This window comes from Salvelinus fontinalis, chromosome 27 (assembly GCF_029448725.1).
Source record: "Salvelinus fontinalis isolate EN_2023a chromosome 27, ASM2944872v1, whole genome shotgun sequence".
In the NCBI taxonomy this organism is placed as follows: Eukaryota; Metazoa; Chordata; class Actinopteri; order Salmoniformes; family Salmonidae; genus Salvelinus; species Salvelinus fontinalis.
In genome coordinates, this window is record NC_074691.1 from 38,898,434 (window position 1) to 38,970,522 (window position 72,089).

The window sequence follows — 72,089 nt, forward strand, 5'->3', positions numbered from 1 at the left end:
CTCTAAATCTCCCCCACTTCTCATCTCTCCTTTCCTCACTCACCCTTAACATAGTCAGCTTCAAGGACAACGTGTGTGTGTGTTATTATTATTTATTATATAGTATTAGAACAACAATTTATTAATGAATGAACCTCTGAAGTGAGATAAATTTTATATTTTTCTTTATACAAGTCTTCACACGCAATGATCACATGACCTTTTTTTCATCATTCACATGCTTGAAGAACAACTAAAAAACCTGATCTATTATATCATGTCAATGTTTACAGTACCCTCTTACGGGCAATTAGGCATGTGTGATATAATCAGAAAGATATTATCTAATTGAGCGCATATTAAATTAAGAATATTTTGTCTGGTGGGGGGAGGACTGGAATGAATTCCAGTGGAAAGATTCCTTAGGTATGCAAAGACACACACACACACACACACACACACACACACACACACACACACACACCTGGAGGTAAAGCTCCCTAGGCACCTTGCAAGACTTTTCCCCTACAGAAGTAACCCCAAAGCTCTGTTCTGAAGCGAACTTGTCTTTGTGAATGTCATTGGATAGATGGAGGACCCTGCCTGCAGCACCTGGAGACTGCTTTAATCCCAAAGCATTGTTTTTTGTATGGTAACAAAAGAAACCTGTACGCAATCCATTTTCTATCAAGAGAGGCTGAATAGCGAGTACTCAGTGTAGTGTACAGTAATGCTTGTTTTACCATGACCATTATATTAAACCAGAAAGGAATCTCTCTTTCTCCTTCTGCAGTAGGATTGCTTGATTTCCAATCAACGTTTATATTACAGTTAAACTTTAACCTCATTGACCTGTTCCTAGATCAGTGCTTAGGGATAGGAGCTCTGTATCTCTGCCTACCCTCCTAAACTGCTGTAGGGAGGTTTTCCCTCCACAAAAGGAAGCCTGAAAGACATGAAGTCTGTTATGAAAGACGAAGCCTGAGATTAATCGGTTTTATTTGGGGGGGGGGGGGGGGGGGGGGGGCTGAATATCAGCAGGCCAGGGAGTCAGTGGGCATGTCTAGGAAAGCCAGGAGAGCTGGAGACCTTATCTGGGTCAAATGAAGAGGTGGAAAGGGAGATACAGAGATACATGGATATACACTATGGAGAGATACAGGGAACCATTATGGAGAGATACAGGGATACACTATGGAGAGATACAGGGATACACTATGGAGAGATACAGGGATACACTATGGAGAGATACAGGGATACACTATGGAGAGATACAGGGATACACTATGGAGAGATACAGGAATACACTATGGAGAGATACAGGGAACCATTATGGAGAGATACAGGGATACACTATGGAGAGATACAGGGATACACTATGGAGAGATACATGGATACACTATGGAGAGATACAGGAATACACTATGGAGAGATACAGGGAACCATTATGGAGAGATACAGGGAACCATTATGGAGAGATACAGGGATACACTATGGAGAGATACAGGGATACACTATGGAGAGATACAGGGATACACTATGGAGAGATACAGGGATACACTATGGAGAGATACATGGATACACTATGGAGAGATACAGGGATACACTATGGACAGATACAGGGATACATTATGGACAGATACAGGGATACACCATGGAGAGATACAGGGATACACTATGGAGAGATACAGGGATACACTATGGAGAGATACAGGGATACACTATGGACAGATACAGGGATACACTATGGAGAGATACAGGGATACATTAGAAAAGGTAATGTGTGTAACCTTTATTTAACTAGGCAAGTCAGTTAAGAACAAATTCTTATTTGCAATGACGGCCTACAGAATGACAGATTTTTACCTTGTCAGCTCAGGGATTGAATCCAGCAACCTTTAGGCCCAGCGCTCTGACCACTAGGCTACCTGTCACCACAAAGGTAACCCAAGGCCCCAAAGACACTCTTGTCTTCCTCCATGTCAGCTCCCACATCATCTTCATAATCAGCCTAATGTTTATCTCTGGCCGGTATATTTCATCCTGTTTTGTTATGCAAATTGTTTGTTTTTGTTTATTGCAGCAATGAATCACAAAACAGAACAATAAAGTTCAGCATGTCCTGAATACATCTGGAGATGCATGAAAAAAATCAACAAGAAAAAAAAGGACAATTCAAAGATTGACATTAAATAAATCATATTTTGAGAAAATACTGAAGCCCATTTCTTTGACATGTTGTTTTATGATACCTATTTATGTTATTCAATGTGTTCAGAGAAAGATGAAGGGTCAGGGAGGTATTCTGACATGTGGCTGTTACCGAGGGCAGTGCGTGGGGGACGAGGCCCGAGCTGCCTTACGCCAGCTGATATAAGAATCACTCCGTTAACAGTCTTAAACCAGGGAATTAACCAGGAATTAACCAGGAATTAACCAGGGAATTAACCAGGAATTAACCAGGAATTAACCAGGGAATTAACCAGGAATTAACCAGGGAATTAACCAGGAATTAACCAGGGAATTAACCAGGAATTAACCAGGGAATTAACCAGGAATTAACCAGGAATTAACCAGGAATTAACCAGGGAATTAACCAGGAATCAACCAGGGAATTAACCAGGAATTAACCAGGGAATTAACCAGGGAATTAACCAGGGAATTAACCAGGAATTAACCAGGGAATTAACCAGGAATTAACCAGGAATTAACCAGGGAATTAACCAGGGAATTAACCAGGAATTAACCAGGGAATTAACCAGGAATTAACCAGGGAATTAACCAGGGAATTAACCAGGGAATTAACCAGGAATTAACCAGGGAATTAACCAGGAATTAACCAGGGAATTAACCAGGAATTAACCAGGAATTAACCAGGGAATTAACCAGGGAATTAACCAGGAATTAACCAGGGAATTAACCAGGGAATTAACCAGGAATTAACCAGGGAATTAACCAGGAATTAACCAGGGAATTAACCAGGAATTAACCAGGAATTAACCAGGGAATTAACCAGGAATTAACCAGGGAATTAACCAGGAATTAACCAGGAATTAACCAGGGAATTAACCAGGAATTAACCAGGGAATTAACCAGGAATTAACCAGGAATTAACCAGGGAATTAACCAGGAATTAACCAGGAATTAACCAGGAATTAACACATTAACATGAAAAAGATCGGCTATAATGAAAAGACTATTGTCCTGTTCTGAATTCACATCTAGTCCCTAGTGTCGTCCAAAATGGCACCCTGTTCACTTCTTTTGACCAGTGCCCTACGGAATAGGCTGCCATTTGGTCCCTTTGTGGCATGACTCTCTCTCCCTTTACTTGTTCTGAAACAAAATCCAGAAATTAGCTTGTTGTCCAGTCATTCTGCATTCAATAGCCCCTATCAATACACACACATATACACACACACACACACACACACACACACACACACACACACACACACACACACACACACACACACACACACACAGAAAGTAATTCATGGTTCACTGTCGCTGTCGCTGTGTTTTTAATTTGCATCAATTTAAGTAACTTTTCTTTTTTTATTCCATCAAAATCCGTCAATTTAAAATGGAGATATCTGGCTTTTTGCATTGGATGTTGCATTTGCGTTAAAAAAGGTGGCAGAGCTAGAGCGATGTTTGTCAGACCATGAGACATCCCCGAAAATCGGTCTTCTCACGAGAACGTATAGGTGGCGTCCAAAATGGTTTGGCCCACAAACTATTATGACCCCTTTTGGGGGGGGGGGGGGGGGGTACTGTCACGCCCTGACCGTAGAGAGCTTTTTATGTCTTTATTTCGGTTTGGTCAGGGTGTGATTTAGGTGGGCATTCTATGTTCATTTTCTATGTTTTGTATTTCTATGTGTTTGGCCAAGTGTGGTTCTCAATCAGAGGCAGCTGTCTATCGTTGACTCTGATTGGGAATCATACTTTGGCAGCTTTTTCCCACCTGTGTTTTGTGGGTAGTTATTTTCTGATTTGTGTTTTCTGCACCTGACAGGACTGTTTCGGTTTTCTTTATTCTCTTTGTTATTTTGTTCCAGTGTTCAGTTCAATAAAAGTCATGAACACTTACCACGCTGCGCTTTGTCCGATTCTTCCTCTTCAGACGACGACACCCGTTACAGGAAGACTCTCATGAACAAGATGGTGGTCTCTCTCTGTCTCTCTCTCTCTCTCTCTCTCTCTCTGTCTCTCTCTCTGTCTTTCTCTCTCTCTCTCTGTCTCTCTCAATTCAATTCAATTCAAGGGGCTTTATTGGCATGGGAAACATGTGTTAACATTGCCAAAGCAAGTGAGGTAGATATTATACAAAAGTGAAATAAACAATACAAATTAACAGTAAACATTACACATACAGAAGTTTCAAAACAATAAAGACATTACAAATGTTATATTATATATATACAGTGTTGTAACAATGTACAAATGGCTCTCTCTCTCTCTTTCTCTCTCCCTGTCTCTCTCTCTGTGTCTCTCTCTCTCTCTGTGTCTCTGTCTCTCTCTCTCTCTCTGTCTCTCTCTCTCTCTCTGTGTCTCTCTCTCTCTCTCTCTCTCTCTCTCTCTCTCTCTCTCTCTCTCTCTCTCTCGCTCTCTCTGTCTCTCTCTCTCCCTCTCTGTGTCTGTCTCTCTCTCTGTCTCTCTCTCTCTCTCTGTCTCTCTCTCTCTCTGAGAGCCTGGGGTGGGAACAGTACAAAGCAGAGAAAATATATCTCGGGACTAACAGAGGAAATTAGTGCAAGCTAAATAGGGATTGTGCAATGCATCCAACTCTTGTTTATTAAATGTGTCACCGTTGTAGTTGTAGCCTATCCGTCTTTATATTGTCCGAAATAAACGATTGAAATAAATATCTAGACTTTGTTACTACCTGTCCAGAAAGATAGTCTGTTAGTACAAAGGCAATAATGAAGTCTGTGACTAAATATGAAGAGGCATGTCGTCACCTCAGGCTAAGTCAGCTGGGCATTACCGTGGCATCAGTGTTGCTCCTGTACGTGTTATGACAGAGCTACAGTGCCCTCATCATGTCCTCTGTGGAATTACAACATCACCTCGTGGAGTCACAGGTGAAGAAAGTTTTACTAGCTGTTAGGAGAAGTGGATAAGGATGTTAGGAGTAGTGAATGAGGATGTTAGGAGAAGTGGATAAGGATGTTAGGAGTAGTGAATGAGGATGTTAGGAGAAGTGGATAAGGATGTTAGGAGAAGTGGATGAGGATGTTAGGAGAAGTGAATGAGGATGTTAGAAGTGGATAAGGATGTTAGGAGTAGTGAATGAGGATGTTAGAAGTGGATAAGGATGTTAGGAGAAGTGGATGAGGATGTTAGGAGAAGTGAATGAGGATGTTAGAAGTGGATAAGGATGTTAGGAGTAGTGAATGAGGATGTTAGAAGTGGATAAGGATGTTAGGAGAAGTGGATGAGGATGTTAGGAGAAGTGAATGAGGATGTTAGAAGGGAATAAGGATGTTAGGAGAAGTGGATGAGGATGTTAGGAGAAGTGGATAAGGATGTTAGGAGAAGTGGATAAGGATGTTAGGAGAAGTGAATAAGGATGTTAGAAGTGGATAAGGATGTTAGGAGAAGTGAATGAGGATGTTAGAAGTGGATAAGGATGTTAGGAGAAGTGGATGAGGATGTTAGGAGAAGTGGATGAGGATGTTAGAAGGGAATAAGGATGTTAGGAGAAGTGGATGAGGATGTTAGGAGAAGTGGATAAGGATGTTAGGATAAGTGGATAAGGATGTTAGAAGGGAATAAGGATGTTAGGAGAAGTGGATGAGGATGTTAGGAGAAGTGGATAAGGATGTTAGGATAAGTGGATAAGGATGTTAGAAGGGAATAAGGATGTTAGGAGAAGTGGATGAGGATGTTAGGAGAAGTGGATAAGGACAGGAGGAGAAATGGATAAAGATGTCCCTCTCTCCGCTCTTTCTCCCCCCTCTCTCTCCTTATCTCTCTCTCCCCTCTCTGTCTCTCTCCCTCTCTTAATCTCCCACTCTTAATCTCCAGCCTCTCTCTCTCCCCTTCTTACTCTCTTTCTGCCCCCCCCCCCCCCCCCAATTTCTCATCTATTTGGTGTAAAACAAAACAGCTAATTATCCATGCAGTTCATTTTTATTCAAATCAGAAACAAGCAATTAACAGCCTCCGCCCTCCACTGCAGCGACAGACTGAAACACACCAGCCTCCTCCCTCCCTCCACTGCAGCGACAGACTGAAACACACCAGCCTCCTCCCTCCCTCCACTGCAGCGACAGACTGAAACACACCAGCCCCCTCCCTCCACTGCAGCGACAGACTGAAACACACCAGCCTCCTGCATCCACTGCAGCGACAGACTGAAACACACCAGCCCCCTCCCTCCACTGCAGCGACAGACTGAAACACACCAGCCTCCTCCCTCCACTGCAGCAACAGACTGAAACACACCAGCCTCCTCCCTCCACTGCAGCGACAGACTGAAACACACCAGCCTCCTCCCTCCACTGCAGCAACAGACTGAAACACACCAGCCTCCTCCCTCCACTGCAGCAACAGACTGAAACACACCAGCCTCCTCCCTCCCTCCACTGCAGCGACAGACTGAAACACACCAGCCTCCTCCCTCCACTGCCGCGACAGACTGAAACACACCAGCTCCCTCCCTCCACTGCAGCAACAGACTGAAACACACCAGCCTCCTCCCTCCACTGCAGCAACAGACTGACACACACCAGCCTCCTCCCTCCACTGCAACGACAGACTGAAACACACCAGCCTCCTCCCTCCCTCCACTGCAGCGACAGAATGAAAGACACCAGCCCCCTCCCTCCACTGCAGCAACAGACTGAAACACACCAGCCCCCTCCCTCCACTGCAGCAACAGACTGAAACACACCAGCCTCCTCCCTCCCTCCACTGCAGCGACAGACTGAAACACACCAGCCTCCTCCCTCCACTGCCGCGACAGACTGAAACACACCAGCTCCCTCCCTCCACTGCAGCAACAGACTGAAACACACCAGCCCCCTCCCTCCACTGCAGCAACAGACTGACACACACCAGCCTCCTCCCTCCACTGCAACGACAGACTGAAACACACCAGCCTCCTCCCTCCACTGCAGCAACAGACTGAAACACACCAGCCTCCTCCCTCCCTCCACTGCAGCGACAGAATGAAAGACACCAGCCCCCTCCCTCCACTGCAGCAACAGACTGAAACACACCAGCCCCCTCCCTCCACTGCAGCAACAGACTGAAACACACCAGCCTCCTCCCTCCCTCCACTGCAGCGACAGACTGAAACACACCAGCCTCCTCCCTCCACTGCCGCGACAGACTGAAACACACCAGCTCCCTCCCTCCACTGCAGCAACAGACTGAAACACACCAGCCCCCTCCCTCCACTGCAGCAACATACTGAAACACACCAGCCTCCTCCCTCCCTCCACTGCATCGACAGAATGAAAGACACCAGCCCCCTCCCTCCACTGCAGCAACAGACTGAAACACACCAGCCCCCTCCCTCCACTGCAGCAACAGACTGAAACACACCAGCCTCCTCCCTCCCTCCACTGCAGCGACAGACTGAAACACACCAGCCTCCTCCCTCCACTGCATGGAGGAAGGGTGGATGGAGGAAAGTGGAGGGAGGTGGATGGATGGAGGAAGGTGGATGGGCACTACTAACTATTTTATTCCCTCATGCTCTATTGTTCTTTCCTGTGATATTGACTAAGAATCTGGATGAAGTTTTATGGAGATATCAAGCTATTTAGGAACACTAGGCTTCCACCCCAGCCAAAGGTACAACAAGATACGACAAGCAATAGGATCATTGAATTACTGTCTAAACCAATGTGTGTGTGACCGAGCTGAGAGCTCACCTTTCTACACAGCCAGAGTTGAGAGTTCCCCTTTCTACACAGCCAGAGTTGAGAGTTCACCTTTCTACACAGCCAGAGTTGAGAGTTCCCCTTTCTACACAGCCAGAGTTGAGAGTTCACCTTTCTACACAGCCAGAGTTGAGAGTTCACCTTTCTACACAGCCAGAGTTGAGAGTTCACCTTTCTACACAGCCAGCCCAGCACTCTTCATCATTGTGGAATGAGGAGCATCACTACCCCCTAGTGGACAAACAATTCACATACAGTACCCCTTTGTCTCTAGTAAAATGTTGGTTGATGAGTGGACTGCTGTAGTATTGTATTTAGAGAATGTAGTTTATGATAGATGGTAGTTCTCATATGTTTTATTTATTTACTGAGAAGCTAATTGGTATCCATGAAAACACTGTTGAGCTTTTACCGCTCAGTCTGAGAGACACACAAACGTTTATGCACTCTACACACACACACACACACACACACACACACACACACACACACACACACACACACACACACACACACACACACACACACACACACACACACACACACACACACACACACACACACACACACACTACTCTCTCTGTTATATGCTAATGCAGGAAGGCTCCAACTCCCACAGCCCCCAGCCAAACCAGATAAACAAAGTGCTGTGGTTTAAGTTTAGCACCTCAGACAGACTCTATAATCTGGGGGGGGGGGGGGGGGGGGGGGGGCAGAGGCAGAGGGACAGAGAGAAAACTGTGATTAGAAATGATTAGATTGGGATACACAAGACGGTGAAACGACCTAGCCTATCAGAGGGCAAGGTGGACCCATTACCTATAGGTCCTATACTGAAGTTTGGAAAAGGAGGTTTCTCCTGATCACATGGCCGGATAAGGAAAAACATCTGTTCAAGGTGGTCAGTACAGGAAGTGTGTAGGCAGTGTGGTCTTCCAAGGTGTCGTTGACCTATCTAATTTGTTTCCGGTCAAGGTGGTCAGTACAGGAAGTGTGTAGGCAGTGTGGTCTTCCAAGGTGTCGTTGACCTATCTAATTTGTTTCCGGTCAAGGTGGTCAGTACAGGAAGTGTGTAGGCAGTGTGGTCTTCCAAGGTGTCGTTGACCTATCTAATTTGTTTCCGGTCAAGGTGGTCAGTACAGGAAGTGTGTAGGCAGTGTGGTCTTCCAAGGTGTCGTTGACCTATCTAATTTGTTTCCGGTCAAGGTGGTCAGTACAGGAAGTGTGTAGGCAGTGTGGTCTTCCAAGGTGTCGTTGACCTATCTAATTTGTTTCGGTCAAGGTGGTCAGTACAGGAAGTGTGTAGGCAGTGGGGTCTTCCAAGGTGTCGTTGACCTATCTAATTTGTTTCCGGTCAAGGTGGTCAGTACAGGAAGTGTGTAGGCAGTGGGTTCTTCCAAGGTGTCGTTGACCTATCTAATTTGTTTCCGGTCAAGGTGGTCAGTACAGGAAGTGTGTAGGCAGTGGGTTCTTCCAAGGTGTCGTTGACCTATCTAATTTGTTTCCGGTCAAGGTGGTCAGTACAGGAAGTGTGTAGGCAGTGGGGTCTTCCAAGGTGTCGTTGACCTATCTAATTTGTTTCCGGTCAAGGTGGTCAGTACAGGAAGTGTGTAGGCAGTGGGTTCTTCCAAGGTGTCGTTGACCTATCTAATTTGTTTCCGGTCAAGGTGGTCAGTACAGGAAGTGTGTAGGCAGTGGGGTCTTCCAAGGTGTCGTTGACCTATCTAATTTGTTTCGGTCAAGCAAAAGAGTGTCCTCCACTCCTCGATAGTCTCCTCCCAGCGAGGAAGTTCAAGTGTGTCCTATGAGCTCTCTATCCCAGGAAGCCTTTTGGTATTTGATCAGGATCCCCATTAGCTGTTGCAAAACAGCAGCAGCTACTCGTCCTAGGGATCCACACAAAACATGAAACATGACATAATACAGAACATTAATAGACAACAGCTCAAGAACAGAACTACATCAAAACAAAGTTTTAAATGAACACGAAACCTACATATCAATACACACACACACACTATCTACAATGGCAAGAAAAGGTATGTGAACCCTTTGATATTACCAGGATTTCTGCATATCTGATCTGATCTTCATCTAAGTCACAATAATAGACTACCAATCTGCTTAAACTATTAGCACACAAATTGTATTGTTCTTGTCTATATTGAATACATACATCATTTAAACATTCACAGTTATAGGTTAGGAAAAAGTATGTGAACCCCTAGGCTAATGACTTCTCAAAAAGCTAATTGGAGTTTGGACTACAGGTTAGTTGACTCCTATCAATGAGATGAGATTGGAGATGTCGATTAGAGCTGCCTTGCACTATAAACAAACACTCACAAAATTTGAGTTTGCTATTCACAAGAAGCATTGCCTGATGTTAACCGTGCCTCAAACAAAAGAGATCTCAGAAGAACTAAAATTAAGTATTGTTGACTTGCATAAAGCTGGAAAGGGTGACAAAAGTATCTCTAAAAGCCTTGGATGTTCGTCAGTCCACGGAAAGACAAATTGTCTATAAATGGACTTCAGCACTGTTGCTACTCTCCCTATGAGTGGCCGTCCTGCAAAGATGACTGCAAGAGCACCGCGCAGAATGCTCAATGGGGTTAAGAAGAATCCTAGCGTGTCAGCTAAAGACTTACAGAAATCTCTGGAACATGCTAACATCTCTGTTGACAAGTCTACGATACGTAAAGCACTAAACAAGAATGGTGTTCATGGGAGGACACCACGGAAGAAGCCACTGCTGTCCAAAAAAACATTGCTGCATGTCTGAAGTTTGCAAAAGAGCACCTGGATGTTCCACAGCGCTACTGGAAAAATATTCTGTGGACAGATGAAACTACAGTTGAGTTGTTTGGAAGGAACACACAACACTATGTGTGGAGAAAAAAAGGCACAGCACACCAACATCAAAACCTCATCCCAACGGTAAAGTATGGTGTAGGGAGGGTTATGTCCTGACTTAAAGCATCTGGATGGTTCTGACTTACAATATGTGGACAACTACAAATACCTAGGTGTCTGGCTAGACTGTAAACTCTCCTTCCAGACTCATTAATAAGCACCTCCAAACCAAAATGAAATCTAGAATCGGCTTCCTATTGCGCAACAAAGCATCCTTCACTCATGCTGCCAAACATACCCTCGTAAAACTGACTATCCTACCGATCCTCGACTTCGGCGATGTCATTTACAAAATAGCCTCCAACACTCTACTCAGCAAATTGGATGCAGTCTATCACAGTGCCATTCGTTTTGTCACCAAAGCCTCATATACTACCCACCGCTGTGACCTGTACGCTCTCGTTGGCTGGCCCTCGCTACATATCTGTCGCCAGACCCACTGGCTCCAGGTCATCTATAAGTCTTTGCTAGGTAAAGCTCTGCCTTATCTCAGCTCACTGGTCACCATAACAACACCCACCCGTAGCATGCGCTCCAGCAGGTATATCGCACTGGTCACCATAACAACACCCACCCGTAGCATGCGCTCCAGCAGGTATATCGCACTGGTCACCATAACAACACCCACCCGTAGCATGCGCTCCAGCAGGTATATCGCACTGGTCACCATAACAACACCCACCCGTAGCATGCGCTCCAGCAGGTATATCGCACTGGTCACCCTCAAAGCCAACACCTATTTTGCCACCTTTCCTTCCAGTTCTCTGCTGCCGATGACTGGAACTAATTGCAAAAATCACTGAAGTTGGAGAGTCCCTCACTAACTTAAAGCATCAGCTGTCAGAGCAGCTTACCGATCACTACAGCTGTACACAGCCCATCGGTAAATAGCCCATCCAACTACCTCATCCCTATATTTGTTTTTGTTTGTCTGCTCTTTTGCACACCAGTACTTCTACTTGCACCTCCTCATCTGCACATCTATCACTCCAGTGTTAATTGCTAAATTGTAATTACTTCGCCACTATTGGCCTATTTATTGCCTTATTTCATTTGCACACACTGTATACAGATTTTTATATTGTGTTATTGACTGTACATTTGTTTATGTGTAACTCTGTGTTGTTGTTTGTGTCGCACTGCTTTGCTTCATCTTGGCCAGGTCGCAGTTGTAAATGAGAACTTCTCAACTGGCCTACCTGGTTAAATAAAGGTTAAATAAAATAAAATAAAAATTATTTTTAAATGGTTTGGGCTGCTTTGCAGCCTCAGGGCCTGGACAGCTTGCTATCAGACGGAAAAATGAATACCCAAGTTTATCAAGACATTTTGCAGGAGAATGTTAGGCTCTGTCCGCCAATTGAATCTCAAAAGGAAGTTGGGTGATGAAACAGGACAACGACCCAAAACACAGAAGTAAATCAACCACAGAAGGAAAAATACTGGAGTGGACTAGAGTCCTGACCTCAAGCCGATTGAGATGCTGTGGCATGACCTCAACAGAGCAGTTCACATCAGACATCCCAAGAATATTGTGGAACTGAAACAGTTTTGTAAAGAGGAATGGTCCAAAATTCCTCCTGACCGTTGTGCAGGTCTGATCCGCAACTACAGAAAACGTTTGTTTGAGGTTATTGCTGCCAAAGGAGGGTCAACCAGTTATTAAATCCAAGGGTTCACATACTTTATCCAACCTGCACTGTGAATGTTTACACGGTGTGTTCAATAAAGACATGAAAACATAATTGTTTGTGTGTTAGTTTAAGCAGAGTTTGTCTATTGCTGTGACCTAGATGAAGTTCAGATCTCATTTGATGACCAATTAATGCAGAAATCCAGGTAATTCTAAAGGGCTCACATACCTTTTTCTTGCCACTGTAGGTTAAAATCTGCCACACTGTCTTTGATTCAGCTGTTGTTTTCTCAGAGAAGAAACACATGCACACATTTAAAAACCCACACACTACTTATCCTTTTATCCATGAAAGGTCTTTCACAACTAGCTCAATTTATTTTTATCACTTTATAACATTTATTTGGGATTCCACCTATGTAAACATAATTTTCCTTAGCTAGGGGGACAGAGTTATTTCATGACACATCAGTGGAGGAGAGTTATTTCATGCCACATCAGTGGAGGAGAGTTATTTCATGCCACATCAGTGGAGGAGAGTTATTTCATGCCGCATCAGTGGAGGAGAGTTATTTCATGACACATCAGTAGAGGAGAGTTATTTCATGACACATCAGTGGAGGAGAGTTATTTCATGACACATCAGTGGAGGAGAGTTATTTCATGCCACATCAGTGGAGGAGAGTTATTTCATGACGACGCATTTGTTTTCATATTTCCTCTCCTCGATTACCTTTGACCTTTGTTCAAAGTGTTGAGGAGAGGACAGAAGGCAAGTAAAACCAAACCTGGGATTCTGCCAGAGTGAAAGCTCCACAAGATGGTAAAACTATCCGATGGAACTATTTCCACGTAGAGTAGAAAATACTGTACAAGAGCCAATCTGTTCAGATCAACAGAACATGAGGAGCCTTGGGGTAGGCTGTAGGGTTCGCTAGGTATGTCTGATGGCCCTCCTGATACCCAATCTGGTCTCTCCCTCCCAAAGATCGGATAGGTTTTCCCTTCCTCCCCCACCATCTCTAGCCAGGCCACAGATCTTTCTCTCTGCACCCCTGGAACTCCTAACCCTCTCTCATCTACTTACACCTCTCTCACCATGCATACAATTACACCCCCCCCCCATCCCCCTCCAGACATTACCTTCATTAGCACAAGTACAGTAGAGTAGACAGAAAGGAGACTAGGCAGAAAAGGAATGTGTCATCATGGTCAAAGATTGAGTTGTTCGTGCACTGTTGCGTGCACTGTTTCATGCACTGTAATGGGGGGGGGGGGGGTTTAACAGAGTTGGCTTTACTACCATCTATGCGGTCAGACAATCTCATCTGAACGTTAGACAATACAATAGAAACACGATGGTTGTGTTCCAAACACTTGTTGGTCGGACAGATTCAGTTGGCAATTCACATTGACTTCTTGACTACCTGAAATAGGACCTGAGCATTAGACAATACAACAGAAACACTATGCTTATATACCTGTAAAACGACCTGAGCATTAGACAATACAACAGAAACACTATGGTTATATACCTGTAAAACGACCTGAGCATTAGACAACACAACAGAAACACTATGGTTATATACCTGTAAAACGACCTGAGCATTAGACAATACAACAGAAACACTATGGTTATATACCTGTAAAACGACCTGAGCATTAGACAATACAACAGAAACATTATGTTGTGTACCTGTAAAACGACCTGTCTATTCCTACAACCCATCTATTCCTCACACCATTTGCACACAAAGTCTATATACAGTTTCTATTGTATTATTGACTGTATGTTTGTTTGTTCCATGTGTAAGTCTGTTGTTGTTTGTGTCGCACTACTTTGCTTTATCTTGGCCAGGTCGCAGTTGTAAATGAGACCTTGTTGTCAAACTAGCCTACCTGGTTAAATAAAGGTGAAAAACATAAATAAAATTCAGCTGGTCCACTGCCTTCAGCTTTCATAATGGCAAACATGATTTGATTACACACATTACATTCTGCCACTCAGAAATCATGAGATGGGTGAGAAAAAAATCAGATCATTGTTTGAGCGGATTGGTCAATACCACCGATGTCGAAGCGGATTGGTCAATACCACCGATGTCAAAGCGGATTGGTCAATACCACCGATGTCAAAGCGGATTGGTCAATACCACCGATGTCAAAGCGGATTGGTCAATACCACCGATGTCAAAGCGGATTGGTCAATACCACCGATGTCAAAGCGGATTGGTCAATACCACCGATGTCAAAGCGGATTGGTCAATACCACCGATGTCAAAGCGGATTGGTCAATACCACCGATGTCAAAGCGGATTGGTCAATACCACCGATGTCAAAGCGGATTGGTCAATACCACCGATGTCAAAGCGGATTGGTCAATACCACCGATGTCAAAGCGGATTGGTCAATACCACCGATGTCAAAGCGGATTGGTCAATACCACCGATGTCAAAGCGGATTGGTCAATACCACCGATGTCAAAGCGGATTGGTCAATACCACCGATGTCAAAGCGGATTGGTCAATACCACCGATGTCAAAGCGGATTGGTCAATACCACTGATGTCAAAGCGGATTGGTCAATACCACTGTGATCACTGTGTTGTGTGTCTGTTAAACTCAGCATGGTTGATTAGTCCTTCATCATGGTCTCCTCAAGCTAGGGGGACAATGAACTACAACGGAATAAAATCACACCAATCTAAAGCAAGATAAACTGCTGCCAGGTATATGAATGGAGCTAGAAGCTCTAGGAGTCATCCATTCAAACACAAGCTGAATTTGAGTTGGTGGTTTATTGATAAAGAAAAATTGGGAAAACAATATTTTCACTGTGGGTGAGAAAAATATGGTTGATGTACACTCCAGATGACAAAACAAATAAATATGCAGAAATTGAAATATAAAAATGTTTGGTTATGTATGACGGCAGTTATACACCAGTGTCTAAAATGTCAATACTCAGAGAAAATGTTGTTTTGAGAAAAAAAAAATATATATACACCTGGACATTAAAAAAAATAAAAATGTAAAAAGACAAAAACGTAATTGATCTAAACTAACATACCATAGTTTAAGACTTCACATATCAAGAAGATACTTCACAGTATAGTTACCAGAAAAAAAAAACGTTGGTAGTAAAAAGTATGGTAATCAGCAAGAAAATAGAGTTTCATAAAGGAAATATATACTTAATGAGGCCAATTAGTACGTTTTAATGACATGTTCTGGTAGTGAGTCCAGAAGTGTTGTAAACATTCATTCGTAAACAAACTTGTCAATGAAAATAAAACAAAATGTCTTGAACCCTGTAACATATGCTGGAAAACCATTGAACCCTCTCATACTGCAAGTAGCACTGGGGTGGCAGGTAGCCTAGTGGTTAGGGCGTTGGACCAGTAACCGAAAGGTTGCAAGATCAAATCCCCGAGCTGACAAGGTAAAAAAAATATGTCGTTCTGCCCCTGAACAAGGTAGTGGATGAACACTCAATTGTCAATTTTTGGGGGGGTGGAATCAAACTCAGTATTTGAAGAACATGCTTGGAAAACAAAAAAAGGGAGCTAAACAATACAGGAGAAACTTGATTTCTGAAACAAATGCCTTTCCCTACAGCTCAGACTCCTTTCAATACAACACATCTAAAAAAAAATAATAATCTAGTAAAAAAGGTCAACCACTACTAATCTTCTAGAACAGATAAACAGACATCAAATGGATTAACAAAAACAGCACACCTTGAAAACAATTAGCTAACTAAAATGAGAACATGGAAATAAAGTGATGTTGAAAGGAATACTGAGAGAGATGGGATTAAAACCAACAATGCTGAGAGATGAAAACCCATCATAACGAGAGAGATGGGATTAAAACCCATCATAACGAGAGAGATGGGATTAAAACCCATCATTACGAGAGAGATGGAATTAAAACCAAGACTAGAGAGACAAGAGAAGCAGAAACAACCACTCTCAAACAAAGAGCCATTTAAATAAAGCCCCACTGTCACCATCATGGGGACTTTCAACTGCCTTTTGCCTGGAGGCCAGAGGAACATTAGTGGAACAGTGTCTTTTCACACACATGCAAATGTCCATGAGCTGAAGGTGATAGGTAAAGGAATGGAGGGAGGAGGGGAAGAGACAAGGAGAGCAGGACAAATCAAGATTAAGATGCATTTAGCTACAATTCCAATGTATTAGGCTTCACCCACGCGCTCAAACAAACCTCTACCTAAACAAATACAATGTTCAGTTGAAGAAAAATCAACATTTTTAAAAGAGGGTGAGTTGATACTGATGGCTCTGTTTGAGGAAGTGAAGGAGGGAGAAGGGATAGTTTAGGATTCTGAAGAGACAAGAGAGCATTTCAGTTTGTTACAGGGGCACCGTTCTGCTTAAAGCTTGTGTAACAGAGTGTATGACCACCATTACACTCGGTACACTCTCCCTCAGCCATGCCCTCTCTCCCTCAGCCATGCCCTCTCTCCCTCAGCCATGCCCTCTCTCCCTCAGCCATGCCCTCTCTCCCTCAGCCATGCCCTCTCTCCCTCAGCCATGCCCTCTCTCCCTCAGCCATGCCCTCTCTCCCTCAGCCATGCCCTCTCTCCCTCAGCCATGCCCTCTCTCCCTCAGCCATGTACCAGTGGCACTCCGTGATGCAGGGCTCTCTTCCACATATAGTAGGTGGAGCGGGGAGTCAGGGGGAAATAGGACCTGAACTCTTTGAATGTGGGGAAGGATTTCTCCTCGAAGCGTTTCTGGAGGAACAGTTTGGCCTTAGCCTTGAAGTTGGCCAGGGCCACCAGATCCATCACAAACATCTGGTCATCTGTTGTGGTGGTGGTGGTGGTGGACATCTTGGTTGGGTTGGGAAGGGGCAAGGGGGACCTGGCTAGAGGGAGTGGGGCATCGAAGGGGGGTGTCACAAAAGTCATTGTGGAAGGGCCTCTCAGACCCTCTGTTGGACCCCCCCCTAACAACAACACGTCCTGAGTCACGTCCTGAGTCAGACCCCTCGTCACGCCGTTAACATTCTCCATTGCTGCGTTGTTGTCCTCCATAATATCCTCAGGCCTGTTCACCTCTAGAGACAGAGACGGGTGGGTGATTTTCTCCTTCCTGTTTTGCCTCGGGCCGTTGCGCCACATCCAATAGAAACAGAGTGACAGGGAGGGGTAGTTCACTTTGAACTTGGACATCGGCCATCTTGAAATCCACACCTTCACCTTGGCTGCTTCTCTAAGCTTCTTCCTGTGTAGAAACACCAACCTGAACCCTTTGTAGTTGTTTCTACAGATCTTCATTCTGGGGAAGACAGCAGCAGCATGACCATGGCTCTCAGTCCCCCCGATAGGGGACTGACCATCAGTACTCTTATCCACATCAGAGTTGTCTTCGCTACTCCTAGCCTTGTAGCCTCTATTGAACAGCATGGCTTCCCTCCTCCAGTTGTAGTAAGTGGATCTGTATTCATTCAAATTAAACTGGAGTTAAATTGCATTTAAAATTGTAACACACTTAACAGTAAATTAATAAAAAAAATGAAGGAGATGAACAAAAGAAAATGATTGATTAAAGGCCATGCTATACAGCAGGTAAACCCTTGTCACTGACCTGGAGATGCCAGGGAAGCTCCTCTTGAAGATCCTGAAGGGGAACAAGGTGTTCATGGAGATGCAGTTCTGAAGAACTTTCTTGGCTTCCTGCATCAGCGCCAGGTTCTGGGCCCGTTCCCCATCCACCTTATCATTGTTGTAGTTCAGACCGAACATACTGGCCACGCTGTCATGGTGCTCTGGGTCTGGCTCCACCTCTTGGTTCTCCTCCTGCCTGGGCTTGGACTCTGGGGAGGACCAGGACTCCTGCTCCATGCTGTTCCCTGGACTCACCTCGTCCGTGGAGAAACTACCGCCGGACGAGATCAGCTCGTGCTTCCAGGCATAGTAGGTGGACCTGGTAGAGAATGACATTGAATTACCTTTTCTTTTGGGACAACAACAGAGGCAACAGAATTATACAAGACAGCGGGAGCATAACTACAGCATTCTGGGCACAGAAAAGTCAAGTTCAAATCTAGATATTTTTTAACCATTTAAAATGTGTTTTTTAAAATGTGTTTTTTTGTAAAGACATCATGCCATGTGGTGATCTCAACGGTATTGACAATGCTTTCAGTATCTTATTTACCGGGAGATCTCAGGGAAGAACTCTTTAAACTGGTGCAGAGGCATAAGCTTCCCTTCCAGATAACACGCCTGGACGAAGTGCTTGGCCTCGTACCTTCATAGAAAGGGATTGAATGAGTATTAATCTGTCTAGGTCAGCAGAAGTTTAAACATACAGACCAAACACCACAATAAACACAACACCACAAACACAATAAACACAACACCACAAACACAATAAACACCACAACAAAACACCACAATAAAACACCACAATAAAACACCACAACAAAACACCACAATAAAACACCACAACAAAACACCACAATAAACACAACAAACACCACAATAAACATACAGACCAAACACCACAACAAAACACCACAATAAACACAACAAACACCACAATAAACATACAGACCAAACACCACAATAAACAACACCACGAACACAATAAACACCACAACAAACAAACATACAGACCAAACAACAAACACAATAAACACCAGAACAATAAACACCATACCAAACACCACAATAAACACAACAAACACAATAAACACAACACCACAAACACAACAAACACCAGAACAAAAAACACCAGACCAAACACCACAATAAACACCACACCACAATAAACACAACAAACACAAACATACAGACCAAAAAGCACAATAAACACCAGACCAAACACCACAATAAACACAACACCACAAACACAATAAACACCACAACAAACATAAACATACAGACCAAACAACAAACACAAAACACCAGAACAATAAACACCAGACCAAACACCACAAACACAATAAACACCAGACCAAACACCACAAACACAATAAACACCAGACCAATAAACACCAGAACAATAAACACCAGAACAATAAACACCAGACCAATAAACACCAGACCAATAAACACCAGACCAAACACCACAAACACAATAAACACCAGAACAATAAACACCAGACCAAACACCACAAACACAATAAACACCAGAACAATAAACACCACAATAAACACAACACCACAAACACAATAAACACCACAAGCCATTAAAGTGAGAATGTCCCAGAGTGCCATGACGCTGTCATCAGTATCTACGACTGATAAAGAGTATTGAGTTGTATAGAGGTGGACCTGGCAGCTGATTTCTTGCGGTGCTCCTGTGTCTGCCGTCTCCAGCGGTAGAAGGTACTCTTGGTGATGTTGTACTTGTCCTTCAGACTGGAGTAGGACAGGTGAGAGTCCTGCTTGAGAAGCTCCTGGGTCTTCAATGGGGGTGGGACCCTCTTCTCAGTGCTAGGACTGCCCGTCTGGAAGTCGCTAGCCTGGACTAACGCTACAAAGACTATGGGTCTAAATCTGGAGCTGGTGGAGCCCCCCTCTAGCTCTCCAGACCACATAATGTGCAAGGTGATAGGATCCATGTCTTCGGGGTAGGACCTGGGTCTTATCAGGCGGTTGAAGTAGGGTCGTATCTTGAGGTTGTACATGGGGTAGACAGAATAGATGTTGCACTGGAGGACAGAGGAGAGGGCATAGAGGTGCCACATGTTGGCGTAGGAGCCAGAGAAGCAGGAGGCTTTGACATCGGCATCAAATATAGCCTCGAGGACGGACAGGGGGAGGTTGAGCATGTCCTGGGACTCCTCGGCACACAAGCTGAACCTGGCCGCCTGCAGCATCACCTTAGAGTCGATCATACCACACAAGTAGTATCTCTTCCACAGCAGCATGTCGACCACGGTACGCACCTGGAGGGAATAGAGTACATGATTCAGTACTTGTCAAAATACAGATTAGGCTACAAACCAATATAGTAACTAATTATATATTTCTAAATGTGTAGTCAGAATACAGTATTTTATCATTTGAAAAACACAGAAAAATACATATTAGCTCTGAGTTATCCAAATTCAAAATGACGGAATTATAACCTTCATGCCTTGGAAATACAAATCCACACAAGCCAATGCAACACATATTTCATTCAAATGCATGTGAAACACTTCCTCACCTGTAGCTCCAGACTGAGACTAGTAGTCCCCACTAGCAGCATGCTGGCTGCATCAAACAGCAGGTTCCCCTCTCCCTTACAGACCAGAGGTAGGAGGCCTCTGGGGGCGTCAGCAGGGTACAGGCTATGGGCCTTGCCGTCGATACCTGCCCAGCCGGGGAACTCCTGGCAAGGGGAGGAGGGCAGGGTGAAGGGGGTCAGGACCTGGCGGACCTCCAGAGCTACCCTGGTGAGGGCATCCAGGCCGGAGCTCTCTGTAGCATCCTGCAGTTGTCCTAGAACTGACAGAACCACATCCTTCCTCTGAATCATACCTGCTGGGATACAGAGACAGAACAGAGATAGTTATATAGGGAAGATGCACAAAAACCTTACAGAAAGATATTGTACAGAAACTGGACAGAAGCTGTCCAGTATGTAGTGTTGTCTCTCTTGTCATGATGTGTGTTTTGTCCTATATTTTTAGTTTTATTTTGAATTACAGCCCCTGTCCCCGCAGGAGGCCTTTTGGTAGGCCTTAATTGTAAATAAGAATTTGTTCTTAACTGACGTGCCTAGTTAAATAAAGGTTCAACAAAATGAAAAATGTAATTCTGCTGTTGCATGAAACGTTTTCAAGAGTAGACTAAACAAGACACCTGTTTACGGTTTTGACTGAATAGGCCTTGAAGATACATAAATTTATAACTGACTGCAAGTGATTGAATTCTAGTATCCCGATGAACGTGCAAACATTAGCTACACATGTTCAAACTAACTAAGAACTACAGTGTTTAGTGAAGGCATATGTATATGCCTGTGACAATGTTATTTTAAGGCATTTAAAATATATATTAAATTCCCTATTATAAAATGTAGCCTGTATATAACACACAATAGCAGTCAACACAGAGAGAAAAGTCGCTTATTTACCGTGCTAAGTGAAATGCAATAATATCAGCCTAATACAACGCACGAATAAGCCTTGTGGCACGCAGTACAAGAATAAGTGTGCTGAACCGAGGAACTATGGGTCATTACAATTATAATAATTTCATTCAAAAGGAAACAATCTATACACTACTGATTCATAGTCATTAATAAACGCGTGCGCAAAATTGCACCAGCCAACTTTGCCCGGAAACATTTTCGGACTGTGCCAATGTTTCTTCCGATTACATCTCTGCGGGACTTCATACACTGATTATTTTTTTTATTTTTTTCAAATAGTCATTCGGTTACATTCCTTACCTGAAATGTTTGGTATAAATAGTTTTCCAAGAGGACGTCACTCACTTCTGGAGTGGTAAAGCGCACAGCATAAATTCAGAGTTTTCGTTCCAGTTTCCCCCCTCTGATAGTTAGTCCATTGTGTGTGCGTGTAACAATGTAATCTGCGTCCTTGCACCAATTCAACCAACCTGTGTCCACTCCAGATGGGACACTTCGGAGAGAAATTTGGGAGTGATAAGCCCAACCTCCCTTCAGGAAATTGTCAATTGCCCGAATAGTTTATTTTTTTGTTGTGGCTTCAGAAAACACCGCCCTCCTTCTTCCGTCGCGCAGGGCCACGGTCAATATCAATGTGAAGTGTTTAAACAAAAGCCGTGGTGTCAAAGGCTATCTGTAGAGCAACAGTTATATGGGTATATATCGGGTTGCTGACTACTTTAGAATTGTTTTAACGTTATTATGGGTTTGTTTTGTTTGGAGTTTTTGTGTTTTTTTTTCACGCTGTTGCTTAATTAGGCCTAGTTCAATTACAAGTTTATTTAATTTCCAAGTTCTAGGGCTTTCCAAAACATAAATGTTTTACTCATATCAGACTTGTAGAATATTGAATAATTTACACAGAACACAAACCACAGCTAGGTGTACGTTTGGGTCAAACCACAGCTAGGTGTACCACAGCTAGGTGTACGTGAACAGAAATTAGCTACAGGTGGATAGGAATATTCAAACCTTGTCCCGTCTGGCTCAGTTGGTAGAGCATGGCGCTTGCAACGCCAGGGTTGTGGGTTCAATTCCCACGGTGGGACCAGGGTTCAATTACCACGGGGGGACCAGGGTGAATATGTATGAACTTTCCAATTTGTAAGTCGCTCTGGATAAGAGTGTCTGCTAAATAATGTAAATGTACTGTAGTAGCTCTGGATCAGAGAGTCTGTTAAATGACTCACTACTGTAGTGGCTCTGGAAAAGAGAGTCTGTTAAATGACTCACTACTGTAGTGGCTCTGGATAAGAGAGTCTGTTAAATGACTCACTACTGTAGTGGCTCTGGATAAGAGAGTCTGTTAAATGACTCACTGCTGTAGTGGCTCTGGATAAGAGAGTCTGTTAAATGACTCACTACTGTAGTGGCTCTGGAAAAGAGTCTGTTAAATGACTCACTACTGTAGTGGCTCTGGATCAGAGAGTCTGTTAAATGACTCACTACTGTAGTGGCTCTGGATAAGAGAGTCTGTTAAATGACTCACTACTGTAGTGGCTCTGGATCAGAGAGTCTGTTAAATGACTAAAATGTGGAGCTGTTCCTCACAGCTCTGTCCTGCAAGTCTTTTGTTCTCCACATACTGCACAACAACCCTGTATGTCAACCACACCAGACTAAACCCATCTAATCTATGCACACACACATATCTAAATAATAATAGGGCCCCGTGTGGCTCAGTTGGTAGAGCATGGCGCTTGCAACGCCAGGGTTGTGGGTTCGATTCCCACGGGGGGCCAGTACAAAAAAAAAAAAGTATGAATGTATGTACTTGTAAGTCGCTCTGGATAAGAGCGTCTGCTAAATGACTTAAATGTAAATGTAAATAAGGCCTTATCTAAAACAAATGTATAATGTATAAACCCCCACCTTTGTCTCCCCTCTGTCCAATGCCGTCCTGGGTAGACATGCTGGTGCCTGGGTGTTCTGGTGCCTGGGGTTCAAGGAGTTGACCTGCAGCTTATCTGCTATGTGGAGGGAGATAGAGATTACACTGGTTGTAATTCATCTGGGGGTTTGGGTCAAACCACAGCTAGGTGTACGTGAACAGAAATTAGCTACAGGTGGATGGGAATATTCAAACCTATTTTAGGATAGATTATAGACAGGAAAGTCTAAACTGGTCTCTCACACAACTCTCTACCTCTCTTTATTTTGCCTTCATTTAACTAGGCAAGTCAGTTAAAGAACAAATTCTTATTTACAATGACGGCCTACCCCGGACAATCACAGGGCTAATTGTGCACCGCCCTATGGGACTCCCAATCACAGCCAGATGGGAGACAGCCTGGATTTGAACCAGGGACTGCAGTGACACCTCTTGCACTGAGATGCAGTGTCTTGGACCACTGAGCCACTCGGGAGCCCACTGTCTCTCTTGCTCTGTCTCTCTCTCTTTCATTATGTTTTCCACTTTTGATTGGACTGGCATTGATGTGTTAGGACTACTGGCTTCCAGATTGACTGAATCTGCTAGCTCTGTGTAATATTTTCAGATTCCTCACATCAAAAAAAGCTATTTCCTAATATAGTACAGGCCCATAGCAATAGAATACTCTTGACCTTGTAGATACTACACAGCAAGTCTGCAGGAGGCCTTTGATTTAAAACCAATTACTTTCATTCTTTAATTTAATTTCAACCCATGGAGCTTCCCCACATCCCAACAGATATCTCCCACAGGGAAGAAACTATTGGTCACATCCCAGGGATGGTATTGGTCACATGCCAGGGAAGGTATTGGCCACATCCCAGGGAAGGTATTGGCCACATCCCAGGGATGGTATTGGTCACATCCCAGGGATGGTATTGGTCACATCCCAGGGATGGTATTGGTCACATGCCAGGGAAGGTATTGGCCACATGCCAGGGAAAATATTGACCACATCCCAGGGAAGGTATTGACCACATCCCAGGGAAGTTATTGGTCACATCCCAGGGAAGGTATTGGTCACATCCCAGGGAAGGTATTGGTCACATGCCAGGGAAAATATTGACCACATGCCAGGGAAGATATTGGTTTGGAGTCATTTTTCCCGATTTGCTTCAAATCTGCCAAGCCTGGTTCTGTCTTCGGGAAACTTGTGGATGTTTGTCATTTTCTATGTAAGTCTTATATTTGTGTGTGTGGGGGGGGGGGGTTCTTGATATAAATTTCGAAATTTGTTTTAACATGTTTAATGTTTAAAATGCTGTGCTTGTAGTTAAGCTTTGCACTGACCCCAGCAACCCTTTACAATGAAAGTGTCATTTGTGATCTGTACGTGAGCTGTTGAACTGACTCTTCTGGGCGAAGGATATCCTGCTGTGTTTTTATTCACTTCCCATTGGCTGATCAGATTGATATTCTGGTCTTGTGGAGTCCATTGACTGGGGTCAGTCCCACACCTTAAGTGTGTTGATTAGCTGTACTGTGCTACACTGTGGACACAGGAGGGAGGGCTGGCCAAAGGTGTTTGAATGCAAATAGAGCAACACTAAGGTCGGCTCCGATAGTCTCTCACATGCTGTGTGTGTGTGTGTGTGTGTGTGTGTGTGTGCGTATGTGTGTGTGTGTGTGTGTGTGTGTGTGTGTGTGTGTGTGTGTGTGTGTGTGTGTGTGTGTGTGTGTGTGTGTGTGTGTGTGTGTGTGTGTGTGTGTGTGTGTGTGTGTGTGTGTGTGTGTGTGAAGGGGGAAGGGGGTGACTGCCGATCAGTGAAGACAGTCCACTGGTTCACCTTTGTGTCCAGAGGCCCTGGACTCCAGGGGGCCCCCATTGATTTTGTTAGTCACTCTAACTCAGATATCATATGAACATGGCATAAATCATGGCAAAACGAATAGAATTGCATAACATTTGTTTTAAAACAGCAACATTGTCTTTAGACGCCATGGCAAAATGAGTAGAATTGCAGAGAATTTACTTTTAACGTTGCATTTTTGTTTTTACGTTTCCACCACGACAGTTGATGAAACTGAAGAGTTTTTCTGTCTGTAATAAAGTTCTTTTGTTGGGAAAAACTCATTCTGATTGGCTGGGCCTGGCTCTGCAGTGGCTGGGCCTGGCTCTCCAGTGGCTGGGCCTGGCTCTGCAGTGGCTGGGCCTGGCTCTGCAGTGGGTGGGCCTTTGCCCAGTCATGTCAAATCCATAGATTAGGGGTTAATGAATTTATTTAAATTGACTGATTTCCTTATATGAACTGTACTTTAGTAAAACCTTTGAAATTGTTGCATGTTGTGTATAATTTTGTTCAGTAAAGATAGATAATGTCTATTTATTCGGCCCATGGCCCACCATGCAGAATTTATTTTGGCCCACCAAGCAGATTATATTTTGGCCCTCCATGCAGATTATATTTTGGCCCTCCATGCAGATTATATTTTGGCCCTCCATGCAGATTATATTTTGGCCCACCACTCAGATTATATTTTGGCCCACCACTCAGATTATATTTTGGCCCACCGTGCAGATAATATTTTGGCCCTCCATGCAGATAATATTTTGGCCCACCATGCAGATTATATTTTGGCCCTCCATGCAGATAATATTTTGGCCCTCCATGCAGATAATATTTTGGCCCACCATGCAGATAATATTTTGGCCCTCCATGCAGATAATATTTTGGCCCTCCATGCAGATAATATTTTGGCCCTCCATGCAGATAATATTTTGGCCCACCACTCAGATTATATTTTGGCCCACCACTCAGATTATATTTTGGCCCTCCATGCAGATTATATTTTGGCCCTCCATGCAGATTATATTTTGGCCCTCCATGCAGATTATATTTTGGCCCACCATGCAGATTATATTTTGGCCCACCACTCAGATTATATTTTGGCCCTCCACTCAGATTATATTTTGGCCCACCACTCAGATTATATTTTGGCCCACCACTCAGATTATATTTTGGCCCACCACTCAGATTATATTTTGGCCCTCCATGCAGATTATATTTTGGCCCACCTCTCAGATTATATTTTGGCCCACCACTCAGATTATATTTTGGCCCACCACTCAGATTATATTTTGGCCCTCCACTCAGATTATATTTTGGCCCTCCATGCAGATTATATTTTGGCCCACCACTCAGATTATATTTTGGCCCACCACTCAGATTATATTTTGGCCCACCACTCAGATTATATTTTGGCCCACCTCTCAGATTATATTTTGGCCCTCCATGCAGATTATATTTTGGCCCACCTCTCAGATTATATTTTGGCCCACCACTCAGATTATATTTTGGCCCTCCACTCAGATTATATTTTGGCCCTCCATGCAGATTATATGGCCTATGCTTAACCTGATTAAGACTATCAACAACAAATTTGCACATAAATATAGATTTCTCGTAATTCAAGTCTTGATGTGAGCATGAGTTGATGTGTGCAGATGATAACAGCAGCTGTTCTAGTTAGTTTTGTCCGTTTTTAATATATTTTTATTTTTTACATTGAATGTCAGCTCCGCTGCTAACGTAATGGGCCACTTGGCAAGCGATATCCATCTGTACCTACAGTACCCACAGGACACTATCTCTGTACCCACAGGACACTATCTCTGTACCCACAGGACACTATCTCTGTACCCACAGGACACTATCTCTGTACCCACAGGCATCCTGGCCTGCCACATCCTGTCCTGTAGAGTGACATCCTGTCCAACAGAGTGACATCCTGTCCTGTAGAGTGACGTCCTGTCCTGTAGAGTGACATCCTGTCCTGTAGAGTGACATCCTGTCCTACAGAGTGACATCCTGTCCTACAGAGTGACATCCTGTCCTGTAGAGTGACATCCTGTCCTACAGAGTGACATCCTGTCCTGTAGAGTGACATCCTGTCCTGCTACATCCTGTCCTGTAGAGTGACATCCTGTCCTGCTACATCCTGTCCTGTAGAGTGACATCCTGTCCTGTAGAGTGACATCCTGTCCTGTAGAGTGACATCCTGTCCTACAGAGTGACATCCTGTCCTGTAGAGTGACATCCTGTCCTGCTACATCCTGTCCTGTAGAGTGACATCCTGTCCTGTAGAGTGGCATCCTGTCCTGCTACATCCTGTCCTGTAGAGTGACATCCTGTCCTGTAGAGTGACATCCTGTCCTGTAGAGTGACATCCTGTCCTGTACAGTGACATCCTGTCCTGTAGAGTGACATCCTGTCCAACAGAGTGACATCCTGTCCTGTAGAGTGACATCCTGTCCTATAGAGTAACATCCTGTCCTGTAGAGTGATATCCTGTCCTGTAGAGTGACATACTGTCTTGCTACATTCTGTCCTGTAGAGTGACATCCTGTCCTGCTACATCCTGTCCTGTAGAGTGACATCCTGTCCTGTAGAGTGACATCCTGTCCTGTAGAGTGACATCCTGTCCTGTAGAGTAACATCCTGTCCTGTAGAGTGATATCCTGTCCTCTAGAGTGATATCCTGTCCTGTAGAGTGACATCCTGTCTTGCTACATTCTGTCCTGTAGAGTGACATCCTGTCCTGCTACATCCTGTCCTGTAGAGTGACATCCTGTCCTGTAGAGTAACATCCTGTCCTGTAGAGTGATATCCTGTCCTGTAGAGTAACATCCTGTCCTGTAGAGTAACATCCTGTCCTGTACTGTAGTGTCCTGTTCTATAGTGTCCTGTCCTTGAGTGTCCTGTCCTGTCGTGTAGTGTCCTGTAGTGTAGTGTCCTGTCCTGTAGTGTCCTGTCCTGTAGTGTAGTGTCCTGTAGTGTAGTGTCCTGTAGTGTCCTGTAGTGTCCTGTCCTGTAGTGTAGTGTCCTGTAGTGTAGTGTCCTGTAGTGTAGTGTCCTATAGTGTAGTGTCCTATAGTGTAGTGTCCTGTAGTGTAGTGTCCTGTAGTGTAGTGTCCTGTAGTGTAGTGTCCTGTCCTGTAGTGTAATGTCCTGTAGTGTAGTGTCCTGTAGTGTAGTGTCCTATAGTGTAGTGTCCTGTAGTGTAGTGTCCTATAGTGTAGTGTCTATAGTGTAGTGTCCTATAGTGTAGTGTCCTATAGTGTAGTGTCCTATAGTGTAGTGTCCTGTAGTGTAGTGTCCTGTAGTGTCCTGTAGTGTAATGTCCTGTAGTGTAGTGTCCTGTCCTGTAGTGTCCTGTAGTGTAATGTCCTGTAGTGTAGTGTCCTGTAGTGTAGTGTCCTATAGTGTAGTGTCCTATAGTGTAGTGTCCTATAGTGTAGTGTCCTGTAGTGTAGTGTCCTGTAGTGTAGTGTCCTGTAGTGTAGTGTCCTGTAGTGTAGTGTCCTGTCCTGTAGTGTCCTGTCCTGTAGTGTAGTGTCCTGTAGTGTAGTGTCCTATAGTGTAGTGTCCTATAGTGTAGTGTCCTGTAGTGTAGTGTCCTATAGTGTAGTGTCCTGTAGTGTAGTGTCCTGTAGTGTAGTGTCTGTAGTGTAGTGTCCTGTAGTGTAGTGTCCTGTAGTGTAGTGTCCTGTAGTGTAGTGTCCTGTCCTATAGTGTCACGTCCTGTAGTGCAGTGTCCTGTCCTATAGTGTAGTGTCCTGTAGTGTAGTGTCCTATAGTGTAGTGTCCTATAGTGTAGTGTCTATAGTGTAGTGTCCTATAGTGTAGTGTCCTGTAGTGTAGTGTCCTGTAGTGTCCTGTCCTATAGTGTAGTCTCCTATAGTGTAGTGTCTATAGTGTAGTGTCCTATAGTGTAGTGTCCTGTAGTGTAGTGTCCTGTAGTGTAGTGTCCTGTAGTGTCCTGTCCTGTAGTGTCCTGTCCTTTATTGTCACGTCCTGTAGTGTCCTGTACTGTAATGTCCTGTCCTATAGTGTAGTGTCCTATAGTGTAGTGTCCTGTAGTGTAGTGTCCTGTAGTGTAATGTCCTGTCCTGTCGTGTCCTGTCCAGCGGTGTGATGTCCTGCAGTGTGTCTTGTCCTGTATTGTCGTGTCCTGTAGTGCATAGGCAGAAATCCCAGGGGGGACGGGGGGGACACGACCACGTGTCACCCCGTGTCACAGCCACGGCAGGACCAGGTGTCACCCTTGTTGCCAGCAGCACCAGTATAGGGGACAGTGGCACAGCCACGGCAGGACCAGGTGTCACCCTTGTTGCCAGCAGCACCAGTATAGGGGACAGTGGCACAGCCACGGCAGGACCAGGTGTCACCCTTGTTGCCAGCAGCACCAGTATAGGGGACAGTGGCACAGCATCGTCCAGTTACCACAGTGATGGCACAAAACCATATCAGCCACACCCACAATTTATAGAACCGCAAACTCTTGCCAACAGAGTGTTGACGTTTCAAGAGAGATGGTTTCGCGATTTCCCCTGGCTACACTATAATCCATCAGTAAAAGGAGTGTTGTGTTTTCACTGGAGCCAAGGGTTTTTAAGCCAGCCATCTTTTTGCCAAAGAGCAGATGCTGCCTTCATTAGTGCAGGATTTAGGAACTGGAGAAAAGCCATTGAAAAATTCACAGCACATCAAAACTGCCAAACCCACCGCCACTTTGTAACTGTAACAGCACACCAGCTAAATCCAATCAGTGTCCAGTTATCCAGCGCGTGGGGTAAACAGCAGGAGGACGCAAGGCATTGCTTGATGACAATTGTTAGTTCAATGCTGCATGTAGCAAGACACGGACAAACCATTAGAGGCCACACGGATGACAATGGGAATTTATAAATCTGATAACACAGGCTGGCTGCTCAGACTCCCCACTGATCCGGGATTCCCTTTCCTGGGTCCATCAGTTAGGTGTCCTCCATGGCCAGTCAGGAAAGTTTAAGAGCATGTTTGAATCAATTGCCACGTCCGATGATACAAATCTGACCACCCTGAAACCCCTATGTCCAACAAGGTGGACTGTGTGGACTACTGCTATTAGAGCTGTGCTAGGGCAGTATGAGCGGGTACTAAGCAGCCTAGAGGAGATGGCAAAAAACTGCATCCAAGACAGCTTCAACTGCCAGTGGCATATTTGAGCACTTCAGCAAAGGCAAGACTGTGTTGGGCCTCACACTTGCCTCTGCTGTTCTTGGAGAGCTTGAATGTCTAAACATTTCACTGCAGAAGAAAACTCAGACTGTCTCTGGTATGCAGGCTGTAGTCGAGTGTGTGCGGTCATCTCTTAGGGGCACGAGAAATGACAAAAGCTACCTTTGACTCCCTTGAATCCATTGAGACACACTCAAGACGATTTGCTGGCAAAGCAGTGGATCACTATAGGGCAGAATCTTTTAAAGTGTTGGATGGTGTGGAGGTTCAGTTTGGCGACCGTTTTGACCAGGACAGTCTAAACGTCCTGCAAAAGTTGGAAGGAGCGCTTCTCACGGGGGAGTTGGATGAGTCTCTAGATCAGTACCCTGAGCTGAACATAGATTCTCTTTCAGTGCAGTTGCCTCTCTTTCGCAACAAATACCCCTGTAGCAGCAGTGGAGAGGCAGCAAAGGTCCTCAGGAGGCTTCCAGTGGAGGTGCGGGGGTTGTTTGACCAAGTTGAGGTGCTGATCAGAATTTTGTTTGTGGTGCCAGTGTCAAATCAATCAAATTTATTTATAAAGCCCTTTTTACATCAGCTGACGTCGCAAAGTGCTGTACAGAAACCCAGCCTAAAACCCCAAACAGCAAGCAATGCAGGTGTAGAAGCATGGTGGCTAGGAAAAACTCCCTAGAAAGAACAGAACCTAGGAAGGAACCTAGAGAGGAACCAGGCTATGAGGGGTGGCCAGTCCTCTTCTGGCTGTGCCGGGTGGAGATTATAACAGAACATGGCCAAGATGTTCAAATGTTCATAGATGACCAGCAGGGTCAAATAATAATAATCACAGTGGTTGTCGAGGGTGCAACAGGTCAGCACCTCAGGAGTAAATGTCAGTTGGCTTTTCATAGCCGATCATTCAGAGTATCTCTACCGCTCCTGCTGTCTCTAGAGAGTTGAAAACAGCAGGTCTGGGACAGGTAGCACGTCCAGTGAACAGGTCAGGGTTCCATAGCCACAGGCAGAACAGTTGAAACTGGAGCAGCAGCACGGCCAGCTGGACTGGGCAAGGAGTCATCAGGCCAGGTAGTCCTGAGGCATGGTCCTAGGGCTCAGGTCCTCCGAGAGAGAAAAAGAAAGAAAGAAAGAAAGAAAGAAAGAAAGAAAGAAAGAAAGAAAGAAAGAAAAAAAGAAAAAGAGAGAGAATTAGAGAGAGCATACTTAAATTCAGACAGGACACCGGATAAGACAGGAGAAATACTCCAGATATAACAGACTGACCCTAGCCCCCAGACAGATAAACTACTGCAGCATAAATACGTGTCTTCGTGTGAGGTTAAGAGGAGTTTCCGTGCACTCCGCAGGTTGAAAACTTGGCTACGGGCTAGCATGGGCCAAAAGAGACTGAACGGCATAGTTGTCTGTAATCAAATCAAAACAATTCTTTTGTCACGTCAGTGAAATGATTACTTACAGGCCCTAACCAACAGTGTTGTATTCACCTTACAGTGAAATGATTACTTACAGGCCCTAACCAACAGTGCAATTTTTAAGTAAAAAATAGGTATTAGGTGAACAATAGATAAGTAAGGAAATAAAAAAACAACCGTAAAAGACAGTGAATGATAACAGTAGCGAGGCTTTATAGAGTAGCGAGGTTATAACGGTAGCGAAGCTACATACAGACACCAGTTAGTCGGGCTAATTGAGGTAGTATGTACATGAATGCATAGTTAAAGTGACAATGCATATATGATAAACAGAGAGTAGCAGCAACGTAAAAGAGGGTTGGGGGGGCACAATGCAATTAGTCCGGGTAGTCATTTGATTACCTGTCTTTTGGTCCTATACTTGGCACTCCGGTACCGCTTGCCATGCGGTAGAACAGAGAACAGTCTATTACTGGGTTGGCAGGGGTCTTTGACAATTTTTAGGGCCTTCCTCTGACATCGCCTGGTGTAGAGGTCCTGGATGGTAGGCATCTTATCCCAGATCTTTATAGTTTCCTGAGGGTGAATAGGCTTTGCCGTGCCCTCTTCACGACTGTCTTGGTGTGTTTGGACCATTCTAGTTTGTTGGGGATGTGGACACCAAGGAACTTGAAGCTCTCAACCTGCTCAACTACAGCCCTGTCGATGAGAATGGGGCTGTGCTCGGTCCTCCTTTTCCTGTAGTCCACAATCATTTCCTTAGTCTTGGTTACGTTGAGGGAGGTTGTTATTCTGGCACTACCCAGGTCTCTGACCTCCTCTGTCAGGACCCGGTGCGAGAAACAGTCACTAATAATCGTCAGAACCCAGAAGATGAGGCAGACACAGCAGTACTAGAAATGGTGGTTTAAAAGAACAAAATCTTCAGGCAAAGAAACTAAATCCACAATGTCCAAAAATAAAGCCAAGAGGCACAAAATGGAAATCCTCCAAAATACAAAAGAAACTCCACAAAGTGGTAAAAAAACAGCAGGGAAAAACAAACCTCAAAAGACTACTCAAATAATACACAAGAACTAAACCAGAGAACCTCTGGAAAATCCAACAAGAGAAATATCTGTATAAAACAAGGCTTGGGCTGGGGCTGGGTGCTAACTTACAAACACTGAGCAAGGAACTGAGGAACACACAGGGTTTAAATACTAACAAGGGAATGACCTACAGGTGCAAACAATAATTAGAGCAAGAAAAACAAAAGGTACAAAAAAGGTGCAATGGGGACATCTAGTGACCAAAACCCGAACAGTCTTGGCCAAAACCTGACATCCTCTCTATAGGCTGTCTTGTTGTTGTCGGTGATCAGGCCTATCAATGTTGTGTCGTCTGCAAACTTAATGATGGTGTTGGAGTTGTACCTGGCCACGCAGTCGTGGGTGAACAGGGAGTACAGGAGGGGACTGAGCACACACCTCTGAGGGTCTCCAGTGTTGAGGATCACCATGGCAGATGTGTTGCTACCTACCCTCACCACCTGGGGACAGCCCGTCAGGAATTTCAGGATCCAGTTGCAGAGGGAGGTGTTTAGTCCCAGGATCCTTAGCTTAGGGATGAGCTTTGATGATACTATGGTGTTGAACGCTGAGCTGTAGTCAATGAACAGCATTCTCACATAGGTGTTCCTTTTGTCCAGGTGGGAAAGGGCAGTGTGGAGTGCAATAGAGATTGTATCATCTGTGGATCTGTTTGTCCGGTATTCAAATTGGAGTGGGTCTAGGGTTTCTGAGATAATGCTATTGATGTGAGCCATTACCAGCCTTTCAAAGCACTTCATGGCTACAGACGTGAGTGCTACGGGTCTGTAGTCATTTAGGCAGTTTGCCTTAGTGTTCTTGGGCACAGTGACTATGGTGGTCTGCTTGAAACATGTTGATATTACAGACTCAATCAGGGACATGTTGAAAATGTCAGTGAAGACACCTGCCAGTTGGTCAGCACATGCCCGGGGGACACGTCCTGGTAATCCATCTGGCCCCGCGGCTTTGTGAATGTTGACCTGTTTAAAGGTCTTACTCACGTCGGCTACGGAGAGCGTGATCACACAGTCATCCGGAACAGCTCATGCTCTCATGCATGCCTCAGTATTGCTTGCCTCGATGCGAGCATAGAAGTGAATAAGTTTGTCTGGTAGGTTCGTGTCACTGGGCACAAGCTCAGTGTACATAAAGACAGGCTGGACAGTCTCAAGAGGTAAAATATCTGCCAGCAATTTGTTGGATCCATTGAAACCCGCAAACATATGTTTGGTTCTTTACTTCATTAGTTCAGTAGTGTTTATAGGAGTGGTTCTCAAGCTTTTTGGGGTACTGGAACCCCTGCATATTTTGAGGCAAGGCAGGCAAGGTTTTGAGCGGTCCTCAGGGACCTCCACCCCCTCCATATTATATGTAAAGTTACTGGAAACCTTGTGGTACTGAATACATTCATTACACTTTTTTATTTCACGGACCCCTTGCAATTACACCAGGGACCCCTAGGGGTCCATGGACCCCTGTTTGAGAACCCCTGGTGTAATTAATATTTGTTATTTTGTTTAGTAGTTTTCAGTTTTTAGTTTTTAGTACATGACAGTACATTTACTAATGATTTATTTCATGTTATTTTATTTAAAATTGCATTCTTTGTGCGACATTCTTGTCCATAGCTGCTGTTTGAAGAGTTGAGACACTGACTGAAGGATATTTTGTTTGATTTATTTGGGTTTTTCATTGAAGTAGTTATTTTGCTTTTAGAACTGTACTTATTTTAAGCTTTTTGTTCTTGTAAAGATATTGTAGTAGACTCAGGCCAGGTGCACATATTTAATGACTATATAAATGTAGCAGAAAAAGTCAAATTAGACGGCGGAGACCAACTTTGTGATGGTTCTCAATGGAGATTCTTTTAGATGTGATCGCACCATGTTCATTGTATTTATGAAAACTGCACCCACACAGTGTACAGTACCATTGCCACCTACTGGCCTTTCTTAGTATTGCTGATTGTAAATACAAATACCTACATACAGTATATCACAAAAGTGAGTACACCCCTCACATTTTTGTAAATATTTGAGTATATCTTTTCATGTGACAACACTGAAGAAATGACACTTTGCTACAATGTAAAGTAGTGAGTGTACAGCTTGTATAACAGTGTACATTTGCTGTCCCCTCAAAATAACTCAACACACAACCATTAATGTCTAAACCGCTGGCAACAAAAGTGAGTACACCCCTAAGTGAAAATGTCCAAATTGGGCCCAAAGTGTCAATATTTTGTGTGGCCACCATATACTGTACATACTGGACTGATAAGGAACACTGCTATAACTATTATTAGTAGTAGAATTATAATGATTTAAACATTTGAACAAGTTGGGAAAACCCTTCAGTTAACTACTGTACCTATAAATTATCCAGTAGTAGGAATTATGGTTCCTCAATATACATTTAAAATATTACAACGTAGGCTATGTGTTACAGCACTACTTTTGGTGTCCCCCTCAGGAATTGCTCTTGAGAAAATGTAATGTAATTGTCCCCTCCAATGTTGATATCAGATTTTCGCCCCTGCTGTAGTGTCCTATTGTGTCCTGTCCTGTAGTGTCCTGTCTTGTAGTATGCTGTCCTGTCCTGTAGTGTCCTGTCTTGTAGTATGCTGTCCTGTCCTGTAGTGTCCTGTCCTGTAGTGTCATGTCCTGTAGTGTCCTGTCTTGTAGTATGCTGTCCTGTCCTGTAGTGTCCTGTCCTGTAGTGTCCTGTCTTGTAGTGTCCTGTCCTGTAGTGTCCTGTCTTGTAGTATCCTGTCCTGTCTTGTAGTATCCTGTCCTGTCCTGTAGTGTCCTGTCCTGTACTGGCCTGTCTTGTAGTGTCCTGTCCTGTTGTGTCATGCCATGTAGTGTCCTGTCCTGTCCTGTAGTGTCCTGTCTTGTAGTATCCTGTCCTGTAGTGTCCTGTCCTGTAGTGGCCTGTCTTGTAGTGTCCTGTCCTGTAATGTCATGCTCTGTAGTGTCCTGTCCTGTAGTGTCCTGTCTTGTAGTATGCTGTCCTGTAGTGTCCTGTCCTGTAGTGTCCTGTCTTGTAGTGTCCTGTCCTGTAGTGTCCTGTCTTGTAGTATCCTGTCCTGTCTTGTAGTATCCTGTCCTGTCCTGTAGTGTCCTGTCCTGTCCTGTAGTGTCCTGTCCTGTAGTGGCCTGTCTTGTAGTGTCCTGTCCTGTTGTGTCATGCCCTGTAGTGTCCTGTCCTGTCCTGTAGTGTCCTGTCTTGTAGTATCCTGTCCTGTCCTGTAGTGTCCTGTCCTGTAGTGGCCTGGTTTGTAGTGTCCTGTCCTGTAGTGTCATGCCCTGTAGTATCCTGTCCTGTCCTGTAGTGGCCTGTCTTGTAGTGTCCTGTCCTCTACTGTCCTGTACTGTGGAGTATATCGGACTGAATTCAAGTACCTTGAAGAAGGAAAAGCATGTTGATTGGCCTACTAAGGAAGGACAACGGAAGTATTACCTCTTGGATACGTCCCTGTTCCCTACAAAGAGCCCTATGGCACTCTAAAGGAAATAAAGTGCCATTTAACATGCAGGACTTGGCTGAGGCCCAAATGGATGGAAGGATTTGTGTCCTCCTCGTCATTATTGCTATCTGTGTTTCTAAATGTACACGTTCCACGATTGATCCTCGACCTTCACCCGAGTTTTTTTTTACCCCTGTGGTTATAGTAGAGGTTCTGAGAAGGAATCTTTCTGAGAGGTCCTTGGACACATGAATGGAATGTTCCTCAAATGTTTTATCTTTAGTTCTGGAACACCAACTCATGATGATCAATAGAACTGTTTGTTGCTGTATTACTCCCCCACCCTTACATTTCTTTGTTACTTGAGGGAAATATGCTTATTATTGTATTCAGAGGCATCATACCCATGTTGCCCCTGTGCCCCCTATGGGTTTGTTCTGTTAAAAATATAATAATTCCCAAAAAAATATGTTTTCGTTTTTTCTCTGTAATACTACGAGCCACACCATTTTGATGAGGTTGGCTTTAGCTAGCCTAGATTCAGTCCCAATCTCTCAACCTCATTAACTAGCCAATTCAGTCCCAATCTCCCAACCTCATAACTATCCAATTCAGTCCCAATCTCCCAACCTCATTAATTAGCCCATTCAGTCCCAATCTCTCAACCTCATTAACTATCCAATTCAGTCCCAATCTCCCAACCTCATTAATTAACTATCCCATTCAGTCCCAATCTCCCAACCTCATTAACTAGCCAATTCAGTCCCAGTCTCCCAACCTCATTAACTATCCAATTCAGTCCCAATCTCTCAACCTCATAACCATCCAATTCAGTCCCAATCTCCCAACTTCATTAACTAGCCCATTCAGTCCCAATCTCCCAACCTCATTAACTAGCCCATTCAGTCCCAATCTGCCAACCTCATACCTAGCCAATTCAGTCTATCAATCAAGTTAGAGTAGCTAGCTTGTCTAACTATCTTAGCTGGCATGCCTGCTGGCAAGGATGGTAGACTTTCGAAAAGCAAGCAATAACAAAATGTACTGAATAATACTTTCAATATTTTACCCAGATTTTAGCAGAGATGCAGAGAAGCAATATACAGATAGTTCAAGAGGTATGGTTAGATATGCAAAAAAATATTTTAAAAATTACCTACAATTAGGCATAATGATTATGGCTCTAGATTGCAGGAAAAAGCTCTTTCAGGTGTTTGAAAAATACAAAATTCTCCAACTTCTCCAAGCAAATGGCCTCAAACTGACAATCCAGCCAATCAGACTGCCTCATACTAACAGCTTAGCCAATCAGACGGTCTCATACAGCAGCATCCCGCTGAAGATGGTGAGGTGTTCAGAAAGAGTGGGCCAGTTTCCCGGTGACCAGGTCGATGCAGACGGTATCTCCCGCCTTCATTTTATTTATTTTTATTTTTTATTTTACAGTTATTTTACCAGGTAAGTTGACTGAGAACACGTTCTCATTTGCAGCAACGACCTGGGGAATAGTTACAGGGGAGAGGAGGGGGATGAATGAGCCAATTGTAAACTGGGGATTATTAGGTGACCATGATGGTTTGAGGGTCAGATTGGGAATTTAGCCAGGACACCGGGGTTAACACCCCTACTCTTACGATAAGTGCCATGGGATCTTTAATGACCTCAGAGAGTCAGGACACCCGTTTAACGTCCGATCCGAAAGACGGCACCCTACACAGGGCAGTGTCCCCAATCACTGCCCTGGGGAATTGGGATATTTTTTAGACCAGAGGAAAGAGTGCCTCCTACTGGCCCTCCAACACCACTTCCAGCAGCATCTGGTCTCCCATCCAGGGACTGACCAGGACCAACCCTGCTTAGCTTCAGAAGCAAGCCAGCAGTGGTATGCAGGGTGGTATGCTGCTGGCAAATCCTCATAGGGAGGATGATGTTGAAGACAGCCAGGGTTCCGGGCGTGTGTCTGGCCTCTGCCATGGGTTCCTCCAGTCCCTCTGGTTGGTAGCCTGCCGAGTCCCCACGCGCCACGCCGTAGTTAGACTTAGATAGGACAGCCTCAAGCTTCACATTCTTATGGCCTGTCAGGGTAGCGCTGAAGGAGTATTTACCACTCACTGGGGCTGTGAAGTAACCTGGGGAGACAGAGACATGCTGGCGGGTCATAGCGAGTGATATTAACTTCCATTTTGTTGGACAACAAGTTGTATTGTAAAATAAAAAATAACATAGCAAATAAAACAAATTGTGTGGTGAGTGTTTTGCATTCAAACAAGCACAACATACCAGAATTCAGTATTCATTGTTTACTCAAATGTAAATTACTCCAGTTAAAGATTCAAGAACTAAGATGATAAAATATTGTCAGAGATGTGCAGTATTCCAAACACACTGTCACGAATCCCACCGAAGGCAGTTCCTCTTCCTGTTCGGGCGGCGCTCGGCGGTCGTTGCCACCGGTCTACTAGCTGCCACCGATCCCTTTTTCCCTGTTCGGTTGGTTGAGTCTTATTGTTTTCACCTGTTCCTTGTTTGGTTGTGATTAGGGCTATTTAAGCTGGCAAGGCCTGCTTGCTGTTGTGGTGGATTGTTCCTTCTGTTAGGTTGTGGTGCATTGATCCTGTTGTCAGGTTGTGGTGCATTGATCCTGCTGTCAGGTTGTGGTGCATTGATCCTTCTGTCAGGTTGTGGTGCATTGATCCTTCTGTGAGGTTGTGGTGCATTGATCCTTCTGTCAGGTTGTGGTGCATTGATCCTTCTGTTAGGTTGTGGTGCATTGTTCCTGCTGTTAGGTTGTGGTGCATTGTTCCTTCTGTTAGGTTGTGGTGCATTGTTCCTTCTGTTAGGTTGTGGTGCATTGATCCTTCTGTCAGGTTGTGGTGCATTGATCCTTCTGTCAGGTTGTGGTGCATTGATCCTTCTGTCAGGTTGTGGTGCATTGATCCTTCTGTCAGGTTGTGGTGCATTGATCCTTCTGTTAGGTTGTTAGGTTGTGGTGCATTGTTCCTTCTGTTAGGTTGTGGTGCATTGTTCCTGCTGTTAGGTTGTGGTGCATTGTTCATTCTGTTAGGTTGTTAGGTTATGGTGCATTGTTCCTTCTGTTAGGTTGTGGTGCATTGATCCTTCTGTCAGGTTGTGGTGCATTGATCCTTCTGTTAGGTTGTGGTGCATTGTTCCTGCTGTTAGGTTGTGGTGCATTGATCCTTCTGTTAGGTTGTGGTGCATTGATCCTTCTGTCAGGTTGTGGTGCATTGATCCTTCTGTCAGGTTGTGGTGCATTGTTCCTGCTGTTAGGTTGTGGTGCATTGTTCCTTCTGTTAGGTTGTGGTGCATTGTTCCTTTTGTTAGGTTGTTAGGTTGTGGTGCATTGATCCTTCTGTTAGGTTGTGGTGCATTGATCCTTCTGTCAGGTTGTGGTGCATTGATCCTTCTGTCAGGTTGTGGTGCATTGTTCCTGCTGTTAGGTTGTGGTGCATTGTTCCTTCTGTTAGGTTGTGGTGCATTGATCCTTCTGTCAGGTTGTGGTGCATTGTTCCTGCTGTTAGGTTGTGGTGCATTGTACCTGCTGTTAGGTTGTGGTGCATTGTTCCTTCTGTTAGGTTATGGTGCATTGTTCCTTCTGTTAGGTTGTGGTGCATTGATCCTTCTGTCAGGTTGTGGTGCATTGTACCTGCTGTTAGGTTGTTAGGTTGTGGTGCATTGATCCTTCTGTCAGGTTGTGGTGCATTGATCCTTCTGTCAGGTTGTGGTGCATTGATCCTTCTGTCAGGTTGTGGTGCATTGATCCTTCTGTCAGGTTGTGGTGCATTGATCCTTCTGTTAGGTTGTCAGGTTGTGGTGCATTGTTCCTGCTGTTAGGTTGTGGTGCATTGTTCCTGCTGTTAGGTTGTGGTGCATTGTTCCTTCTGTTAGGTTGTGGTGCATTGTTCCTGCTGTTAGGTTGTGGTGCATTGTTCCTTCTGTCAGGTTGTGGTGCATTGTTCCTTGTTAGGTTGTGGTGCATTGATTCTTCTGTTAGGTTGTGGTGCATTGTTCCTTCTGTCAGGTTGTGGTGCATTGATTCTTCTGTTAGGTTGTGGTGCATTGATTCTTCTGTTAGGTTGTGGTGCATTGATTCTTCTGTTAGGTTGTGGTGCATTGATCCTTCTGTTAGGTTGTGGTGCATTGATCCTTCTGTTAGGTTGTGGTGCATTGATCCTTCTGTCAGGTTGTGGTGCATTGATCCTTCTGTTAGGTTGTGGTGCATTGATTCTTCTGTTAGGTTGTTAGGTTGTGGTGCATTGATTCTTCTGTTAGGTTGTGGTGCATTGATTCTTCTGTTAGGTTGTTAGGTTGTGGTGCATTGATTCTTCTGTTAGGTTGTGGTGCATTGATTCTTCTGTTAGGTTGTGGTGCATTGATCCTTCTGTCAGGTTGTGGTGCATTGATCCTTCTGTTAGGTTGTGGTGCATTGATCCTTCTGTTAGGTTGTGGTGCATTGATCCTTCTGTTAGGTTGTGGTGCATTGTTCCTTCTGTTAGGTTGTGGTGCATTGATCCTTCTGTCAGGTTGTGGTGCATTGTTCCTGCTGTTAGGTTGTGGTGCATTGTACCTGCTGTTAGGTTGTGGTGCATTGTTCCTTCTGTTAGGTTATGGTGCATTGTTCCTTCTGTTAGGTTGTGGTGCATTGATCCTTCTGTCAGGTTGTGGTGCATTGTACCTGCTGTTAGGTTGTTAGGTTGTGGTGCATTGATCCTTCTGTCAGGTTGTGGTGCATTGATCCTTCTGTCAGGTTGTGGTGCATTGATCCTTCTGTTAGGTTGTGGTGCATTGATCCTTCTGTTAGGTTGTCAGGTTGTGGTGCATTGTTCCTGCTGTTAGGTTGTGGTGCATTGTTCCTGCTGTTAGGTTGTGGTGCATTGTTCCTTCTGTTAGGTTGTGGTGCATTGTTCCTGCTGTTAGGTTGTGGTGCATTGTTCCTTCTGTCAGGTTGTGGTGCATTGTTCCTTGTTAGGTTGTGGTGCATTGATTCTTCTGTTAGGTTGTGGTGCATTGTTCCTTCTGTCAGGTTGTGGTGCATTGATTCTTCTGTTAGGTTGTGGTGCATTGATTCTTCTGTTAGGTTGTGGTGCATTGATTCTTCTGTTAGGTTGTGGTGCATTGATCCTTCTGTTAGGTTGTGGTGCATTGATCCTTCTGTTAGGTTGTGGTGCATTGATCCTTCTGTCAGGTTGTGGTGCATTGATCCTTCTGTTAGGTTGTGGTGCATTGATTCTTCTGTTAGGTTGTTAGGTTGTGGTGCATTGATTCTTCTGTTAGGTTGTTAGGTTGTGGTGCATTGATTCTTCTGTTAGGTTGTTAGGTTGTGGTGCATTGATTCTTCTGTTAGGTTGTGGTGCATTGATTCTTCTGTTAGGTTGTGGTGCATTGATCCTTCTGTCAGGTTGTGGTGCATTGATCCTTCTGTTAGGTTGTGGTGCATTGATCCTTCTGTTAGGTTGTGGTGCATTGATCCTTCTGTTAGGTTGTGGTGCATTGATCCTTCTGTTAGGTTGTGGTGCATTGATCCTTCTGTCAGGTTGTGGTGCATTGATCCTTCTGTTAGGTTGTGGTGCATTGATTCTTCTGTTAGGTTGTTAGGTTGTGGTGCATTGATTCTTCTGTTAGGTTGTGGTGCATTGATTCTTCTGTTAGGTTGTTAGGTTGTGGTGCATTGATTCTTCTGTTAGGTTGTGGTGCATTGATTCTTCTGTTAGGTTGTGGTGCATTGATCCTTCTGTCAGGTTGTGGTGCATTGATCCTTCTGTTAGGTTGTGGTGCATTGATCCTTCTGTTAGGTTGTGGTGCATTGATCCTTCTGTTAGGTTGTGGTGCATTGTTCCTTCTGTTAGGTTGTGGTGCATTGATCCTTCTGTCAGGTTGTGGTGCATTGTTCCTGCTGTTAGGTTGTGGTGCATTGTACCTGCTGTTAGGTTGTGGTGCATTGTTCCTTCTGTTAGGTTATGGTGCATTGTTCCTTCTGTTAGGTTGTGGTGCATTGATCCTTCTGTCAGGTTGTGGTGCATTGTACCTGTTGTTAGGTTGTGGTGCATTGATCCTTCTGTCAGGTTGTGGTGCATTGATCCTTCTGTCAGGTTGTGGTGCATTGATCCTTCTGTCAGGTTGTGGTGCATTGATCCTTCTGTTAGGTTGTGGTGCATTGATCCTTCTGTTAGGTTGTCAGGTTGTGGTGCATTGTTCCTGCTGTTAGGTTGTGGTGCATTGTTCCTGCTGTTAGGTTGTGGTGCATTGTTCCTTCTGTTAGGTTGTGGTGCATTGTTCCTGCTGTTAGGTTGTGGTGCATTGTTCCTTCTGTCAGGTTGTGGTGCATTGTTCCTTGTTAGGTTGTGGTGCATTGATTCTTCTGTTAGGTTGTGGTGCATTGTTCCTTCTGTCAGGTTGTGGTGCATTGTTCCTTCTGTTAGGTTGTGGTGCATTGATTCTTCTGTTAGGTTGTGGTGCATTGATTCTTCTGTTAGGTTGTGGTGCATTGATCCTTCTGTTAGGTTGTGGTGCATTGATCCTTCTGTTAGGTTGTGGTGCATTGATCCTTCTGTCAGGTTGTGGTGCATTGATCCTTCTGTTAGGTTGTGGTGCATTGATTCTTCTGTTAGGTTGTTAGGTTGTGGTGCATTGATTCTTCTGTTAGGTTGTGGTGCATTGATTCTTCTGTTAGGTTGTTAGGTTGTGGTGCATTGATTCTTCTGTTAGGTTGTGGTGCATTGATTCTTCTGTTAGGTTGTGGTGCATTGATCCTTCTGTCAGGTTGTGGTGCATTGATCCTTCTGTTAGGTTGTGGTGCATTGATCCTTCTGTTAGGTTGTGGTGCATTGATCCTTCTGTTAGGTTGTGGTGCATTGTTCCTTCTGTTAGGTTGTTAGGTTGTGGTGCATTGATTCTTCTGTTAGGTTGTTAGGTTGTGGTGCATTGATTCTTCTGTTAGGTTGTGGTGCATTGATTCTTCTGTTAGGTTGTGGTGCATTGATCCTTCTGTCAGGTTGTGGTGCATTGATCCTTCTGTCAGGTTGTGGTGCATTGATCCTTCTGTCAGGTTGTGGTGCATTGATTCTTCTGTTAGGTTGTGGTGCATTGATCCTTCTGTCAGGTTGTGGTGCATTGATCCTTCTGTTAGGTTGTGGTGCATTGATCCTTCTGTTAGGTTGTGGTGCATTGATCCTTCTGTTAGGTTGTGGTGCATTGATTCTTCTGTTAGGTTGTGGTGCATTGATTCTTCTGTTAGGTTGTGGTGCATTGATCCTTCTGTTAGGTTGTGGTGCATTGTTCCTTCTGTTAGGTTGTTAGGTTGTGGTGCATTGATTCTTCTGTTAGGTTGTGGTGCATTGATTCTTCTGTTAGGTTGTGGTGCATTGATTCTTCTGTTAGGTTGTGGTGCATTGATTCTTCTGTTAGGTTGTGGTGCATTGATTCTTCTGTTAGGTTGTGGTGCATTGATCCTGCTGTTAGGTTGTGGTGCATTGATCCTTCTGTTAGGTTGTGGTGCATTGTTCCTTCTGTTAGGTTGTTAGGTTGTGGTGCATTGATTCTTCTGTTAGGTTGTGGTGCATTGATTCTTCTGTTAGGTTGTGGTGCATTGATTCTTCTGTTAGGTTGTGGTGCATTGATTCTTCTGTTAGGTTGTGGTGCATTGATCCTGCTGTTAGGTTGTGGTGCATTGTTCCTTCTGTCAGGTTGTGGTGCATTGATTCTTCTGTTAGGTTGTGGTGCATTGTATTTTGTGGTATTTACACCGTACTGTAGTGGGTCCTGGTTTGGGCCGGTCTGGGTTTTTATGCGCCTAAACGAGGAACATGGGCATCTGATCCTGCTGGACCTGGTATCAGGGGAGAGAGGTGTGTTTACCTAGTTGGACCTGGTATCAGGGGAGAGAGGTGTGTTTACCTAGCTGGACCTGGTATCAGGGGAGAGAGGTGTGTTTACCTAGCTGGACCTGGTATCAGGGGAGAGAGGTGTGTTTACCTAGCTGGACCTGGTATCAGGGGAGAGAGGTGTGTTTACCTAGCTGGACCTGGTACCAGTGGAGAGAGGTGTGTTTACCTAGCTGGACCTGGTATCAGGGGAGAGAGGTGTGTTTACCTAGCTGGACCTGGTATCAGGGGAGAGAGGTGTGTTTACCTAGCTGGACCTGGTATCAGGGGAGAGAGGTGTGTTTATCTAGCTGGACCTGGTACCAGTGGAGAGAGGTGTGTTTATCTAGCTGGACCTGGTACCAGTGGAGAGAGGTGTGTTTACCTAGCTGGACCTGGTACCAGTGGAGAGAGGTGTGTTTACCTAGCTGGACCTGGTACCAGTGGAGAGTGGTGTGTTTACCTAGCTGGACCTGGTATCAGGGGAGAGAGGTGTGTTTACCTAGCTGGACCTGGTATCAGGGGAGAGAGGTGTGTTTATCTAGCTGGACCTGGTACCAGTGGAGAGAGGTGTGTTTACCTAGCTGGACCTGGTACCAGTGGAGAGTGGTGTGTTTACCTAGCTGGACCTGGTACCAGTGGAGAGTGGTGTGTTTACCTAGCTGGACCTGGTACCAGTGGAGAGAGGTGTGTTTACCTAGCTGGACCTGGTACCAGTGGAGAGAGGTGTGTTTACCTAGCTGGACCTGGTACCAGTGGAGAGAGGTGTGTTTACCTAGCTGGACCTGGTACCAGTGGAGAGAGGTGTGTTTACCTAGCTGGACCTGGTACCAGTGGAGAGAGGTGTGTTTACCTAGCTGGACCTGGTACCAGTGGAGAGAGGTGTGTTTACCTAGCTGGGCCTGGTACCAGTGGAGAGAGGTGTGTTTACCTAGCTGGACCTGGTACCAGGGGAGAGAGGTGTGTTTACCTAACTGGACCTGGTACCAGGGGAGAGAGGTGTGTTTACCTAGCTGGACCTGGTACCAGTGGAGAGAGGTGTGTTTACCTAGCTGGACCTGGTACCAGTGGAGAGAGGTGTGTTTACCTAGCTGGACCTGGTACCAGTCGAGAGAGGTGTGTTTACCTAGCTGGGCCTGGTACCAGTGGAGAGAGGTGTGTTTACAGATGTATCATAAAACAAAAGGCCTTGACATTGGTGGCGTTAGTTAAAGCATAAGCCTATGTAGATGTACTACCATAAAACACAATACAGGAGGACTCCGATTACCTAAAGGCTACAGTACACTGAGTACAAACATCCACAACATGCTAACATACCTAAATAGTCAAATTCAGGATTGGTGTGGGATTTCAAGTGAGGACAAATGAGAGAGTTATCACACAGTGTGCTTTCATGTTATCATTATTAATGAAGAGATCCATGAACTCACCTTCTTCACCTCTCAGACCTGGGATGAAATAACAGAACACTGATTTAGTTCATTTTACAATTGAGTTCATTTTTAGTATAGTGATGGTTATTATATACTTTGTCAGTATTTTTTCACTTTTATAAGATTTGGGAGATATTCACACCATGCACTCTGCACCTGCCACCTGTCAATTGCGTTTATTGAGACCTCACAGCCTTTCCAGAGCTTCTGTATCACTTGGTGAAGATCAAAATGTGTGTTCGTTTCAGCTAGATGTCCCAGCGGCCCCTTCTTGGCCCTGGTAGTCCAGAGTAGCCTCTTTCTCCCCTGGACCGGGCAGACCAGGAGAACCTTACACATGGAACAAAGGGTGTGTTATTTTAGGACAGCTAATGCATGCACACATAATTCTTCTCTGGAAATATACCTTTTCTAGTTTTGTTGTTGATGCTTATTAATACAAAATGAGTATGTGGGCACAGAGTGCCACAGGTAATGACATAGGGTTTGCCACAGGTAACGACATAGGGTTTGCCACAGGTAACGACATAGGGTTTGCCACAGGTAACGACATAGGGTTTGCCACAGGTAACGACATAGGGTTTGCCACAGGTAACGACATAGGGTTTGCCACAGGTAACGACATAGGGTTTGCCACAGGTAACGACATAGGGTTTGCCACAGGTAACGACATAGGGTTTGCCACAGGTAGCGACATAGGGTTTGCCACAGGTAGCGACATAGGGTTTGCCACAGGTAGCGACATAGGGTTTGCCACAGGTAGCGACATAGGGTTTGCCACAGGTAGCGACATAGGGTTTGCCACAGGTAGCGACATAGGGTTTGCCACAGGTAGCGACATAGGGTTTGCCACAGGTAGCGACATAGGGTTTGCCACAGGTAGCGACATAGGGTTTGCCACAGGTAGCGACATAGGGTTTGCCACAGGTAGCGACATAGGGTTTGCCACAGGTAGCGACATAGGGTTTGCCACAGGTAGCGACATAGGGTTTGCCACAGGTAGCGACATAGGGTTTGCCACAGGTAGCGACATAGGGTTTGCCACAGGTAGCGACATAGGGTTTGCCACAGGTAGCGACATAGGGTTTGCCACAGGTAGCGACATAGGGTTTGCCACAGGTAGCGACATAGGGTTTGCCACAGGTAGCGACATAGGGTTTGCCACAGGTAGCGACATAGGGTTTGCCACAGGTAGCGACATAGGGTTTGCCACAGGTAGCGACATAGGGTTTGCCACAGGTAGCGACATAGGGTTTGCCACAGGTAGCGACATAGGGTTTGCCACAGGTAGCGACATAGGGTTTGCCACAGGTAACGACATAGGGTTTGCCACAGGTAACGACATAGGGTTTGCCACAGGTAACGACATAGGGTTTGCCACAGGTAACGACATAGGGTTTGCCACAGGTAACGGCATAGGGTTTGCCACAGGTAACGGCATAGGGTTTGCCACAGGTAACGGCATAGGGTTTGCCACAGGTAACGGCATAGGGTTTGCCACAGGTAACGGCATAGGGTTTGCCACAGGTAACGGCATAGGGTTTGCCACAGGTAACGGCATAGGGTTTGCCACAGGTAACGGCATAGGGTTTGCCACAGGTAACGGCATAGGGTTTGCCACAGGTAACGGCATAGGGTTTGCCACAGGTAACGGCATAGGGTTTGCCACAGGTAACGGCATAGGGTTTGCCACAGGTAGCGGCATAGGGTTTGCCACAGGTAGCGGCATAGGGTTTGCCACAGGTAGCGGCATAGGGTTTGCCACAGGTAGCGGCATAGGGTTTGCCACAGGTAGCGGCATAGGGTTTGCCACAGGTAGCGGCATAGGGTTTGCCACAGGTAGCGGCATAGGGTTTGCCACAGGTAGCGGCATAGGGTTTGCCACAGGTAGCGGCATAGGGTTTGCCACAGGTAGCGGCATAGGGTTTGCCACAGGTAGCGGCATAGGGTTTGCCACAGGTAGCGACTTAGGGTTTGCCACAGGTAGCGACTTAGGGTTTGCCACAGGTAACGACTTAGGGTTTGCCACAGGTAGCGACTTAGGGTTTGCCACAGGTAACGACTTAGGGTTTGCCACAGGTAACGACTTAGGGTTTGCCACAGGTAACGACTTAGGGTTTGCCACAGGTAGCGACTTAGGGTTTGCCACAGGTAGCGACTTAGGGTTTGCCACAGGTAGCGACTTAGGGTTTGCCACAGGTAGCGACTTAGGGTTTGCCACAGGTAGCGACTTAGGGTTTGCCACAGGTAGCGACTTAGGGTTTGCCACAGGTAGCGACTTAGGGTTTGCCACAGGTAGCGACTTAGGGTTTGCCACAGGTAGCGACTTAGGGTTTGCCACAGGTAGCGACATAGGGTTTGCCACAGGTAGCGACATAGGGTTTGCCACAGGTAGCGACATAGGGTTTGCCACAGGTAGCGACATAGGGTTTGCCACAGGTAGCGACATAGGGTTTGCCACAGGTAGCGACATAGGGTTTGCCACAGGTAGCGACATAGGGTTTGCCACAGGTAGCGACATAGGGTTTGCCACAGGTAGCGACATAGGGTTTGCCACAGGTAGCGACATAGGGTTTGCCACAGGTAGCGACATAGGGTTTGCCACAGGTAGCGACATAGGGTTTGCCACAGGTAGCGACATAGGGTTTGCCACAGGTAGCGACATAGGGTTTGCCACAGGTAGCGACATAGGGTTTGCCACAGGTAGCGACATAGGGTTTGCCACAGGTAGCGACATAGGGTTTGCCACAGGTAGCGACATAGGGTTTGCCACAGGTAGCGACTTAGGGTTTGCCACAGGTAGCGACTTAGGGTTTGCCACAGGTAGCGACTTAGGGTTTGCCACAGGTAGCGACTTAGGGTTTGCCACAGGTAGCGACTTAGGGTTTGCCACAGGTAGCGACTTAGGGTTTGCCACAGGTAGCGACTTAGGGTTTGCCACAGGTAGCGACTTAGGGTTTGCCACAGGTAGCGACTTAGGGTTTGCCACAGGTAGCGACTTAGGGTTTGCCACAGGTAGCGACTTAGGGTTTGCCACAGGTAGCGACTTAGGGTTTGCCACAGGTAGCGACTTAGGGTTTGCCACAGGTAGCGACTTAGGGTTTGCCACAGGTAGCGACTTAGGGTTTGCCACAGGTAGCGACTTAGGGTTTGCCACAGGTAGCGACTTAGGGTTTGCCACAGGTAGCGACTTAGGGTTTGCCACAGGTAGCGACTTAGGGTTTGCCACAGGTAGCGACTTAGGGTTTGCCACAGGTAGCGACTTAGGGTTTGCCACAGGTAGCGACTTAGGGTTTGCCACAGGTAGCGACTTAGGGTTTGCCACAGGTAGCGACTTAGGGTTTGCCACAGGTAGCGACTTAGGGTTTGCCACAGGTAGCGACTTAGGGTTTGCCACAGGTAGCGACTTAGGGTTTGCCACAGGTAGCGACTTAGGGTTTGCCACAGGTAGCGACTTAGGGTTTGCCACAGGTAGCGACTTAGGGTTTGCCACAGGTAGCGACTTAGGGTTTGCCACAGGTAGCGACTTAGGGTTTGCCACAGGTAGCGACTTAGGGTTTGCCACAGGTAGCGACTTAGGGTTTGCCACAGGTAGCGACTTAGGGTTTGCCACAGGTAGCGACTTAGGGTTTGCCACAGGTAGCGACTTAGGGTTTGCCACAGGTAGCGACTTAGGGTTTGCCACAGGTAGCGACTTAGGGTTTGCCACAGGTAGCGACTTAGGGTTTGCCACAGGTAGCGACTTAGGGTTTGCCACAGGTAGCGACTTAGGGTTTGCCACAGGTAGCGACTTAGGGTTTGCCACAGGTAGCGACTTAGGGTTTGCCACAGGTAGCGACTTAGGGTTTGCCACAGGTAGCGACTTAGGGTTTGCCACAGGTAGCGACTTAGGGTTTGCCACAGGTAGCGACTTAGGGTTTGCCACAGGTAGCGACTTAGGGTTTGCCACAGGTAGCGACTTAGGGTTTGCCACAGGTAGCGACTTAGGGTTTGCCACAGGTAGCGACTTAGGGTTTGCCACAGGTAGCGACTTAGGGTTTGCCACAGGTAGCGACTTAGGGTTTGCCACAGGTAGCGACTTAGGGTTTGCCACAGGTAGCGACTTAGGGTTTGCCACAGGTAGCGACTTAGGGTTTGCCACAGGTAGCGACTTAGGGTTTGCCACAGGTAGCGACTTAGGGTTTGCCACAGGTAGCGACTTAGGGTTTGCCACAGGTAGCGACATAGGGTTTGCCACAGGTAGCGACATAGGGTTTGCCACAGGTAGCGACATAGGGTTTGCCACAGGTAGCGACATAGGGTTTGCCACAGGTAGCGACATAGGGTTTGCCACAGGTAGCGACATAGGGTTTGCCACAGGTAGCGACATAGGGTTTGCCACAGGTAGCGACATAGGGTTTGCCACAGGTAGCGACATAGGGTTTGCCACAGGTAGCGACATAGGGTTTGCCACAGGTAGCGACTTAGGGTTTGCCACAGGTAGCGACTTAGGGTTTGCCACAGGTAGCGACTTAGGGTTTGCCACAGGTAGCGACTTAGGGTTTGCCACAGGTAGCGACTTAGGGTTTGCCACAGGTAGCGACATAGGGTTTGCCACAGGTAGCGACATAGGGTTTGCCACAGGTAGCGACATAGGGTTTGCCACAGGTAGCGACATAGGGTTTGCCACAGGTAGCGACATAGGGTTTGCCACAGGTAGCGACATAGGGTTTGCCACAGGTAGCGACATAGGGTTTGCCACAGGTAGCGACATAGGGTTTGCCACAGGTAGCGACATAGGGTTTGCCACAGGTAGCGACATAGGGTTTGCCACAGGTAGCGACTTAGGGTTTGCCACAGGTAGCGACTTAGGGTTTGCCACAGGTAGCGACTTAGGGTTTGCCACAGGTAGCGACTTAGGGTTTGCCACAGGTAGCGACTTAGGGTTTGCCACAGGTAGCGACTTAGGGTTTGCCACAGGTAGCGACTTAGGGTTTGCCACAGGTAGCGACTTAGGGTTTGCCACAGGTAGCGACTTAGGGTTTGCCACAGGTAGCGACTTAGGGTTTGCCACAGGTAGCGACTTAGGGTTTGCCACAGGTAGCGACTTAGGGTTTGCCACAGGTAGCGACTTAGGGTTTGCCACAGGTAGCGACATAGGGTTTGCCACAGGTAGCGACTTAGGGTTTGCCACAGGTAGCGACATAGGGTTTGCCACAGGTAGCGACATAGGGTTTGCCACAGGTAGCGACATAGGGTTTGCCACAGGTAGCGACATAGGGTTTGCCACAGGTAGCGACATAGGGTTTGCCACAGGTAGCGACTTAGGGTTTGCCACAGGTAGCGACTTAGGGTTTGCCACAGGTAGCGACATAGGGTTTGCCACAGGTAGCGACATAGGGTTTGCCACAGGTAGCGACATAGGGTTTGCCACAGGTAGCGACATAGGGTTTGCCACAGGTAGCGACATAGGGTTTGCCACAGGTAGCGACATAGGGTTTGCCACAGGTAGCGACAGAGTGGGTCACAGGTAACGACAGAGTGGGTCACAGGTAACGACAGAGTGGGTCACAGGTAACGACAGAGTGGGTCACAGGTAACGACAGAGTGGGTCACAGGTAACGACAGAGTGGGTCACAGGTAACGACAGAGTGGGTCACAGGTAACGACAGTGCCACAGGTAATTACACAGGGTGTCACGACCCAGCCTCTTCACAGAGTCATTCTGGGTAGTAAACCTGTACAACAGTGGTGGTTATAGCTAATGATACCGGCCGCCTGCCACCTCCTGAGGGCGCTGTTGGTGAATAACCGCAGGTCTTGTTCTACTGAGGTACAGACGGAGCAGTCGTCCTTGCTCCGCCCCAACATCTTCACTTCCTATCCGGTTGAAGGGCTTGCTGTTCTCCCCCGTCAAGCCTAATCTTCTTGATGTGGTTGCTAAGATCCACCACCCTGTCCATGATAGAGTCAGCAATCACAAACAGGTTCTTGAATACGGTGTCAAACTCCTGGATATCCTCCTCGTTGGCTTACCACTCTCCACTCCAGGGTCTGGACCGTGTCTTCTGTCTTTACGGCCCTTCCCGTTGGGGCCGGAGGTCTCGGAGCAACCGTTGACGACAGTTTGGTGTCGATAAACTTTGTTGTGTTCTCTAGTTGACCCAGTCGTCGGCTGTGGTCGGTAACCGTGTCCGTCAGGGACTGTGGGGTCCAGGTCCACCTTGATGAAATAGAGGAGTAGTAGGTAGGTGGTCCTGTCCAAGCCAGAATGGCCCGTACTGCAGGAGCATTACACCCCAGGTAATGATATACCCCTCCCCATCCCCTTCCCACCTAAGCAAAAGTTCATTTGTTCTTGCCGGGCAAGGTTGTGACTAGGGGACAGTTTATTAGTTATAGATTAGGCCAGTCAGACTGACAGTTAATAGAGGTATAGATTAGACCAGTCAGACTGACAGTTAGAGGTATAGATTAGACCTGTCAGACTGACAGTTAATAGAGGTATAGATTAGACCTGTCAGACTGACAGTTAATAGAGGTGTAGATTAGACCAGTCAGACTGACAGTTAATAGAGGTATAGATTAGACCTGTCAGACTGACAGTTAATAGAGGTATAGATTAGACCAGTCAGACTGACAGTTAATAGAGGTATAGATTAGACCAGTCAGACTGACAGTTAGAGGTATAGATTAGACCAGTCAGACTGACAGTTAATAGAGGTATAGATTAGACCAGTCAGACTGACAGTTAGAGGTATAGATTAGACCAGTCAGACTGACAGTTAATAGAGGTATAGATTAGACCTGTCAGACTGACAGTTAGAGATGTAGATTAGACCAGTCAGACTGACAGTTAGAGGTATAGATTAGACCGGTCAGACTGACAGTTAATAGAGGTATAGATTAGACCAGTCAGACTGACAGTTAATAGAGGTATAGATTAGATCTGTCAGACTGACAGTTAGAGGTATAGATTAGACCGGTCAGACTGACAGTTAATAGAGGTATAGATTAGACCAGTCAGACTGACAGTTAATAGAGGTATAGATTAGATCTGTCAGACTGACAGTTAATAGAGGTATAGATTAACCATGGCAACAGTCTGATACAGGAAGGTTTGGTCAGCTCAACAGAACGACCTGGTCAGATACAGATATAATACGTATCAATGATATCACGATGACAATACTGTAAAAACCCTTCAATTTACATTGCATCACTCAGCGTATTCACTGGTAACGCAGTTTTATAGTGTTATAGAGTCAGTGTTATATATTCAGTGTTATATATTCAGTGTTATATATTCAGCGTTACAGAGTCAGCGTCATATATTCAGCGTCATATATTCAGCGTTACAGAGTCAGCGTTACAGAGTCAGCGTTACAGAGTCAGCGTTGCAGAGTCAGCGTCGCAGAGTCAGCGTCGCAGAGTCAGCGTCGCAGAGTCAGCGTCGCAGAGTCAGCGTCGCAGAGTCAGCGTCGCAGAGTCAGCGTCGCAGAGTCAGCGTCGCAGAGTCAGCGTCGCAGAGTCAGCGTCGCAGAGTCAGCGTCGTAGAGTCAGTGTGCCCTAGATAATTTAATTGAAGATGATCTCATTGTGAAGCATCAGGGATGACATCAGATTTTAGATTGCTTCCCACTAGCCCTCTCTCTGGCCGACCTATCTGTTTTGTCTTATGGCTAGAGAGAGAGAAAGAGAGAGTGGGTGTGCATTCTAGTATGTGTGTATTGCTACTATCTGCTCACAAACACACACACACGCACACACAGCCAGTTTAACATAGATCTGCTCCTGATGTTTCTTCCTCAGATGATCTCCTACTCTCTCTCCTCCCCCCTCCCCGTTCTCCCTCTCCCCTCTCCTCCGTTCTCTCTCTCCCCTCTCCCATCTCCCCGTTCTCTCACTCTCCTCCACTCTCCCCCATTCTCTCTCTCTCTCTCCTCCCCCCTCCCCGTTCTCTCTCTCTCTCCTCCCCTCTCCCCCGTTCTCTCTCTCTCCCGTTCTCTCTCTCCCCTCTCCCCTATCCAATCTCCCCGTTCTCTCAGTCGCCCCCATTCTCTCTCTCCTCCCCCTCTCCCCGTTCTCTCTCTCCTCCCCTCTCCCCTCTACCCTGCTCTCTCTCTCTCTCCTCCCGTCTCCCCGGTCTCTCTCTCTCTCTCTCTCTCTCGTGAGCTCATTTCCAGGACGTGTGTGACGTCTGATCTGAGGCGTGTGTTTCCTGTCAGAGGCTATAGGCTCAAGTAGAGTTGAACAGAGAGGAGAGAATAGGAGGAGTGAGGTTAGAGCATAGGGCAGTGACAATAGGGCACGCCCTGAAATGACCCACTCCCTCATCTGTCATTCTGTCTTCCACTACCTCTCCCTTCTATTCCTCCCACTGTCTCTCTCTCAATGCGTTTTCATCTCCTGCCTGCAGAAAGCGTGGCAACGTCATCTGGTACCTATAATATTATGAGGGTTATGTGAGGTGAAAACAGATCAGAGGGCTGCAACATCACAATATAATACCCATCAACACCACAATATAATACCCATCAACACCACAATATAATACCCGTCAACACCACAATATAATACCCATCAACACCACAATATAATACCCATCAACACCACAATATAATACCCATCAACACCACAATATAATACCCATCAACACCACAATATAATACCCGTCAACACCACAATATAATACCCGTCAACACCACAATATAATACCCGTCAACACCACAATATAATACCCATCAACACCACAATATAATACCCATCAACACCGCAATATAATACCCATCAACACCACAATATAATACCCATCAACACCACAATATAATACCCATCAACACCACAATATAATACCCATCAACACCGCAATATGATACCCATCAACACCACACCACAATATGATACCCATCAACACCACAATATAATACCCATCAACACCACAATATGATACCCATCAACACCACAATATAATACCCATCAACACCACAATATAATACCCATCAACACCACAATATGATACCCATCAACACCACAATATAATACCCATCAACACCACAATATAATACCCATCAACACCACAATATAATACCCATCAACACCACAATATAATACCCATCAACACCACAATATAATACCCATCAACACCACAATATAATACCCATCAACACCACAATATGATACCCATCAACACCACAATATAATACCCATCAACACCACAATATAATACCCATCAACACCACAATATAATACCCATCAACACCACACCACAATATAATACCCATCAACACCGCAATATAATACCCATCAACACCGCAATATAATACCCATCAACACCGCAATATAATACCCATCAACACCGCAATATAATACCCATCAACACCACAATATAATACCCATCAACACCGCAATATGATACCCATCAACACCGCAATATGATACCCATCAACACCGCAATATAATACCCATCAACACCGCAATATAATACCCATCAACACCGCAATATAATACCCATCAACACCACAATATAATACCCATCAACACCGCAATATGATACCCATCAACACCGCAATATAATACCCATCAACACCGCAATATAATACCCATCAACACCGCAATATGATACCCATCAACACCGCAATATAATACCCATCAACACCGCAATATGATACCCATCAACACCGCAATATAATACCCATCAACACCGCAATATAATACCCATCAACACCGCAATATAATACCCATCAACACCGCAATATAATACCCATCAACACCGCAATATAATACCCATCAACACCGCAATATAATACCCATCAACACCACAATATAATACCCATCAACACCACAATATAATACCCATCAACACCACAATATAATACCCATCAACACCACAATATAATACCCATCAACACCGCTATATAATACCCATCAACACCGCTATATAATACCCATCAACACCGCAATATAATACCCATCAACACCGCAATATAATACCCATCAACACCGCAATATAATACCCATCAACACCGCAATATAATACCCATCAACACCGCAATATAATACCCATCAACACCGCAATATAATACCCGTCAACACCGCAATATAATACCCGTCAACACCGCAATATAATACCCGTCAACACCGCAATATAATACCCGTCAACACCGCAATATAATACCCGTCAACACCGCAATATAATACCCGTCAACACCGCAATATAATACCCGTCAACACCGCAATATAATACCCGTCAACACCGCAATATAATACCCGTCAACACCGCAATATAATACCCGTCAACACCGCAATATAATACCCATCAACACCGCAATATAATACCCATCAACACCACAATATAATACCCATCAACACCACAATATAATACCCATCAACACCACAATATAATACCCATCAACACCACAATATGATACCCATCAACACCACAATATGATACCCATCAACACCACAATATGATACCCATCAACACCACAATATGATACCCATCAACACCACACCACAATATAATACCCATCAACACCACACCACAATATAATACCCATCAACACCGCAATATGATACCCATCAACACCGCAATATAATACCCATCAACACCGCAATATAATACCCATCAACACCACAATATAATACCCATCAACACCGCAATATGATACCCATCAACACCACACCACAATATAATACCCATCAACACCGCAATATAATACCCATCAACACCGCAATATAATACCCATCAACACCACACCACAATATGATACCCATCAACACCACACCACAATATGATACCCATCAACACCACACCACAATATAATACCCATCAACACCACAATATAATACCCATCAACACCACAATATAATACCCATCAACACCACAATATAATACCCATCAACACCACAATATAATACCCATCAACACCACAATATAATACCCATCAACACCACAATATAATACCCATCAACACCACAATATGATACCCATCAACACCACAATATAATACCCATCAACACCACAATATAATACCCATCAACACCACAATATGATACCCATCAACACCGCAATATAATACCCATCAACACCGCAATATAATACCCATCAACACCGCAATATAATACCCATCAACACCGCAATATAATACCCATCAACACCGCAATATAATACCCATCAACACCGCAATATAATACCCATCAACACCGCAATATAATACCCATCAACACCGCAATATAATACCCATCAACACCGCAATATAATACCCATCAACACCGCAATATAATACCCATCAACACCGCAATATAATACCCATCAACACCACAATATAATACCCATCAACACCACAATATAATACCCATCAACACCGCAATATAATACCCATCAACACCGCAATATAATACCCATCAACACCGCAATATAATACCCATCAACACCGCAATATAATACCCATCAACACCGCAATATGATACCCATCAACACCACAATATAATACCCATCAACACCACAATATAATACCCATCAACACCACAATATAATACCCGTCAACACCGCAATATGATACCCATCAACACCGCAATATAATACCCATCAACACCACAATATGATACCCATCAACACCACAATATAATACCCATCAACACCACAATATAATACCCATCAACACCACAATATAATACCCATCAACACCACAATATAATACCCATCAACACCACACCACAATATGATACCCATCAACACCGCAATATAATACCCATCAACACCGCAATATAATACCCATCAACACCACAATATAATACCCATCAACACCGCAATATAATACCCATCAACACCACACCACAATATAATACCCATCAACACCACAATATAATACCCATCAACACCTTGGACTTGTGAGCATCTGTTTCTCAAACTAGACACTCTAGTCCACTTGCTCAGTCGTGCACGGGGGACTCCCACTCCTCTTTCTATTCTGGTTAGAGCCAGCCAAAAACAAGGAAATGTCTAGGTGACCCCAAACTTTTGAACGGTAGTGTATGTTTCCCATGCCAAAAAGCACTGAGAGAGAGAGAGAGAGAGAGAGAGAGAGAGAGAGAGAGAGAGAGAGAGAGAGAGAGAGAGAGATGATAATGACACTAAGTACTTCTCTTGGTCCTCTGTTTACAGTCAGGGAGATGGAAATAATTGAGTCATCTCGCGTGCTGCCTGCCTCACACACACCACACCACACACACACACACACACACATCTCTCTCTCCCTCACACACACACACACCTCCCTACTCTAGTGTATAATTCTGGATGATGCCCCCTGCAGTATACAACCCAAAAAGGGTTAACAGCCCTTCCCCTCCCTACTCTCTCACCTGATAGGCTGCCAGGGCTGGATGCTGCCATTCCTCTTAGCCAATAGTAGGGTTCGGTGGTGATGTCATGGGGAAGGAGAGGGGCTGTGGCTGATGCTGCTGCTAGCCTGTATCCAAGGAGACAAACGGACAGAGGAGACAGACAGACAGCCTGAAAACTGGGACCACACAACCATCACCAACACCATCTCAGCACTGATCTGGAAGAGGGTAAGGCTAAACGAAGCTAGATATAGAAAGGGAGGTTGTAATTACAGAGTTATTAAACTAGTATGGGATGTTACAATGCAATGTGTTGTAGATGTAGTGTAGACATCCTCTCAGCACACTGCTCTGGAGGTGAGTAAGAATGCACCTCTGCTAAACACAACCTAGAAAGAGATGAAGGAGGTGAAATTGGCTGTTATTAGAGCGTGTTCTGAGACTAGCTAGGATAGATGTAGTAGGTGTTATTAGAGATAGTTCTGAGACTAGCTAGGATAGATGTAGTAGGTGTTATTAGAGCGAGTTCTGAGACTAGCTAGGATAGATGTAGTAGGTGTTATTAGAGCGAGTTCTGAGACTAGCTAGGATAGATGTAGTAGGTGTTATTAGAGCTAGTTCTGAGACTAGCTAGGATAGATGTAGTAGGTGTTATTAGAGCGAGTTCTGAGACTAGCTAGGATAGATGTAGTAGGTGTTATTAGAGCTAGTTCTGAGACTAGCTAGGATAGATGTAGTAGGTGTTATTAGAGCTAGTTCTGAGACTAGCTAGGATAGATGTAGTAGGTGTTATTAGAGCGAGTTCTGAGACTAGCTAGGATAGATGTAGTAGGTGTTATTAGAGCTAGTTCTGAGACTAGCTAGGATAGATGTAGTAGGTGTTATTAGAGCTAGTTCTGAGACTAGCTAGGATAGATGTAGTAGGTGTTATTAGAGCTAGTTCTGAGACTAGCTAGGATAGATGTAGTAGGTGTTATTAGAGCTAGTTCTGAGACTAGCTAGGATAGATGTAGTAGGTGTTATTAGAGCGAGTTCTGAGACTAGCTAGGATAGATGTAGTAGGTGTTATTAGAGCGAGTTCTGAGACTAGCTAGGATAGATGTAGTAGGTGTTATTAGAGCTAGTTCTGAGACTAGCTAGGATAGATGTAGTAGGTGTTATTAGAGCTAGTTCTGAGACTAGCTAGGATAGATGTAGTAGGTGTTATTAGAGCGAGTTCTGAGACTAGCTAGGATAGATGTAGTAGGTGTTATTAGAGCTAGTTCTGAGACTAGCTAGGATAGATGTAGTAGGTGTTATTAGAGCTAGTTCTGAGACTAGCTAGGATAGATGTAGTAGGTGTTATTAGAGCTAGTTCTGAGACTAGCTAGGATAGATGTAGTAGGTGTTATTAGAGCTAGTTCTGAGACTAGCTAGGATAGATGTAGTAGGTGTTATTAGAGCTAGTTCTGAGACTAGCTAGGATAGATGTAGTAGGTGTTATTAGAGCGAGTTCTGAGACTAGCTAGGATAGATGTAGTAGGTGTTATTAGAGCGAGTTCTGAGACTAGCTAGGATAGATGTAGTAGGTGTTATTAGAGCTAGTTCTGAGACTAGCTAGGATAGATGTAGTAGGTGTTATTAGAGCTAGTTCTGAGACTAGCTAGGATAGATGTAGTAGGTGTTATTAGAGCGAGTTCTGAGACTAGCTAGGATAGATGTAGTAGGTGTTATTAGAGCGAGTTCTGAGACTAGCTAGGATAGATGTAGTAGGTGTTATTAGAGCTAGTTCTGAGACTAGCTAGGATAGATGTAGTAGGTGTTATTAGAGCTAGTTCTGAGACTAGCTAGGATAGATGTAGTAGGTGTTATTAGAGCTAGTTCTGAGACTAGCTAGGATAGATGTAGTAGGTGTTATTAGAGCTAGTTCTGAGACTAGCTAGGATAGATGTAGTAGGTGTTATTAGAGCTAGTTCTGAGACTAGCTAGGATAGATGTAGTAGGTGTTATTAGAGCTAGTTCTGAGACTAGCTAGGAGCTGGATCATGATGCAGTACTTCATGTACTCTCGACTCCACGCTGGGTCCCCCTGTCTGTCATTAATAATGTCTCCAATGCAGCTCTGTGTGTGTGTGTGTGTGTGTGTGTGTGTGTGTGTGGTGTGTGTGTGTGTGTGTGTGTGTGTAAACTTGCAGGGTATGTGTATCTGTTTTTTTTTTGGTTTTTGAGTCTAAGATGTGTATGTACGTAGTGTACCTACCAGTATGTGTGTCATGGACACGTCTGTCTGGGTGGGAGAACAGGTATTTTCCAACATCCTCATAAAACCATGTGTTCGAAAAGAGCATTTTCAGGTGAACAATATCGCTCACAAATTACGTGTAGATTAATGTCATTTGGATATCATCTGTGAATGAATATCAGCTTTGGAGCACTGGATTCACTCTGGGTGTATTTGGAGGACATCGGGTAATAGGATAATGAAAGGAGAGAGAGAGAGAGATAAGCAGGTAGGTAGCCTAGTGGTTAGAGCGTTGGAAACGTTGCCAGATCGAATCCCTGAGCTGACAAGGTAAAAATCTGTCATTCTACCTCTGAACAAGGCAGTTAACCCACTGTTCCTAGGCCGTCATTGTAAATAAGAATTTGTTCTTAACTGACTTGCCTAGTTAAATAAAAGGTAAAAAGAGAGAGAGAGGTATGTAACATTGTAGTGTTTTTCTGTATAGAAAGGTATTGGGCAGACCGCCTATGTAAAACAAAAACAATACATACAAATAATTTTCGGGATTTTAAATCCATTTCAGTGTAAACATAAACAACTACAACCAGATATAAGTGTGTGTCGGCTGTTTTCGACTCTCTCTACCGCACCTGCTGTCTCGACCTCTGAATGCTCGGCTATGAAAAAAGCCAACTGACATTTACTCCTGAGGTTTCACCCTCTACAACCACTGTGATTGTTATTTGACCCTGCTGGTTATCTATGGATGTTTGAACATCTTGAAGAACAATCTGGCCTTAAATGGCCATGTATTCTTCTAATCTCCCAACCGGCACAGCCAGAAGAGGACTGGCCACCCCTCAGAGCCTGGTTCCTCTCTAGGTTTCTTCCTAGGGAGTTTGTCCTAGCCACCGTGCTTCTACATCTACATTGCCTGCGGTTTTAGACTGGGTTTCTGTACAGCACTTGGTGACGACTGCTGATGTAAAAAGGGCTTTATATATACATTTGATTGACGTAGAAAATGTAATGGATCTATGTATTTTTAATTAGCTCATCTTTGAGAACTAACAATCACCAAAATAAAAAAAAGTAGACAGTCAGGGAGAATCTAAAATTCCAGAAATTATGCATTCAGGAATATTTTTGTCATGGCATGGCCCCCCTTGATTTTGTTATATTGTTTGAGTCAGTCAGATAAAATTAGAATATGGCATAAACTGTGGCAAAGTGTGTAGAATTGCAGGAAATTAGCTTCAAAACTGTAAAATGTTCTCTTTGCCCAATGGCAAAGTGCGTAAAATTGAAATTGTGCGATTGACCACGCCCACGACCACGCCCACCGCCACGCCCACCACCTAAGCCTCATTTTTATCCAGAAAAAAAATCCTGTTTGTTGACAGGCAGAGACAGAACGACTATGAGCCTAAAGGAGACACGTCGTAGTGCAGTGTTTTCTATCACTGCACTAGGGACGATACTGTTCAGGATGGAGACCCTACTTCAGTTGTAGCAGTATGACAGGGTTTGATTGTGTTTATTTGGCTATATCTTAGAACCCAGCATTGATCCAAATGAGGAAAAAGGTATTCTTTATATTTTCAATCTATAGCCATTTTAGGCCCCTTGAAAAAAAATATCTATGTGAGTCTTTTGTTGTGGAATATCGATTCAGTGTTGAGGATTCCATCTGAAGGTCTGAGGGTGGAGTCAGAGACCTGCCGGTCCTTCTGCATGTCTCACGACATTGATTTATCACCATGCAGGGGTACGTGTAATTCACCACCATAATCACCCTGATTAGAAACACATTCATGATGATGATCCAAACCCCACTTTCCAAACGACAGTTTGAGTTTCTCTAACTTTGAATCTCTGTTTTTATTACCTGAGTCTTCCTTGAATTTATTTTTCTATTTGAAGCCATTTTTTGTCACTACGACTTCAAGCATCGGTCTCTTGAACACAGTATGGTTAAACCCCAGAATATTTTAATATTCATTCTTAGAAAGTAAAACCTCATTGACGCCCTTTTTATCTACAGGAACAGCCACATTGTAAGGATCTGAGCTAATTTCTAGTGAGGAACACAGACACATTGGAAACATGACCCTAGCAGGTAAGATATAACTTGAAATATATATTAATTGTTTACTAAGTATCTATTATAATTTCAGACAGTAAATACAGATACACACTTCCTATACGCAATACCATAGCCATGAGGTGCTTTGAAAGACTGGTAATGGCTCACAGCAACACCATTATCCCAGAAACCCTAGACCCACTCCAATTTGCATACAGCCCATACAGATCCACAGATGATGCAATCTCTAATGCACTCCACACTGCCCTTTCACACCTGGACAAAAGGAACACCTACGTGAGAATAATGTTCATTGACTACAGCTCTGCGTTCAACACCATAGTGCCCACGAAGCTCACCCTGTGACTAAACACCTCCCTCTGCAACTGGATCCTGGACTTCCTGACGGGCTGTCCCCAGGTGGTGAGGGTAGGTAGCAACACATCTGCCACGCTGATCCTCAACACTGGAGCCCCTCAGGGGTGCGTGCTCAGTCCCCTCCTGTACTCCCTGTTTGCTCATGACTGCACGGCCAGGCACGACTCCAACACCATCATTAAGTTTGCAGACGACAACAGTGGTAGGCCTGATCACCGACAACGACGAGACAGCCTATAGGGAGGAGGTCTGAGATCTGGCCAGGTGGTGCCAGAATAACAACCTCCCTCAACGTGACCAAGACTAAGGAGATGATTGTGGACTACAGGAAAAAGAGGACCGAACACGCCCCAATTCTCATCGACGGGGCTGTAGTGGAGCAGGTTGAGAGTTTCAAGTTCCTTGGTGTCCACATCACCAACAAACTATCATGGTCCAAGCACACCAAGACAGTAGTGAAGAGGGCACGACAACGCCTATTCCCCCTCAGGAGACTGAAAAGATTTGGCATGGGTCCTCAGATCCTCAAAAGGTTCTACAGCTGCAACATCGAGAGCATCCTGACTGGATGCATCACTGCCTGGTATGGCAATTGCTCGGCCTCCGACCGCAAGGCACTACAGAGGGTAGTGCGTACAGCCCAGTACATCACTGGGGCTAAGCTGCCTGCCATCCAGGACCTCTACACCAGGCGGTGTCAGAGGAAGGCCCTAACAATTGTCAAAGACCCCAGCCACCCCAGTCACAGACTGTTCTCTCTACTACCGCATGGCAAGCGGTACCGGATTGCCAAGTCTAGAACAAAAATGTTTCTCAACAGTTTTTACCCCCAAGCCATGAGACTCCTGAACAGGTAATCAAATGGCTTCCCAGACTATTTGCATTGTGTGCCCCCCCCCCCCACCCCAACCCCTCTTTTACGCTGCTGCTACTCTCTGTTTATCATATATGCATCGTCACTTTAACCATATCTAAGTGTACATACTACCTCAATCAGCCTGACTAACCGGTGCCTGTATATAGCCTCGCTACTGTTATAGCCTTACTACTGTATATAGCCTCGCTACTGTTATTTTTCACTGTCTTTTTACTGTTGTTTTATTTCTTTAGTTACCTATTGTTCATCTAATACCTTTTTTTACACCATTGGTTAAAGCCTGTAAGTAAGCATTTCACTATAAGGTCTACACCTGTTGTATTCGGCGCACGTGACAAATAAACTTTGATTTGATTATACCTACAAGACCAAAAGTATGTGGACACCTGCTTGTCGAACATCTCATTCCAAAATCAAGGGCATTAATATGGAGTTGGTCCCCCCCTTTGCTGCTATAACAGCCTCCACTCTTCTGGGAAGGCTTTCCACTAGATGTTGGAACATTGCTGCTATAACAGCCTCCACTCTTCTGGGAAGGCTTTCCACTAGATGTTGGAACATTGCTGCGGGGACTTTCTTCCATTCGGCCACAAGATCATTAGTGAGGTCTGGCACTGATGTTGGACGATTAGGCCTGGCTCGCACTCAGTGTTCCAATCCAAAGGTGTTCGATGGGGTTGAGGTCAGGGCTCTGTGCAAGCCAGTAAAGTTCTTCAACACTGATCTAGACAAACCATTTCTGTATGGACCTCGCTTTGTGCACGGGGGGGGTATTGTCATGCTGAAACAGGAAGGTGCCTTCCCCAAATTATTGCCACAAAGTTGGAAGCACAGAAACGTCTAGAATGTCATTGTATGTTGTAGCGTTAAGATTTCCCTTCACTGGAACTAAGGGGCCTGAACTATGAAAAACAGCCCCCGACCACTACTCCTCCTCCACTAAACTTTACAGTTGGCACTATGCATTGGGGCAGGTAAGGTTCTCCTGGCATCTGCCAAACCCAGATTTGTCCGTCGGACTGCCAGATGGTGAAGCGTGATTCATCACTCAAGAGAACGGGTTTCCAATGCTCCAGAGTTCAATGGCGACGAGACTTACACCACCCCAGCCGACGCTTGTCATTGCGCATGGTGAACTTAGGCTTGAGTGCGGCTGACAGATGGTCTTATCTCTCTCCTCCTAGGAGCAGTAGACAGATGGTCTCCTCTCTCTTTCCTCCTAGGAGCAGTAGAAGAATGGTCTCCTCTCTCCCCTCCTAGGAGCAGTAGACAGATGGTCTCCTCTCTCTCTCCTCCTAGGAGCAGTAGAAGAATGGTCTCCTCTCTCTCCCCTCCTAGGAGCAGTAGACAGATGGTCTCCTCTCTCTCTCCTCCTAGGAGCAGTAGACAGATGGTCTTATCTCTCTCTCCTCCTAGGAGCAGTAGACAAATGGTCCTCTCTCTCTCCTCCTAGGAGCAGTAGAAGGATGGTCTCCTCTCTCTCTCCTCCTAGGAGCAGTAGACAGATGGTCCTATCTCTCTCTTTCCTAGGAGCAGTAGAAGGATGGTCTCCTCTCTCTCTCCTCCTAGGAGCAGTAGACAGATGGTCCTATCTCTCTCTCCTCCTAGGAGCAGTAGACAAATGGTCCTCTCTCTCTCCTCCTAGGAGCAGTAGAAGGATGGTCTCCTCTCTCTCTCCTCCTAGGAGCAGTAGACAGATGGTCTTATCTCTCCCCTCCTTGGAGTTCTTTTTCTTTTATTACAGGCTTTATCACACAATACTCCATAAGGACAAAGCGAAAACAGTTTTTTTTTATGTATTACAAATAAAATACAGAACTGCCTTATTTACATAAGTATTCAGACCCTTTTCTATGATAATCGAAATTGAGCTCAGACACATCCTGTTTCCATTGATCGTCTTCGAGATGTTTCTAAAACTTGATTGGAGTCCACATGTGGTAAATTCAATTGATTGGACATGATTTGGAAAGGCCCACACTTGTCTATATAAGGTCCCACAGTTGACAGTGCATGTCAGAGCAAAAACCAAGCCATGAGGTCGAAGGAATAGCCTGTAGAGCTCTGAGATAGGATTGTGTCAAGGCACAGGTCTGGGGAAGGGTACCAAAACATGTCGGCAGCATTGAAGGTCCCCAAGAACACTCCATCATTCTTAAATGGAAGAAGTTTGGAAGCACCAAGACTCTTCCAAGAGCTGGCCGCCTGGCCAAACTGAGCAATCGGGGAAGAAAGGCCTTGATCAGGGAGGTGACCTAGAACCTGATGGTCACTCTGACAGAGCTCCAGAATACCTCTGTGGAGATGGAAGAACTTTCCAGAAGGACAACCGTCTCTGCAGCAATCCACCAATCAGTGGCCAGATGGAAGCCACTCCTCAGTAAAAGGCACATGACAGCCCGCTTGGAGTTTGCCAAAAGGCACCTAAAGGACTCTCAGACCATGAGATACAAGATTCTCTGGTCTGATGAAACCAAAATTGAACTCTTTGGACTGAATGCCAAGCGTCACGTCTGGAGGAAACCTGTCACCATCCCTACGGTGAAGCATGGTGGTGGCAGCATCATGCTGTGGGGATGTTTTTCAGCGGCATGGACTGGGAGACTAGTCAGGATAGAGGGAAAGATGAACGGAGAAAAGCACAGACCACTCAGGACCTCAGACTGGGGTGAAGGTTCACCTTCCAACAGGACAACGACCCTAAGCACTTAGCCAAGACAATGCAGGAGTGGCTTCGGAACAAATCTCTGAATGTCTTTGAGTGGCCCAGCCAGAGCCCGGACTTGAACCTGACCGAACATCTCTGGAGAGACCTGAAAATAGCTGTGTAACGACGCTCCCCATCCAACCTAACAGAGCTTGAGAGGATCTGCAGAGAAGAATGAAAGAAACTGCCCATGTACAGGTGTGCCAGGCTTGTGTCTTCATACCCAAGAAGACTCAAGGCTGTAATCGCTGCCAAATGTGCTTCAACAAAAGTACTGCGCAAAGGGTCTGAATATTTAAGTAAATGTTATATTTCCGTGTTTTTTTTTTAAATGTGCAAAAAAAAATCAAAACACCTGTTTTTCTTTGTCATTGTGGGGTATTGTGATGTCATTATGGGGTATTGTGATGTCATTATGGGGTATTGATGATGAGGATGTTTTATTGTATTTAATCCATTTTAGAATAAGGCTGTAACTTAACAAAAATGTGGAAAAAAAGTCAAGAGGTCTGAATACTTTCCGAATGCACTGTATATTATAGGGAGGTTGGGCTAACATTAATCTGGCTTATTCTTGTGTTGGCTTGGAATGTGTGGCTAGGTTTACACTGTCAGAGTTAAACTGTACTCTACAGTTGACCTAGGCTAGGCTGAATACCAACAGCAGAGATTGGCTTTTGGTCTTGTCCTCTACTGACCTATCTTTTAATCTACTGGGGGGGGGGGGGGATGTTACAGGATGTTGACCTCCGTTCTAATCTCGCTACTTCTGTGTAGCGCAACAGATCTTGGTTCATACGAGGCAAAAAATCTATATCCTGCCTGATCTTTTGATAATGATAGTAATTAGTGACGATGAACTCTTGTCACCCAGAGCCAAGTATCTGGCCAACTATTCCATTTACCATTGAGTTTAACATTTAAATGTGAACCGTCTCAAGAGATGATAACGATGATGACGATGATGATGAAGATGATGACGACGAAATACTATGTGTCTGTGTCTATTCTTTACGATTAACCGTGTGTGTGTGTGTGTGTGTCCTGCAGCGTACAGAGAGAAGTTGAAAGAGCTCCCCCTGGTGTCTCTGTTCTGCTCCTGCATCAACCCTCAGACCATCGACTGTAAGCCCACATACAAAGCAGAAGGTAAGACGACACGTTTAGACACTCGGTGGCCAGTTTATTAGGTACACCTATCTTGCACCGGGTACTTTGCCTCCAGAATTCTTTGCACCGTGGATTCTCCAAAGTGTGGCGTTCAAACGTTGCTCAACTGCTATCAAGGCTCTAACGTGAGCCAGGAACACATTCCCCACACCATTACACCACCAGGCCTGTACCGTTGACACCAGGCAGGATGGGTCCATGGACTCATGCTGCTTACGCCAAATCCTGACTCTGCCATCAGCATTACGCAACATGAACCAGGATTCATCAGACCAGACAGTGTTTTTCCTGTCCTCAGTTGTCCAGTGTTGATGATGGCGTGCCCACCGGGGAGCTGCTTCTTCTTGTTTTTAGTTGATAGGAAGCGGAACCTAATGTGGTTGTATGCTGTAAAAGCCCTGACAAGGACCGACGAGTTCTGCATTCCGAGATTCCGTTCTGCACACCACCGTTTTACTTGGCCGTTATTTGAGGCCTGCCTGTTTAGCTTCCATGATTTTTGCATTCTCCTTAGACCTCTATCATCAACGCGCTTTTTATCACCCACGGGACTGCCACTAACTGGATGTTTTTTGTTTGTCGCACCATTCTCTGTAAACCCTAGACGCTGTCATGAGTGAAAAGCCCAGGAGGCTGGCCGTTTCTGAGATACTGGAACCCGGCGCACCTGGCACCAACGGTCATACCACGCTCAAAGTCGCTTAGGTCACTCGTTTTGCCATTCTAAAGTTCAGTCGAACAGTAACTGAATGCCTGGATGCCTGTCTGCCTGCTTGATATATCAAGCCACGGCCACATGACTCGGCCACATGACTCACATGACTAGGAGCGATTCATTTTCTAGGAGCGATCCATTTTCATGAACGGTGTACCTAATAAACTGCCCACTGATATTTCATTCATATACACTAAATGAAAATATAAACCCAACATGTAAAGTGTTGGTCACACGTTTCATGAGCTGAAATAAAAGGTCTCAGAAATGTTTCATATGCATTAAAAATGTATTTCTCTTAAACTGTTTGCAAAAAAATTCGTTTACATCCGTTAGTGAGCATTTCTCCTTTGCCAAGATAATCTATCCACCTGACAGGTTTGGCATATCAAGAAGCTGATTCAACAGCATGAACATTACACAGGTGCACCTTGTGCTGGCGAAAATAAAAAGCCACTCTAAAATGTTCGGTTTTGTCACACAGCACAATGCCACAGTTGTCTCAAGTTTTGATGGGGGCTTGCAATTGGCATCCTGACTGCAGGAATGTCCACCAGAGCTTTTACCAGAAAAGTGAATGTTAATTTATCTACCATAAGCCGCCTCCAACATCGTTTTAGAGAATTTTGCAGTACGTCCAACCGGCCTCACAACCGCAGACCACGTGTATGGCGTCGTGTGGACGAGCGGTTTGCTGTTCATAACGTTTACATCAGAGTGTCCCATGGTGGCGATCGGGTTACGATATGGGCAGGCGTAAGCTATGGACAACAAACACAATTGCATTTTATCGTTGGCAATTTGAATGCACAGAGATATCGTGAGGAGATCCTGAGGCCAATTGTCGTGCCATTCACCCGCCGCCATCACCTCATGTTTCAGCATGATAATGCACAGCCCCATGTCGCAAGGATCTGTACACAATTCCTGCAAGCTGAACATGTCCCAGTTCCTCCATGGCCTCTATACTCAGACATGTCACCATCTGAACATGTCCCAGTTCCTCCATGGCCTCTATACTCAGACATGTCACCGCCTGAACATGTCCCAGTTCTTCCATGGCCTCTATACTCAGACATGTCAACGTCTGAACGTGTCCCAGTTCTTCCATGGCCTCTATACTCAGACATGTCACCATCTGAACATGTCCCAGTTCCTCCATGGCCTCTATACTCAGACATGTCACCATCTGAACATGTCCCAGTTCCTCCATGGCCTCTATACTCAGACATGTCACCATCTGAACATGTCCCAGTTCTTCCATGGCCTCTATACTCAGACATGTCACCGCCTGAACATGTCCCAGTTCCTCCATGGCCTCTATACTCAGACATGTCACCGTCTGAACATGTCCCAGTTCTTCCATGGCCTCTATACTCAGACATGTCACCGTCTGAACATGTCCCAGTTCTTCCATGGCCTCTATACTCAGACATGTCACCGTCTGAACATGTCCCAGTTCTTCCATGGCCTCTATACTCAGACATGTCACCGTCTGAACGTGTCCCAGTTCTTCCTTGGCCTGCATACTCACCAGACATGTCACCCATTGAGCATGTTTGGGATGACGTGTACGAGAGCGTGTTCCAGTTCCCGCCAATATCCAGAAACTTCTCACTTCCATTGAAGAGTAGCGGGACAACATTCCACAGGCCACAATCGACAGCCTGATCAACTCTATGCGAAGGAGATGTGTCGCGCTGCATGAGGCAAATGGTGGTCGCACCAGATACTGACTGGTTTTCTGATCCACGCCCCTACCTTTTTTTAAAGGTATCAGTGACCAACAGATGCATATCTGTATTCCTAGTCATGTGTAAGATTAAGGCCTAATTTATTTATTTGACTTGACTGATTTCCTCATATGAACTGTACGTCTGTAAAATCTTTGAAATTGTTGCGTTTATATTTTTGTTCAGTATAGTTCCTGATGACATCACAGTACAACATATTCAGACAGAAATTAAGACATTTAAAAAATATTTATTAACATATATAACTAGTTATCTAAACGATTGTGTTTTAAAGTGCTTACCTCCAGTCTCTCCTGTACCATCCCCAGATGCGGTGGATCTGGGCTGGTGTGTGATAAAGGACGTAGAGGTGATAGAGTTGAACAAGCGTGCGTCGGGCCAGGCCTTCGAGGTCATCCTGAAGCCCCCGTCGTTCGATGGCATCCCAGAGCTCAACGCTACCATGCCCCAACGCAGGGAACTCTCCATGGAGGAGATCCAGAAGAAACTAGAGGCTGCAGAGGAGAGGAGGAAGGTGAGGAGTGAGGAGACAGGGAGGAGGAGAGGAGGAAGGTGAGGAGACAGGGAGGAGGAGAGGAGGAAGGTGAGGAGACAGGGAGGAGGAGAGGAGGAAGGTGAGGAGACAGGGAGGAGGAGAGGAGGAAGGTGAGGAGACAGGGAGGAGGAGAGGAGGAAGGTGAGGAGACGGGGAGGAGGAGAGGAGGAAGGTGAGGAGACAGGGAGGAGGAAGGTGAGGAGACAGGAAGGAGGAGAGGAGGAAGGTGAGGCGGACAGGAAGGAGAAGAGGGGGAAGGTGAGGAGACAGGGAGGAGGAGAGGAGGATGGTGAGGCAGACAGGGAGGAGGAGAGGGGGAGGAAGGTGAGGAGACAGGGAGGAGGAGAGGAGGAAGGTGAGGCGGACAGGGAGGGGAGGAGACATGAATCGAGGAAAGATTAATGTACGTGCACACACAAACCATAGAGATAGAGGACTCTAGTGCCCAAAATCCAGTTTGAGCATGGCAGCGCCATTGAGGACTTTTATCATTTTGAAGTAGTCAACTGGGTGGGACTTCCTATGGAATGATCACATAATTCCATCCAGGTCATCAGGGGTGGGGGGGGGGGGGGGGTGGTCAGCCATAACTGCAGGTGACAGTAAATCACCAACCTTGGCTTTATACCTGTTCAAACAACACACTCCAGGTGTCAGTATGCACTTTTTCAGTTTGTTTACCAACTCAGAAGTAGTAGAAGAAGAAAACTGACTACTTCAAAATGGAGATGGCCTCAATGGCGCTGTCCATGCTCTCACAGACGCCATAATGGGACAGATATAATGTCCTCTAACTATCTCTATGGCACAAACACACCTGTCTGTATCCTGCTCCTGATACTCTCCTCACACCGCCCTCTAGTGCCAGGAGGCTGAGCTGCTGAAGCACCTGGCAGAGAAGAGAGAGCACGAGAGAGAGGTCATCCAGAAGGCCTTTGAGGAGAACAACAACTTCATCAAGAACTCCAAGGAGAAGCTGGAGCAGAAGATGGAGGCCAACAAGGAGAACAGAGAGGCTCTGCTGGCGGCCATGTTGGAACGACTGCAGGAAAAGGTAATGTTTAACTATCTTCTCCTTCTTTCTTTCTATTGAGTTTCTCACTTTTTCTCTCTAAGTCTCTCTCTCTCTCTCTAAGTCTCTCTCTCTAAGTCTCTCTCTCTCTCTCTAAGTCTCTCTCTCTCTCTAAGTCTCTCTCTCTCTCTCTAAGTCTCTCTCTCTCTCTCTAAGTCTCTCTCTCTCTCTCTAAGTCTCTCTCTCTCTCTAAGTCTCTCTCTGTCTCTAAGTGTCTCTCTAAGTCTCTCTCTCTCTCTAAGTGTCTCTCTCTCTCTCTAAGTGTCTCTCTCTCTCTCTAAGTCTCTCTCTCTCTCTCTAAGTCTCTCTAAGTCTCTCTCTCTCTCTAAGTCTCTCTCTCTCTCTAAGTCTCTCTCTCTCTCTAAGTCTCTCTCTCTCTCTAAGTCTCTCTCTCTCTCTAAGTCTCTCTCTCTCTCTAAGTCTCTCTCTCTCTCTAAGTCTCTCTCTCTCTCTCTAAGTCTCTCTCTCTCTCTCT

The 72,089-nt window shown here is 45.3% G+C and overlaps 2 protein-coding genes, 1 long non-coding RNA gene, 2 other non-coding genes and 1 pseudogene across 6 annotated transcripts in view; 3 read left to right on the forward strand and 3 right to left on the reverse strand.

Annotated features, from left to right (window-relative positions):
• Positions 1-13,727: 13,727 nt before the first annotated feature.
• LOC129825535 (vertnin-like) lies at positions 13,728-20,932 on the reverse strand. The gene is made up of 5 exons (XM_055885704.1): positions 20,621-20,932; positions 19,741-20,357; positions 18,620-18,712; positions 18,047-18,385; positions 13,728-17,896 (listed from the first exon to the last, which is right to left on the reverse strand). The coding sequence occupies exons 1-5, from the start codon at positions 20,930-20,932 to the stop codon at positions 17,062-17,064; spliced, it is 2,196 nt and encodes a 731-aa protein (XP_055741679.1). The 3' UTR covers positions 13,728-17,061.
• Positions 20,933-22,565: 1,633 nt separating this feature from the next.
• Positions 22,566-22,638, forward strand: trnaa-ugc (transfer RNA alanine (anticodon UGC)). Its single transcript has one exon. It is a non-coding gene; the product is annotated as a tRNA-Ala (tRNA).
• Positions 22,639-23,255: 617 nt separating this feature from the next.
• Positions 23,256-23,331, forward strand: trnaa-ugc (transfer RNA alanine (anticodon UGC)). Its single transcript has one exon. It is a non-coding gene; the product is annotated as a tRNA-Ala (tRNA).
• A 14,454-nt stretch (positions 23,332-37,785) lies between these two features.
• LOC129825686 (EMILIN-1-like) lies at positions 37,786-39,203 on the reverse strand (annotated as a pseudogene).
• Positions 39,204-44,146: 4,943 nt separating this feature from the next.
• On the reverse strand, positions 44,147-46,533 carry LOC129825547 (uncharacterized). The gene is made up of 3 exons (XR_008754906.1): positions 45,947-46,533; positions 45,788-45,805; positions 44,147-44,320 (listed from the first exon to the last, which is right to left on the reverse strand). It is a non-coding gene; the product is annotated as an uncharacterized LOC129825547 (long non-coding RNA).
• An 11,698-nt stretch (positions 46,534-58,231) lies between these two features.
• Positions 58,232-72,089, forward strand: part of stmn4 (stathmin-like 4) — a 37,862-nt gene continuing 24,004 nt past the window's right edge. The window contains exons 1-5 of one of the 2 annotated variants that reach the window (XM_055885709.1): positions 58,232-58,345; positions 62,365-62,439; positions 67,419-67,517; positions 70,316-70,521; positions 71,405-71,596. In XM_055885709.1, coding sequence (XP_055741684.1) covers positions 62,427-62,439; positions 67,419-67,517; positions 70,316-70,521; positions 71,405-71,596 — 510 coding nt within the window. In that variant the 5' untranslated portion in view covers positions 58,232-58,345; positions 62,365-62,426. Of the gene's footprint in view, positions 58,346-58,367; positions 58,475-62,364; positions 62,440-67,418; positions 67,518-70,315; positions 70,522-71,404; positions 71,597-72,089 lie in introns of those variants that run through there. The other variant, XM_055885710.1, reaches the window with a different exon arrangement.

Coding starts and splice junctions, on each gene's coding strand:
- LOC129825535 (XM_055885704.1), bottom strand. CDS start 20,932: ATGATTCAGAGGAAGGATGTGGTTCTGTCAGTTCTAGGACAACTGCAG. Junction 18,713..19,740: donor CGCAAGAAATCAGCTGCCAG/GTCCACCTCTAT, acceptor CTTTCTATGAAG/GTACGAGGCCAAGCACTTCG. Junction 18,386..18,619: donor TTCTTCCCTGAGATCTCCCG/GTAAATAAGATA, acceptor ATTCTCTACCAG/GTCCACCTACTATGCCTGGA.